This window comes from Thunnus thynnus, chromosome 10 (genome assembly GCF_963924715.1).
Source record: "Thunnus thynnus chromosome 10, fThuThy2.1, whole genome shotgun sequence".
Lineage (NCBI taxonomy): Eukaryota > Metazoa > Chordata > Actinopteri > Scombriformes > Scombridae > Thunnus > Thunnus thynnus.
Window position 1 is genome coordinate 17,324,734 of NC_089526.1, and position 52,015 is coordinate 17,376,748.

The 52,015-nt window shown below is 39.0% G+C and overlaps 4 protein-coding genes across 15 annotated transcripts; 3 read left to right on the forward strand and 1 right to left on the reverse strand.

The window, feature by feature from the left end:
- The first annotated feature begins 449 nt into the window (after window positions 1-449).
- gpr20 (G protein-coupled receptor 20) lies at window positions 450-3,667 on the forward strand. 2 transcript variants are annotated; one of them, XM_067601614.1, is made up of 6 exons: window positions 450-800; window positions 888-1,154; window positions 1,247-1,491; window positions 1,747-1,831; window positions 2,108-2,233; window positions 2,436-3,667. In XM_067601614.1, the coding sequence occupies exons 1-6, from the start codon at window positions 606-608 to the stop codon at window positions 2,619-2,621; spliced, it is 1,104 nt and encodes a 367-aa protein (XP_067457715.1). In that variant the 5' UTR covers window positions 450-605; the 3' UTR covers window positions 2,622-3,667. The 2 variants fall into 2 exon arrangements, with proteins under 2 accessions (XP_067457715.1, XP_067457714.1); XM_067601613.1 differs by having other exon boundaries at window positions 2,108-2,607.
- A 348-nt stretch (window positions 3,668-4,015) lies between these two features.
- Window positions 4,016-17,421, forward strand: slc45a4b (solute carrier family 45 member 4b). 5 transcript variants are annotated; one of them, XM_067601627.1, is made up of 15 exons: window positions 4,016-4,184; window positions 5,231-6,237; window positions 9,454-9,642; window positions 9,736-9,915; window positions 10,204-10,859; window positions 11,121-11,270; window positions 11,377-11,625; window positions 11,796-11,915; window positions 12,093-12,192; window positions 12,327-12,407; window positions 12,565-12,695; window positions 12,866-12,934; window positions 14,048-14,110; window positions 15,673-15,736; window positions 16,157-17,421. In XM_067601627.1, the coding sequence occupies exons 2-14, from the start codon at window positions 5,979-5,981 to the stop codon at window positions 15,718-15,720; spliced, it is 2,295 nt and encodes a 764-aa protein (XP_067457728.1). In that variant the 5' UTR covers window positions 4,016-4,184; window positions 5,231-5,978; the 3' UTR covers window positions 15,721-15,736; window positions 16,157-17,421. The 5 variants fall into 5 exon arrangements, 4 of the variants coding, with proteins under 4 accessions (XP_067457728.1, XP_067457727.1, XP_067457725.1 ...); XR_010930412.1 differs by having other exon boundaries at window positions 14,048-15,736; XM_067601626.1 differs by having other exon boundaries at window positions 15,673-17,421.
- Window positions 17,422-19,165: 1,744 nt separating this feature from the next.
- On the forward strand, window positions 19,166-37,524 carry LOC137191496 (DENN domain-containing protein 3-like). Of its 4 annotated transcripts, none has more exons than XM_067601616.1 (28): window positions 19,166-19,377; window positions 21,826-21,967; window positions 22,292-22,478; window positions 22,565-22,657; window positions 23,178-23,293; window positions 23,541-23,626; window positions 24,067-24,178; window positions 24,482-24,601; window positions 24,714-24,812; window positions 25,317-25,436; window positions 25,821-25,936; window positions 26,093-26,248; window positions 26,334-26,430; window positions 26,735-26,838; window positions 27,562-27,749; window positions 29,988-30,147; window positions 30,487-30,682; window positions 30,848-31,016; window positions 32,080-32,339; window positions 32,445-32,615; window positions 32,820-32,949; window positions 33,190-33,297; window positions 34,637-34,776; window positions 35,222-35,382; window positions 35,507-35,643; window positions 35,948-36,066; window positions 36,297-36,434; window positions 36,841-37,524. In XM_067601616.1, the coding sequence occupies exons 2-28, from the start codon at window positions 21,884-21,886 to the stop codon at window positions 37,057-37,059; spliced, it is 3,786 nt and encodes a 1,261-aa protein (XP_067457717.1). In that variant the 5' UTR covers window positions 19,166-19,377; window positions 21,826-21,883; the 3' UTR covers window positions 37,060-37,524. The 4 variants fall into 4 exon arrangements, with proteins under 4 accessions (XP_067457717.1, XP_067457719.1, XP_067457716.1 ...); XM_067601618.1 differs by having other exon boundaries at window positions 21,848-21,967; XM_067601615.1 differs by having other exon boundaries at window positions 19,167-19,377; window positions 21,831-21,967.
- A 794-nt stretch (window positions 37,525-38,318) lies between these two features.
- On the reverse strand, window positions 38,319-48,874 carry LOC137191497 (potassium-transporting ATPase alpha chain 1). 4 transcript variants are annotated; one of them, XM_067601620.1, is made up of 26 exons: window positions 48,107-48,427; window positions 47,791-47,828; window positions 47,586-47,700; window positions 46,380-46,481; window positions 45,891-45,950; window positions 45,392-45,595; window positions 45,128-45,241; window positions 44,734-44,868; window positions 44,363-44,480; window positions 43,969-44,237; window positions 43,776-43,854; window positions 43,517-43,636; window positions 43,249-43,358; window positions 42,962-43,096; window positions 42,583-42,775; window positions 42,236-42,411; window positions 41,925-42,061; window positions 41,552-41,702; window positions 41,095-41,263; window positions 40,588-40,742; window positions 40,286-40,409; window positions 39,875-40,020; window positions 39,591-39,724; window positions 39,046-39,147; window positions 38,750-38,841; window positions 38,319-38,635 (listed from the first exon to the last, which is right to left on the reverse strand). In XM_067601620.1, exons 3-26 carry the CDS (start codon window positions 47,595-47,597, stop codon window positions 38,607-38,609), a joined length of 3,066 nt encoding a protein of 1,021 aa, XP_067457721.1. In that variant the 5' UTR covers window positions 47,598-47,700; window positions 47,791-47,828; window positions 48,107-48,427; the 3' UTR covers window positions 38,319-38,606. The 4 variants fall into 4 exon arrangements, with proteins under 4 accessions (XP_067457721.1, XP_067457724.1, XP_067457723.1 ...); XM_067601623.1 differs by lacking the exons at window positions 47,791-47,828; window positions 48,107-48,427 and adding an exon at window positions 48,478-48,874; XM_067601622.1 differs by lacking the exon at window positions 47,791-47,828 and having other exon boundaries at window positions 48,310-48,427.
- Window positions 48,875-52,015: the final 3,141 nt, after the last annotated feature.

Below are 52,015 nucleotides of genomic sequence, written 5' to 3' on the forward strand. Positions count from 1 at the left end.
TAAATAAATACAGTTACATATAAATAGATAGTCTAAATAAACCAAATACTTGCTCGAAGTGGCTTTGTCAATGTGGTCATGCCAACAGCAACAACCAACTGAGGTTAGAGACAAGGGATTCAGTGTACGTCAGAGCAGAATTGAGATGGACGTGTGTTTGTGTGTGTGATAGAGAGAAAGATTTAAGTTTATTTGGGTTTGATCAGGCATCAATCTAGCCGGAAAGCAGAAGAACGAGAAAACTGCTTCATTTATCACATAAGTTGCGAAAATGACAATTTCAAAACCCATGATGCTCCCTGTAAGTGTGAATGAGTTTGGCTGTTACTGTTTCAGCTCTATGGCAGATGTGTTTGTGGTGTTTTTCTGTTGCCATGCTGGAATAAATGGGTATAGAGAATCTGGATGGACATCAGCATCCTTAAATAAAATACAGACTGCATATCTTGCAGGTATCAGCCTTTTGTTGAAATTTAAACATTGTGTCATTTTGTCTGACAGTTTCTACTCCAACACTGAATCATCATCTGTATCATCCTCCCAGTCCTCACCAATCCACATCGTCATCATCTTTATCATCAACATCGGCATCAGTCACCATTATAATGAACTCCAACAGTACTGAGTCCTGGCTTTTTATCAATACTTCATTTCCCCTCCTGACTGTAACAGCCAGTTCCAGCAACAGAAGTGGCATGGAAGCATATCTTCAAAAACTAGCTCATTTAGATGAAGGACTCTACAATGACTTCTACGGCCTTTGGATTGCACTGATGGTCATAAACTCTCTCATATTCCTAGTAGGTATATTTCATGAATCCCTTTTGTGAATCGAAGGAATAATAACTCTCTGATCAACAAAATTGACAAAATTCAATCTCTTCCAGGTGGGCATGGTGCTCAACATTGTGGCGCTTTATGTTTTCTGTTTCCGCACCAAGCAAAAGACCACCTCGGTGATCTACACCATCAACCTGGCAGTGTCAGACCTCTTGGTGAATCTCTCTCTGCCGACTCGCATCCTGCTTTACTACAGTGGAGGAGCTTGTCTCACCTGCTCATACCTGCACATCTTAAGCTACTTTGTCAACATGTACTGCAGCATCTTGTTCCTGACCTGCATATGTGTCGACCGTTACCTTGCCATAGTGCAGGTGAGGGCTTGTAAACTATCCCCTCACAACATGCTGGATGCTGGATAAACAAAAGGAAGCTAAAAGTACTTTTTTTTTTTTTGTCCTTGCAGGTTGAAGCATCCCGTCGGTGGCGGAGCTCCAGTGTGGCCAAATGTGTGTGTGTCTCTGTCTGGGTATTTGCCATCGTGGTCACCTACTCCTTCCTCTCCAGTGCTATCCAGCACACGGGCTGCTGCCTCTCAAAGCTCCTGTTCCTCACCATCACTGAGTTCTTTCTGCCCCTCATCGTCATTGTGGCTTTCACTTTGCGGATAATGTGGGCCCTTGCTGATCGCCGCCTGATGCAGCAAAGCAGGTATAACCAATGTTAAACACATAGACTGAAGTAAAGAAGTAAGGAATCCAGAATACTAAGAGCTTTTGAGTTTTGGTCAGTTATTTGCCTGTATCAGATGTTGAAAAAAAATAAAATGACAGTGTTTTACATGATTTTGGTACAAGAATATACCATACATGCACAAGAAACAATGAAAAGTTGTAGCACTGAAAGCACTGCTGGCATACAGTTGATGGGATGTTACAGCAGGATCTCTCCCTGTGTGTTTTTCAGGGAGAGGAGAAGGAGGGCTGTCCAGCTGTTGACCACTGTGCTTATCATCTTCACTGTCTGCTTCACACCTTTCCACATCAGACAGGTGAGTGAGAGACAGTGACACTTTGTTTTACATAAAATATTAACATCATATTTTTGTAACCCTGAAACTCTCACTGAGACTTTAATATGAGATATGTACAGATTTAACAGTGGAAAGGTTGTAGGATAAACTTAATGATGGGTAGATGATGATAACACAAGATATGTTGCTGTTTTTCTGTATTTATGAAATGAACATGTTTTTGTCAAATATTAAAGGATTATGTCTAATTATGTGGCTGCGCTGTTATGTTTTTTGTGTATTTTTGTGTTGTAGGTGGTGGTGTACTTCTACCCCGACATGCCTCATCATGTGATAGTCTACCACTTGACTGTAACACTCAGCAGTTTGAATAGCTGTATGGATCCCGTTGTCTACTGCTTTGTTACAAACAATTTCCAGGTAAAACTGAAGTTACTATATATGTGTGTATATACAGCATATGTGTATATACAAAAGCCCCTCCTTGCCTTTTTCATCCACTATACATCCTTGCTGTGCCACCTATCCATCTCTCCACCCATCCTTTCCTCCAGCCATAATTTGTCCTTCCATTATTCATTCAGTTATTTACTCATAATGTCCTCTCCTTTTCTCTCCCCAGACTACAATGAAAAATATTTTCCGTCGTGCAGATCATGAGCAGACCAGTGGTGACATCATCAGCATGCAGCACAGCTCCAAGGCCTCAGGAGGAACAGTCAACGCCATCTCTAGTAATGTGATCATGATGACCAAGATTACCACCTCACTGCAGAGAGACAATCTGGGGAAGAATCATACACTGTAAATCCCCTCTTGTATGGGGTGAGGACAGCTGAAAGTCGCCTGGGGAGATACTGCGGATATTTTTGGACTCTGACCAGTGATAACAGCATTAGTGTGTGATGGCACAGTGAGAAGAGCTCAGGATTGACAGCTAATGCTGTTATTAATAATTTATTAATGAGAAATTACCCATTTTTTAAAAAGGGAGATACCAGTGCAACAGAGCTAACTACTTGAATGAATTACTTTGACAAGAGACAATCGAATCTACATTTAAACAATATCATCCTGTTACTTTGGACCTGCAACTTTTCATCCACGGGACAATCTCCCTAACTAGTGGGCTAGTTTGCTGCCAAATACAACACAATACAAAGCTGACTTATAAGTATTATTGCATGTAGGAATCATACGTCCATATGTGCTATAATTCTTTATACAATCATATTTCAACTCATATTTTACCTTTAAAGTGTGTGAGCACAGAGACTATGTGCCATATCCAAACTAAAGTTACCTATCATGTTGTGTAATCCCTAAATAAATCCTGTGGCTGAGCATGTCGACAATTGCCATTGCAAAAGGAGTAAATAGCTGTGAATTTTGTTTTGCAGGAAAGCTTTAACAGGATAGGAAATAATAGCAGGTATTAACAAAAGAAGTGTGTGAAAATAAGGTGATTAATACAGATGGAACATAGTGTAAAACAGATCACACCCGTTCCTGTTTCCCACAAAAAGATATGTTTTATGGCCTGGATTACATGTTCACAGTCATATCTTGACCCCTTCTCAAGACCCACTGTTTGGGAATGATAACCACTTTTGTGCAGCAGAGGGCAACATTGCTCACCCTTGAGAAGCATCAGAGACAGAGGAAAAATGTTAACAACTGAAATGAAACTTGCTTGGATGACACACACATTGTGAATGTTTGGACAGCAGTTGTTTGGCTGCAATAATGTTTTTAACGTAACAAAGTTTGATATTATGTGCTGTAGCATCATAAGAACTTCTGTTTGCAGGAAAGAAGACATATTAAATGTATATTAGGGGAATTAGGGGAGAAATAAAGAGGTGTTCAAGCGAGTGAAATGCTTTGCTTTGTATTACGAATTGATTTACTGATGATTTTATATTTGAAGGATGAAATTTGGATAAAAAAAAACTAAATGATTACCGACCAATGATTACAATTGAAAATAATAATAATACCTCTTTTAAATTAATGGTTATTAATTATTGTTGACAAGCCTACACAATCATTATTGTTTTAATTGATTACTACTGGTGTCATTATTAATCGATGAGGAATATACTGTAAGTATCATCATCAGTGTGATTTTCTGACCCACAGTAGGTGAGTGTTTTGCTGACGTCATCCGCGTTATCCCCAGACCACGCCTCGCTTTGTTACTGTGGAAACCCGTTGAGATTGATTAGTGTAGTAAACCAGATGCCCACTCGGTTAGCTGGCAAAGGTTAGCCAGACTGCTAACCCAAATCGAGAGTTTTGCTGCCACGGTATCGAAAATTTACAGAAGGCGGAAATGGCTCGACTCTAACGTACGGGAGTAAAATTCCAGGTACATTACGTCTTTTTCTTTTCACTATGAGTGCGTCTCTTTGCCGTAAATTGCTAACGTTAGCTTTCTGATTCATTGCCCAGCCTAGGTTAGCTCGCCGAGGTAATGTTAGCCAGTTTAAAGTTAGCAGTACATTGAGTCACCCAGTCAGGTGATTTCAGTCAGTCGGACTTACCACATGTGTCTATTGCCATGTGCAACATCCTCAGACACTTAAACCGCTCATAATGCCTCGTCATTATTTATTTAGACTTTACAGCAGGTAACTGTTAGGTAGGTAGCACAGGTAAGTCATTGTTAATGTTAGTACAGTGGCTCCTGACAAAACAAGTCCCGACTGGTTCAACAAGCCACCCCCAGACACACACACACACACACACACACACACACACCTCAGTATCATTCATTCCTCGGTGTGCAAAACACATTTTCAACCCTGTTCAGGGGAGGTTAAAACTTGTATAGAGTGGTTAATACATAACACACAGGTTACACCGTTACCCCATGAAAACCCCATGTGATCTTTTTTGTCTGCTAGTCATGTGGTTCAAAGGTTATGGCTGCAGGTAATGTCACTTAATTGAAACAGACTCAGTTAAGACATCATTGGAAAATTGTGTAGCAATCTCTGATAGGTAAGGTGTGGCAAAAATGCTTTGGTCATTTGTTACCTCATTCTGTCACATGATGTCTACTCCCTCAACTCCCTCATAAAATGGTTAGTTTTGTGTAGCGTAAAATAAATTGAGTTTGCATTTGTTGTTTCATTAGTGCAGGGCAGCATTTTTCCTAAGTCAAAAGAATTTTAGTTTCCTGTCAGGGGACCCAGCTGCACTAAAACATTTTTCAACGTGGAAGCTGTCCAGAATTTTTCCCTTGACCTATTTTGGATAGTTACAAAAAAATGGATAGTAAGATATATACTTTGTCTTCTTTGATGTTTCTTTCTATATCTGTACAGACATGTTGAAAGGCAAGGCAATGCTACCCTCTGTTCTATTTTGTAGCTTTAGCTTACAGACTAACTGGTGTCTTGTTTTCTGCAGGTTGCTTGCTGTGTGACTCTTTGCCAAGGAGTTTCCACATGCTTTGACTCTGACTTTCTCTGCTGACACACACTCAAATCTTACACAATCCAAAAGCTGCGTGCACCAAGCTCCAACGCACACTGACAAGCCACAGCGATCATTGTCACAGACCTACTCTAACCCTAGCAGCAGCTCACCACAAACACACAGTTACTGAAACCCATAACAAACATATCGCCACCCCCATCCTCCCACCTCTTTTGCTCTTTCCCACTCCTCCCATCTACATACCTCTGGAGCAGCCCAGGACTCCTCTGCTTTTGCTGAATTTTGAATCAGCGCAAGCCACAGCGCAAGCCACAGCGAGGAACACCACCGCTCTCGAGCTGACCTACTGAATTGTGTACACTGATCAAATATCAGCATGATGGCCACAGGATAAAATGTATGGAATATATTTTTACCACATCATTTTTTTGGACACATTCATCTCATTATAATGATGATTCCTACCTCCTCCTCCTCTTCAATTATTTGCAAGTCTATGGCATTGTACTGATCACAGTCACAGTTCAGCTTTGAACCAAGAAGGTGCTGACCAGCAGAGATGCTCCCTGAATAATAATCTTGGACTCTTCTTTCACTGGGAGTGATTGGGATGAAAACAATGGACATTACATGCTCTATTAGCACATTATAACATAGTACAGTTGTACTTACACATATAAGAAAATAATATCAACATACCAACCATCCAGCGAAACAAATGGTTCCTCTAAATCAGACCTTAATGGGAGGAGAAGCAGAGGAAGGAGAGGCCTCAGGCCTTCCAGAGAGGAGGAAACCTAAGGAAGAAGCAAAAGACAGTGATAGTGAGAAGGACGAGGCAGAGGACATGGTTGAAGAGGGCAGAGGTATGCAGATCCCTCTGCATCGCTGGGTAATGCACGGGGCAGTGATGTTTGGCCGTGAGTTCTGCTACGCCATGGAAACAGCCCTGGTGACACCAGTGCTGCTACAGATAGGTAAGGAGACACAGTACAGTCGTGGAGACAGACGCACTCTCGCCCTTTTCACACTTAAACTGTTGTTGGTGATGTCATAGGTACCTAAAGATGAAAATTCAGCAATACGGGCAGCACAGGAATTTCCATTCATTTGTATTGCCAGCACATTTTAATGTACTCAAGGTGAATTTGTGATAGAATACTTTTTCAACCTGAGATAAGTATGGGGTACAGATATTAGCAGAACCTGTATTACAACAACTTGCATTCACAGATGAGTGAATACTACGGCCAAGTGCACCTGTCTGTCTAATATGTACACTGTATGCTTTGTTCAAAGCAAGCAGAAACATCAGTAGTAGGGGAATGGTTATAAGTATTGCTATATAAGTGCAAAGCTGGTGTATATCATGCTTTGTTTACTCTGTCAGGTATCATGGTGATATGTGTGGCAGTCTGCCCCTGGTTAGTGTCATGAAATTGGGAGGCCCACTGACAGTTGGGCCAGATTCATCATCTTTTTGCTGGTTTATTTTCTACATCATAGTTGGGTTTGGTGATGCCCACCACAGCCTTACCAAGAACATTGCCCCCCTAGTCTTAACTTCAGCTGCGACAGTAGCAACGTGGTGGAACTTGACTGTCACTGCAATAGCCAGACTGGATCTCTGGCTTTCCCTGGCTGCACCACTGTGTCATGTAACCTGTGTTCCCAGCAGTAACCCTAACCCAGGGGCTATGCAGCTTGATGTCAGGTTTGCCACCATAGCAGAAATGGAACAAAGGCATTTTCTCCTGGCTAGGTATGACAAGAATGTCTAACACAGCGCATTTCAGTCTCACTGTTTTCCTCCCTGTTCACAATATTGTAGGAAAGACTATGCTTAAAAACTCACAACCTCCCAGGTTGTGATAACATCACCTTCAGAAACATTAACATGTTAAACCTGAATGATGTACTACCAGTTTGAACAGGTGACTCATTAGCAGTAGGTTTTAACAGGGTTGACTTCTGAGTCACCCTTGTAAAAACACACATATATATGTATGTGTACAATACAGTTGAACGGTATGTCAGGACTGGGTGATTTCAGTCTTGTATATTATTGTCAAATAAATCTGTCTATCTATAATAGTTAGCTGAATTTCCTGGAGCTCCTCAAGCTTGAACGTGTATTTATTGCTGTACTCTCTTTTGGATTATCTGTGAGTACAGTAGATGCACATTTTTAAGGCTCTGTTACGGGAGCAGCTCTGTTGCACGGACACATCTTCTTAACTCCAAATAAATATGCTGTGGAACCTTATTTGGTAGGTGGACACTTATCCAAAGCACTTCTAGGGCAGTGACTCCTAACGCTGTTATTCATAAACATAACTAATCACCCCTTCAAAGCTACACAGAGATTTCTGTTTGTTTTTTATTTAGTAAAAGATTTTATAACATGCTGTACTTAGTTGGAATGTAAAACATATCTACTCACATACTCTAGCTAATAATGCAGTGATACTATTCTGCACTTTAAAAGGAACACCCAGGAAACCCATAAAATTCTCCTTCTTTGTCTGTTTCCTGTTTTTAAAGAAAGAAAACAATAGTTCAGCAAGAATCTCCTACAGCAAGCTCCCCTAAAGAAGGATCAGATTATTCCATTGAATGCCTGAGGATTCTGAGAAACAGAATTTGTTATATTTTTTCATTGTGGAGAGTGGCACAGCAAAAATGTATTTATCAAATATGACCCACAATTGACTGATAGAAAAGGTGACACTCCAGTATGAACCAAACTGTGACCTCAAGAGTGATTGTGGTCAGCTACTGCAAAGTACTGTAGATGTAGCTGCTGTTTTGTTGACATATGGGAGAGTGAAGGCAGGAGCGGAGCAAGGCAGCGTGGGTAAGATGTTGTTCCCGTGAGAACCAGCCAGCTCGTCCAGCCAGCTGACTGGATTCGAGGCAATGAGACTTTTACATTGAAACTAAAGGTCTGCTTCTATATAAGGGGTAGAAAATCAGGATATTGTCATCACATTTTTTTTGTTGCTAGAAATGAGAGCTGGTGCATTGTCTCACATAAATGTAATAAATATGTGAGCCATGTTGACAATTGCCAAAACACATTGGTATTGAAATTGCTATAATGATGAGTGTTTGCTGATATTAATGCATGCTGAAGCCTTCTTCTTTCTTTAGACAGGCTAAACTGGAGCTGATTTCACCATTTCCCTGGTTGATTGACGCATATTTCTGTCTGTGGTGTTGTAACAGGCCACCTCATGATCTGAAATGTCCCAGTCACTCGAAAACCCAGAGGAAGCTGTTTAAGAGCGATAATGTTTCTACAGCTATGCATGGGAATGCAAGGGCTGATTTATGCTATGCTTTTATAAACAACAGAACACAGGAAAATTTAAACTGTTTGTGTGGAGAAAAAAAACTGGAAAAGGCTTCTCTGCCAAGCAGTTCACCATTTCAGTAACTCTGGCAAGTTCATGCATGACAGAAGTATGAATAGATTAGTTCAATGATTTTTTTCCCAAGATAACAGCGCAAAACAGAGCCCAGTATATAAGTAATTCAGTTGTTGTCAGTTGTTGAGTCAGTGGTTAATTTGAGAATCAAAACAACTATTACTGTTAGGGAAACCTGACTTTTAGACAAGGTTTATGATAAATAAAACAAATTAAATTCAATGAAAATGTTTTTCAAATAAATGATGAGTAAAAAAAATGGTTCTAGCGTTATCAGAAATACAAAGCAAATAGTGTAAAAATGAACACAAAAGGTAACTATATTACATGCAGCAAAGCTTGTTTCAAGCTACATGCTCAGTGCTGAGTTCAAACACACACACTTTTTCTGCCTTTATTATGTCTTAATTGCATCTGTTATTTTTTGCTGAATCATATAACATCAGCAAATAAAACTGTTACTGTTTCAACACTGGAGTGCCCTCTGGTGTTTTTTATTTCGTTGAACTGTAGCTCGGGGAAATGCTTTCTTGCAAGACTTATTGGTTACAATATTGTGAAAGCACAGACAGCAACACAGTATGTTACTGTAATGATGTAGCTTATTATTTAACTATGTTGTCAAATGTAACAAGGGAAGTGGAGACACATGAGGTAAAGCATTGTTTCATATCAAACCTTTTGGGGGAAAAAAAAGCTTTCACCTAATCCCTTTCTGAATAAATATTCTGTTTTCTATGTTTGTGTGTTTGTTTGTTTTAGGTCTTCCTGAGCAATATTACAGTTTAACATGGTTCCTCAGTCCGATCCTGGGTCTCCTCTTCACACCTGTGATTGGCTCAGCCAGTGATCGCTGTACACTGCGGTGGGGCCGGAGAAGACCGTTCATTCTGGCCCTGTGTGTAGGCGTGCTGCTGGGGGTGGCACTGTTTTTAAATGGCTCATTAATAGGTGAGTAGAGAGTTTCAGAGAGAGTCATTGCTTTACAAAATTACATTAATCGCTGTTTAACGCAACTGTATTTATACTGTGATGCTCTTTCAGGCCTTTCCATTGGTGATAGCCCCAACAGCCAGCCAATTGGCATTGTCCTTACTGTAGTCGGTGTAGTGGTGCTGGACTTCTGTGCTGATGCCTCTGAGGGACCAATTAGAGCGTACCTTCTTGATGTTGCTGATACTGAGGAGCAAGATATGGCTCTTAATATTCATGCCTTCTCTGCTGGTAACACATACATGCATACACAAACACACACATACGCACTGTTCACATAGACAATATCAGCTATGGAAGAAAAGATCTATAGGTAATACATACATACATACATACATACATACATACATACATACATCGTCATAATGCACAAATTATTTCCAAGACCCTTCTCAGAATGTTTTAAACATGTTTTACATTTGTAAACAGTACAGTGTCAGAAATTCCTTACATCAGTTCCTGTGTCTTGCACTGCACATTAACTGAAATGTGTGTCTATCTCTATTCCCATCTCTCCAGGTCTCGGTGGAGCAGTGGGCTACATGCTGGGTGGTCTAGACTGGACTGGCACAGCTCTGGGACGTGCATTTAAGTCACAGGAACAGGTCCTCTTCCTGTTTGCAGGCATCATCTTCATTATCTCTGTCACACTGCACATGTTCAGTATCCCTGAACGACCTTTTGCCCCATCCTGCCAGCTTAAAGCCACAGGAAGCGGGGAGTCGAACAGCCAGTTGTCTTTCAGGCCTGCTGGCCACACGCCACCTTTACTTGATGTGATCGCAGAGGAGGATGCCTTCGCTCAAGATCAAGAATCAGATTCCGAGGAAGGGGAAATGGACTTCCTCGCTGTGGAGCGAGTGCGGAGTAAAAGCGATTCAGTCTTAGCTATGCCAGACGCTACAGTTGAGTTGGATCCTGACCTAGACCCAGACGCACAACTCTTCCTGCCAGAGGTGCATCGCTTTCTACCAGAGACAGAGGCGGATCTAGAAGATGCTTTCAAGCCATTGGATAGCAGTAATACTCCAGATGGACCACCTGCCCTTACTGATGGGATGGTGGTCTTGGAGCCTAGAAATCCCACCTTGTCTAAGCTTAAGAATCCAACAAACTGTCTTCCTCCTCACCTTCAGATCAGTTCTGGCTCAGAGGACTCAAGTCTGAAAACCCAGGTGATATACAACTCACCTGCTACAGTTGCAGATATTGTATGAATGCATGTTGAAAGTACTGTGAAACACATTTTATTGCTTGCACACAAGCAAATGAACTGAAGTAGAGTAATTTTCTATGTGATTATTATCTCAATTTTTGCAATAGGGATAATGTGGAACTCTTCAAAGACAGATGATCTTAGTACTGTGCTTCAGATATATATACTCCTATGTACTGATTGTCTTTTTGTGTATTTAATGTGTTTCTCTCCTGTCCAGCAGACCAAGGTTGCCAATGGTTCCAATGCTGGCTTGTCTTCCTCTGAATACTCAAATGCAATGAAAGGCCACGCCTCCTCCAGGGTGGCGAGCCGCCCCTCCAGTACCTCAGTTTCAACACGACCGCACCCACACACCTTCTACAGACAAGTACAACTGCAATCCTTACCTTTTTTACTTTTAACAATAATCACAAGTGTTTTAGGGAAAAGGTTCAAAGGTAAAAAAAGCTGATCTTCATTTTTTCCATCTCCAGCCCTCTTTCACTTTCTCCTACTATGGACGAGTGGGATCACAACGCTTTAGACTGCGGCGGACAGGGCCTTCAAGCCCTCGGCCAATCACCACCTCCCGCAGTCTGAATGATCTGAGCGACCTCCAGCGGCCTGCGAACAGGCGGGAGTTGCAGCTGTCAGCTAGCAGTCTGTCATCTGAGGGCTCCAGCAGTGAGGGGGGACCAGACAGGGGCACAACTGTCCGACTGCTTTGGTTGTCCATGTTGAAGGTGAAGTAAATTGGAAATGTCTCAAATATTGAGGTGTTTTTGCTCCTATTTTAGTGTTGCGCTGCAACACTTTCACAACATTTCAAACCAAACCTCCCATTTTTGTGAAAGTCCTGTTCCATGTTCACCTGCTCGTCTCGATTTCTCATCTCTGTTTCTGTTCTCAATAGATGCCGAGGCAGCTGTGGAGACTGTGCGTGTGTCACCTTGTCACGTGGTTCTCCATTATAGCTGAGGCTGTGTTTTATACTGATTTCATGGGACAAGTGATCTACCATGGAGACCCCACGGTACACACACTCAAACACCCTCATGCTCTTGTGTGTTATGTTGTTTGATCATCATTGTTGACATACAACGCACACATAAACACGACATGTTACGCACATCTACGTCTGTGTAGACAGTAGACACTGTGATCTCAGTCTAGTCTATAATATATATCTATAATAATTATGTTTTCTCAGGCACCATCCAATTCCACTGAACTACAAAATTATAACAGAGGAGTACAGATGGGCTGCTGGGGACTAGTGGTCTACGCTGCTACTGCTGCTGTCTGCTCTGGTAAAACACACACGCACACAAACTCAGTTTCTATTTTCAAATTAGGATTCCAAATCATTTAACTGTCATATTTACATACAAAATAGACCCTCTTCCCATATCTGCCTCCAATAATTGACATTTCTCTCCACCAGCTATCCTTCAGAAGTCCCTGGATAATTTTGACCTGAGCATTAGGGTCATCTACATCGTTGGAACTCTGAGCTTCTCGATAGGTCAGTTGCCACAATAGAATACAGAGCTAACGACAGTAAGATGTCATACAGTAGATTTGGGAGGAGTTTTCATATTGTCTTAATGTGTGCAGGAAAAAAAATGTGTCTGTGTATTCACTAACTTGACCGCGAGCCTCTCCCCACCTCCTCATCTTAGGAACTGCTGTGATGGCGATCTTCCCTAACGTTTATGTTGCCATGGTGATGATCAGTAGCATGGGCATCATCTCAATGAGTATCTCCTACTGTCCCTATGCATTACTTGGGCAGTACCATGAAATCAAAGAGGTATTTTTACACAAACATAAACACGCACACACACATCCCACACTTATTGTTCCTAACTGACGGTACACAATAAAACTTTCATGAACTCTACATCAAAAAAAGTAGTCATCTAAAGGAAACAAAATTTGCAATTGAAGTCAAAGTGTCTCCTCTCATGTTCCTTTCCTCAGTACATTCACCACAGTCCAGCAAACACTCGAAGAGGTTTTGGTATTGACTGCGCTATCTTATCCTGCCAGGTGAGCATTTACACTCATTTTTACTTTATACACCCCTCCTTATTCCCTCTAAACTTACCCAGCAGTATCCATCCAGGCAACATTCACCCACTTCTAATATTATGACTCAATTGAAAGGGTGTTACCAGTGGTCATCAGCCTCATAGATACGGGTTGGAAGGGGCCTGCCACACCTACTAGTAGGTTCAGAAGGGCATTATGGTTATTAAAAAGACAATTACATCTGATTGACAAGAGCCGTGACACTGTTTACATAAAAGTTGGTAAACTCTTCAAGTAAAGGCGTGGACTGCCCGTCCACCTCAAGGTGTAATTATCAGTCTTTACAGCTTGAGCACCTGGTGTGGAAGTTAGTATGCACACAGACTATCTCAGTGGGCTTTTCAGTGCAGTACAGTGCATGTGTCACCTTTGAGTTACAGACGCCATCTAGCGGCTGTTGTAATTATGACCTGGGGAAGTGACACAGTTCCAATGACGTCAATATAAGATGATTTGATAAGATGATTTTTCCCTTGATAGGAGGAAGTGGGTTGGATGGATAGCTAGATAGTTAGCTGGCAACCTGCAAGTTGCATGCAAAGAGACAATAGTCTGAGACCATTGTTCGCCTCTGGGACATTTTCACTGCATTATACTGCCGTTTAACCTGACATTTTTACTGCATTCATAACTGATGGTTGTCAAATTTTAACCACTTTTCAAGTGATCATTTTAAACCAAACCATGATATTTTACTAACCCTAACCAAGTGGTTTTTGTGCCTAAACCTAACCAGACCTTAACCAAAGTGTTAGCACATCATAAAACATAATTATTGTGTAGTGTAACATAGCAACATATTACCTACTGATAGGTGCCACGACCTTATTCCAATAGGTTGATATGCACCTACTAGTAGATGTAGCAGGCCCCTCCTAACCCCCATATCTGTGAGGGTGATAACCATTGATAATGCCCATTCAGTCGAGTGATAACATCCAAAACAAGTGTAACATTTTGCTATTGGACTTGAACTCGTCACAAACAGCATGATTTTGGCTGAGGACTATGATAACATGATGCATTTTTCCAAATATTTGTCTGCATCATAAAATTTTGCTCTATTTCCAGGTCTATATCAGCCAGATTCTGGTTGCATCAGCCCTTGGAGCTGTCATAGATGCAGTTGGCAGTGTACGTGTCATCCCTGTAGTGGCCTCTGTGGGCTCCTTCCTTGGCTTCCTTACTGCCTGTTTCCTTGTTATTTATCCTGATGTGGAGCCCAGCAGCTCAGAGAAGGACCAGGGCTTGTCGAATTTGCCTGTAGATTCAGATGCAAATGGGGAAAGGACCAGTCAGAGTCTGGCTCTGCTGGACCTCACAGACAGAAATAGTTTGATGAAGACAGAGAATCACTCTGTTGTCTAAGCATTAACACGGATATAAGGTTTTATGTTTATCCTCACCAAGCACATTCCACAGCATATGGAGATTACATCAAATGCATCTGGTTTACTCATTTGACAGCCTGTCTTGCTGAAGGAGGAGAGACAAAGAGAGAGGGCAAATGTGGCAGAAAATTGACATCTCATCTACAGAAAAACGGGTGGGATGGATTTGGACAGATTATCTTCTTGGAAGACTGATAAGGAGAATAAATCTAATTTTGGGGGGATTCTCCGCTTATCCTGTAGCTACCTCAACCCAAACCCAAATAAATGTTTGGATGGTTGTGAGCCATTGAAAGGCAAAGAGCCAGCTGGCAATGATTTGGTCTAACTGTTTAAACTAACTTAGTTCAGACTACTGAAACAAAAACTTTTATTGCAAAAACATTCATGGGAAGCACACATAGCACTTTCTGTCTCACTTTTGAACAGCGTTATAACACAGATGCTGCAGAATGACATAATGACTGTCATATGAAATACATCTATGGCAGGTCAGTGGCATATTTCATTTCACAGAAGCTGTTCCATAACTGCTTAGTTGACAATCATAATGCTGTAAAAGTGTCACTTTGTGTACCTCTGCATTACAGGGCTGAACAGAGATGTAAAAATGTGTTCCAGCCTGTTAATTGCATTATATTGTTTTTTTTTTACATACCAGAAAGTTTCCAAACTGTAGGTAAAAGCTTCTACATTTGTTGTAGACAAAACAATTATTTTTTATTATACTTATTTTTAGTACAATTTATTTTCATACACGTTTTTATTCAAATTTTTGGCATTGCAATCTGTTTTTCAGGCTAGTGTGTGGTTAGAAGTGCCATTGTTTGATTTGAGAAAAAAAAAAAATTCCACTGTACGGAAACATACAAAAATTCAGAATGCCATATTCTCCTTTAATGCCATGATACAAAAGCAACATTTTATTATTGTAGCTGAGAAATTGGAATTAATCTGCAGATTAATTAATCTGTTATCTACATTGATCATATTCAAATTACCAACTGTCATCCATTATGAAGAGTTACAGAGAGTTTACACTGTAAATTACAGGTTGGCATTTGTTTTGCTTCCTACTGTGTGAATTTAGAAAGTGTTTTCAAATATAAATTAAAAATGTAGTTCATAGTTGTCATATCCAGCCTCGCAGAAAATAATAGAAATACTTTGTAATTGGCAAAAATTTGCAGTTTCTGATTATACTTTATATAGGAAGCAAAATAACCCAGCTCTGTTTACAAATTAGCGTGGTGTGCCATTCTGATCAATCCTGCCTTAAACTGTGTCCTGCTCCCCTATTTCCAGGTTTCAGTTTACCTCAGAATAACAAATATGAGAAGAATCTGCGGATAATCGTGAACATTGAGAAGTATGCAAGATAATATTTAGGAGTGTCATTAACAGTACAGTTTAGACTGTGTAATACGCTACAGACCTGTGTATAGTCTAAATCTAGTGTCTCTAATCACTGTTGGCTCCAAAGTTAATCTTAAACACTATTAAATATGAGGGTTACTCTAAGTGCCCCTTACAGTAATTGGTCACAGTGGCCACAGCAGTCTTCAGCTCACTAATAGGAGCATTATTAGTTTTGGTTTGATTGGGGAGATTTAATGTCACATGCTCTGAAACTGTTCCAGAAACCTGTAATGCTTCATACAAAATGGTAGAGAGGGCCACTTCTATGCAAGGATCTATGCAAACTTAAAATCGCCTTACTGGGGTGTCATGACCAAATGAACCGATGAAAATGAAACGTGACCACCTCTATGTGGTTTCCTCCTTAAAGGATTGTTCAACACAGAGGGAACAATGTCACAAGTGAAAACATTGTGAAACATTGCACCAAAGTTCCTTGAAGACTTGATTGATGGTGAGGTCTTACTGCACCCTTCTTTACTCTGGGACCATGTATCCTACTGGATACATCATCTGCCTATAATGACAAAGTGTCTTCTTTGGTGTAATCGCTGTCATTGTGGTTTTTGCACCTCAAGATTCACACAGCCTGATATACAAGCACAAAAAAGGGAACATCCTCTTTCTGTTGACTTTTGCATCACATATTAAAGGGAAACTGTTGAGAGCCATGATATTGCATTATATAATTACTCACTAACTGTAAATAATGCAGACACTTGGTTAGTGTGTGACATGGTGTGTGTGCTGTTGTGTTTGAGAATTGTTCAAAAGCACCTTTTAATAAGAGGTTAGGGTACAAAGTTTTGTTAGTGTTAGGAGTTCACTTTTTCAAATATTATGTTTTCAAAACAATACGAGGTTCCAAATTACAGCACCAGTCAAATATTTGGACACACCTTCCCATTCCTTTGAATGACAAAGCGCGTCCTCACTTTTGACTGGCACTGTCCATTATGGCAAGTTCCTGTAAATCCAAAAAGAAATTGAATGTTTCATAGTGGAACCTGCAGATTCACTTAAACTTTTCTTTTCACCTTTTTATTATAGGACTAGAAAAAAGGACTGGTGAATCAAAGGCCATTTTTTTCCTCTACAGCTTCCATCCCTCTCACAATAATAAATAATAACATCAGTTCAGTGAGTAATTTGATTCCAACTGGTTGAAATATTTCAGAGCTGTCACCAAAACTGTTTTTCTGTGGAGAAGACAGTTTCCACTATTAGTGCCAAACTACTGAATAAGAATCCATCTGGCTTTGTATGGTTCACTGAACAACAGCAGGAAATGACAGCTGATGTATCTAAAAAATTACATTATTTTAAAATATCTCAGATTAGTGCCCACTAAAATCTGAAAATATGGAGTGATTTTAAAAACACCTGTTAGGGTTCAGCAAAGTTATCCAGATAAGAACCTTCTTCTTGAAACAGGCTGTGTGTTGGAAGTGTTTTTGATTTTATACAAATGTTTTTAGACTTTCAGGATAATATTCTGTTTTGGTTTGGAGGTCAATCACTGGTGGTTTTTAAAAGTGATTTTTGGATCTTTTTGCTGCTGTACAGACTTTTGTACATTGAGAACAAGGTATTTTTGTACCAAAAATTTAAAAAAAGAAAATGAATGCACCTTCAGTTGTGTCTGTTTTATTGATAATCTCACATTACACATTTCTAGCTGCACTCATCATTAGCTGTTTTCTTTTTTTTCTGTACAAATATTAGGGATAGTTATTGGAAAGATTAAAAGTTAATTTAAGCAATAAACTACAAGAGCTTGATGTAGTGAGATTTAGAAGAGATAGAAAGTGTACGCACAATACAATACATTGTACTTACATTTGTTTTAACCTTTTTATCAGACTGCATTGCCATTTTGTTTCACTTGTCTTGCGAGGAAACAAAGAAATACTTTGACCAGTGAGCATATCTTTCTCTCAAAGTAACAGAAAACAAACTTCTCAAATATTCAGCGGATAGTCAACCAAACATGTTTAGACTCCACCAAGTATGTACAATGCTATGAGTGAGTCCATATTAACACCAAGTACATGACATTGTACTGTTCTTAATTTGTCATGAATTCATGTTACAATTCAACAAACTTTAATTGAACAGAGTGTGCAATTAATTCAATATAACAAATTTTCAGTATCTTGAAAATAATACCCCTCTGCTAATTTATTTGAAAGTTAGTTGACCATGTTACAGAATATAAATACCACAAAAATGAAGTACTATTCATTCATATGTTCGTAAAACTAAGTGAAAAATCAATTTGTAGTATGAAATAATTTATACTTTGACGATGATGAACGAGATGATGCCAACCTGTAAACATCAGTGTATGTTGTATTATTGTATCTGGGCAAAACAGAACAGCAGTTCTGTGTGGGTGAAGGTTATTTAATTTCTATTTTTTCTGTCTGAATAAAGTTTACTGAATCTGCAAGTATTTTTATTTGTTTAGCAGTAATACATATCAAAAACAATAACTAAATTCAGTTGTTTCATGTCAACTAAGATACACAAACCTTACAAGTGGACTGCTTTCTGACTGACTTCATGCTATTAGTAAGTCACTGCCACCTGCAGGCCAGTATATGCTATTACAACAGAATCAAACTTAAAGGGAAAATCCACCATAATAGTGAATTTACACTGCATTTTTTAAAAATATTCTATTTACTCTACAGTCAACATTTAACTGTTATGCACACAACTGTGTCCCTAAGGTGGAAAACCAATCAGAGTTTTAAGATTATTTTTATTTTTATTTTTTATCATATTATTAAAAGGAGGATCTATTGGCAGAAATGAAATATAATATTCATAAGTATGTTTTAATTAGTATATAATCACCTAAAAAAAAAGAATTGTTGTGTTTTCGTTAGCTTAGAATGAGCCCTTCATATCTACATAGAGCGCGGGTCCTCTTCCATAGAGTCCGCCATGTTGCACCTCCATGTTTCTACAGTAGCCTAAACCAAACACTGGCTAAACAGAGGGCCTTTCACTTTTTTCGCGAGTTTGCGGCCTCCGTTAGTTCTCCTACATGCTTAGAGGGTGAGGGGGAGGAGTATTCAATCAATTGCAATCTGCAACCTCACCACTAGATGCCACTAAATCTTACACACTGGTCCTTTAAGTGACACTATAAGTGACAATTAGCAAATGTCACTTAACAGAATTTGTGTTTGAAACATTACATTAGAATAGACTTGAGTGGTATTGAAATATAGGTCTTACAACTGTTCATGGCTACTGTTTTGATTTAGGCTATTCTATCATTTTCTTCATAGATTATGCTGCACTGTAGCGTCTAATTAAGTTATCCTACACGATATATTTAAAGGTTACTTTCATTGTGCTGTGATACAGCATGATGCTTCCTCAAATCACCAGTGCGCATGTTTGCACCTCCACATAGAGAAACAGGAAGCCGGCTGACAGACAGACAGTGAGCATGATGGACAGTGGGATGAGCTCAGTGGAGGAGTTAGCTGCGCAGTTTGTGTGACTTCGGCTCCGGACTGTCATCATGTATGCGGAGGAGGATGAATGAGGAGCTGCACGGGTGCTTGTGAGGAGGTTAGTGACCTGAAACAGAAGCGAAAAGTTGTTTATTAACTTGTGGTCGCGTTTGTTGAGCCCACTTTGCTGAAAGCATCTTCTCACCTGTGCAGCTTGTGACTCGGGGTCACGTGTTACAGCTGCAATGAAACAAAAAGCTTCGACTCATAACTGTGTAGTCTTACCTGAAAGGGTGATTTTCTTGTCACTCTAGTTAGTGACCTATGGACTCAGAAGGCATTTCCTCTTCAGGTGAGATGCAGAACAGATATATTAGTAGCTACATATTGTTGAAAGAAGCAAAGAAAAGATAACCATGAGTTAAACAGCAAGTGTGTCACTCTTAAAAACTTTTTTCTGGATTTGCATGGCAGCAGATCAAAGGAGTGACATGCAAAGTCAGAGGTGTCATTCAGTCTCAGTTTCTCTGCGCTTCTGTCAAGACTTGCTCCAAAAATGACAGTTAAACTTCTCTGCTGCTTGTGTAAATGCAAGTTTCTCACTCCTTCGTGTTGTGCCTTCACAACAGTCTCCTGTGTTTTAATGCTTGACTGCCTCTACAGTGTTTGTTTGTTCATTTGTGCTATAATGTTATTCGAAGATGTAAAATTCCACTGAAACAAGTATAACAAGAGTCTAAATCTCGGATCTAAAAAGAATGTGTCGTTATGCTTTGATGTGGAATTTGCCCTGATTTTCAAGGATCATATGATTGTGCTGTATTTTATGATGATCATGTCATGACATCTGTAGACCAATGATGGAGGGAGAGCAGCGGGTCATGTGGCACACTCTTTTAACGGGATATTAGTAAAGTTATGCTGGACATTCTTGTTGACGGTTCATTTTCATTACATTTTAGATGCCAAGTTGTTGCAATGCTCAAACAAAATTTAGAAATCTTAATAAAATATAGTTAAGAATATAAAAGCATAGTGTATTTCCTAGGGAGAGCACTTGAAGTTGTTTTTAGCTTGAAAAAGTGCTTTTTTTTTTTTTTTTTTAGGAAAGTCATGTGTTGTTTTTTTGCAACTGGCTACACGACTCTTTACTTCTTTAACATTGCATGCATGCTCATTGTGGCCCAGTAACAAGTCATTTTCTGTGTGCGTGCATGTGTGTGTGTCCGTCCGCAAAAACACACATGAACCTAATTTTACAAGAAGAGACTAGACCGTCTGGAGCAACAGCGAAATGTAATTAACAATCATTTGCTCCTCACTGTGGTGACTACTGAGCAGCAGATCACAGAAAAAAAAGAAGATAGAGAAAAAATAGAATAATACGCCTGTGCTTTATCACAGTATCTGGATGCACAGCGAAAGGAAGACTAATTGAATGATGAACTACATCCTGTTTCATGCAAACATTTTCCCCTCACAGCTTAATTGATTCAGTTATTTTTCTAAGTCGTCATATAGATTCTTTTCACACTGAAAGACGGCTGTTGGTAAGTGTGAGAATCTTGTGAGTAAACCGATCAGTTAAAACATGGACTGAAATGTTTGTATTGCTGCATTTGTCCTCTCTCCATACAGGGGAGATTGTATGCTTTGTATCCATGACATAGACAACCATTGCAGGCCTTTGTGGAAGCTCAGGACTTTCTGAGCAGCTGGGCAGCTTTAGCTCCAGTAATTAGTTGTGATGTCACATGCTACCATTCGCTGTTTTCCTGTCCTGATTACTGAGACATTTGCTTCAGAGCACAGAGCTAGAAGGGCTAGAAGAGTTATGGAGAAAAAAAAAAACTGTTTATGCTACTGTAGATACTGTGAGGTGCTTTGAATAAAAGATATTAATCATTGGTCACTCATAAGAATGACGGAGGATTGACCCAGATGTAGGGAAGCCTTTTTCAGTGAGTGATTTTTTTGTTTTGTTTGTTTGGCAGGTATTGAGAAAGAGACAGTCTGTCATGAATGGTGACATTTAGTTTCTCCTTCTTTCTGACAAATTGTTTCTGTAAGAAGACTTTGCTGTTGAGTTTTATTTTGTATGAATTAAACAGTGTTGTGTTATTTCTGTAAGAAGCAATGTGGAAAATATAAGAAAACCATGTCATCTGTGATGTGATTAAAATTAGCCTAAACTCAGATTCAGGTGCTGTGGACATCTTGTGGCCGTGATAATCAGTGAGAACATGTTTCTGCACCCTGCATCTTGTAATCTTGACTTAGACATCAGAAGTTGTTGTTGATAAGAAGAGCAGCAGTGATGATGATGAGCTGGAACAACCAGTCTGTCATGTGTTGTGACTTTATTTAGCTGTTAGATGTTGTTTTTATGTAGACAAATGGGAGAAATGGAGCAGCTCTTTTCCTTCTCAATAAACAAGCCAGAATGTTTCTGTTATTTGCAACTCTCCATGTATACATTTGTCTTCTTTTTCTTATGTTTGTCTCTAACTTTATGTGTCTCTCTCTTTCTTGTTTCTTTCATCCCTTCTTTGTTTCCTCCCCTGAGCTCAGTGTTTGTGATGCAGCAGGTCTGAGTCCAACCGGGTCGTGGACTGGGGTCAGTGATGGCAGACCATTTGCCTCCTGCTCTGCTGGAAGCCTGCGTGGTGGTAGGAGCATCAAGTGAGAAACTCAAGGAGGTCTACCAGGTATTTGCCTCTAAACACATCCTGACACACATGTGTTTTTTTTTACTTTCTGAGCGATGTAAACAGAAAAACGGTAGCAGTATTGTCATCGAAGATTTAATAACTTGTATTTGCAGCTCCATTCTGTCTTTTTGGACTGTTACTCCTCTAAAGATCCTAGATATCAATTATTTGTTAGTTTTTGAATGAATATGTTGAACTCCCATAAACCTCCCATAACCAAGCTAATTCCACTAAGATTAAGGATTTCTCTGTTTGAATGTTTGAATTAAGAAAAGCAAAACTGCTAAAAAGAATAAGAGACTCTTTCACTTCCTTTCTCAGTCCACTCCTAATGGAACTCTGGAGCACCTCCTGTTGGAGCCGGAGGTACTGCATGTCCTGGCGCCTCCCTTCATTAGCAGACCGCAAGCTGAGAACGAAGTTGTGAGGTCACATGGGAAGAGGCGACGCTCCTTCCTCAGGAAGAAGAGGGAGCAACCTCCTCCGGCTGCAGCAACCCCAAACCAAGGTCTGGTACTTAAAGTCTGCTCAGGTTATCGTTGATGATTCCTCTAGTTTTGTGTCATATTGCTTTAGCCCCTCACTTTTTTGCAGGTGGAGGTGCATCAGAAGGAAGAGGAGGAAGTGAAGATGTCAGTGTTCCTAAAGATATCGACCTCATGGCTTTGCCTCAACTCTGCTTCCCTGGTATTTGGTATTCCCTGACACACGCGCACACACACACACACACACACACACACACACACACAGCTGCTGTGATCAAAGTAAAAAATTTATATTATTCAGTTTAGTAATAATAGTGATATTGTGTATATGCAGTATATTAGATGTAATATGAATGTGATTTTAGTTATTGAGATAAAGCTTACATGTTTTCTTTTCATGGTCTTACGTTCTGAATTATAGAAAGGTAATCCATTTTTATTCACCTTGCTAGTCTGATTTAGCACATTCATGAGAGCCTGTGTGTGTTTGGACATCACGACCACATTATTCAGATAATTTCTCAAGAAATTCTTATTTGTAAATATCTTCTGAAAGCACCAATAGTTATCCCTAAATATCATCATATCAATATCACCATTATTACATATTCAATTCATAAATCACAATATTTTTGCCATTAAATAGCATTGAATTGACCTCTTGTAATTGTATTATATCCTATTAATGTGTTAATATGTGTAACAACTTCTCTTTTTACCAGGTGGGCTCCAAGTAGCCAATGAACAGAGAGATGAAGAGTTTCACTTCCTGGTTTTTACTGACGTTTTTGGAAACAAGACCCATGGAGTAGTAATGCAGTGTTACCGGCCGTTATGGGTACACAATACTAAACAGTTAAAACACAACATTTAACATAAATCCCAGCTGTGTTTTTACTGACACAACCAGCTCTTAAACTGTTAATGCTGTTAAGCCAAATAAGACGCAGTGGCCATAATTATTGGTCACTGTGTCCATTATAAAACTATTGTATCAATAAATAGCATATTCATGTTTCAAAAAAACAAACAAATGTGGCCTTAAATGAAAGCAAGTCACTGATTGTCTTTCCCGTGTTTTACAGGAAGGGACGTCTTTCTTCTCTGCGTACAGTTTCTGCGTCATATCTAAGTATCCTTACTTCACAGCACTGAAAGACTGTCTGTCATGGTGAGAGACTGTGTACCAAGCCAGCACTGAATGTTTATCTTTGCCATATAAAACAAATCAAATTGGTTTTCTTTGTTTATTTTCAGTTTAGCTTCCTTTTTCTGTCAATGAGTGCTAAGATCCAGCATAGGTGTAATACCTATTTTACCAGAAACACTGCATGATCTTTATCTTTGTTGAAGATTAGCTGTAAAAAAAAAAAGTGTGATATGTACAATCTGCAAAAGGAGGGTTATCAAAACCTTTCCATCCATTTGTTTCATATATTAATGGATAAGTCTTCTTTCCGTCAATCTCTCTCTCTCTCTCTCTTTCCCTGTCTGTTTCTGTTCTCTCTTTCTCGCTCTCTCTGTCTGTTTCTGTTCTCTCTCTCTCGCTCTCTCTGTCTGTTTCTGTTCTCTCTCTCTGGCTCTCCCTGTCTCTTTCTGTTTCTCTCTTAGTCTGTTAATCCAGCTGAGAACGTGTCGTTTATCAGACATGGAGGAGAGAGTGAAGGAGTTTGCAGCCAAGTTGGCACTGGTGCCGATCCCCCCTCCTGGACAACTACATTTGGTGTGTGTTTGTGTTTGCAGTGTGTAGTTAAGTGATGTTATGACTTGGACAGACTTGAAGACTATTTAATCACACTGTAGAACCAAATGTGATCCTTTGTAGCTCATTGAAAGCCTGAGTTACCAAACTGCAATGACATGGCTATCCCTTCAGTCTGGGATCACTTGTTTTTAAAATATTTACTATCATACAATAATAAGCTACGAATTATCATGTTCAAAATGCTAAAATAAATCACTACTACAGATAGTGGTTGTAAATGGGCATATTCTTATAAACCATAAGATTGTGTATGTTTTCCAGATGTTTACCTTGCGTCCTCTGACCATTGTATTACCATCCAGAGAAGACAAAGACCACCCAACTGTAGATTTAGACCTTCATCTGCCTTTCCTCTGCTTCAGGCCTCAGCCTCTACTTCAGGTATTACACACACACACCTATCGTGTTTGTGTCAGTGAAACAGGCGGATGCTCACATTAACTCTTGTGTCTCTTTCTCTATTTTGTCTGTCTTTCTATCCCCGTCTCTGCAGGTGTTATCTTGTCTCCTCCAGGAACAGCGGGTGGTGTTATTCTCCGCTGATTGGGCCAGACTGACACTGGTGGCAGAGAGCTTGTTGCTTTTTCTGAAGGTCTGTTCGAAAGTAAACATCTTCATATGTGCAAAAAACACAGTGGCATTAAACTTGAACTTGATTTTAATTTAATTTAACCTTAATATCAAATAAGATGCAATCATTGGTCTTAAAGGAGCGTAGTACTACATGGCTTGTAGTTGTTTGAGGGACGTGTTAAATTAAGCCTTGGAGAAGTGAGCTGACTTCCTGCAAAAGTTGCAGCACAATAGAGTAAATGTCACACAAATAATCTAATACAACTTTATGCCATTACATTCATTTTTAAATAGTGCCTAACTATTGAGTTTATTTTCTCAATATATTATTCTTTTCATTTGCTGATTCATTTTGACAGTCACATTTATGCACTTTAAGAACAATCTTGTGTAGAAAACTTTATGTATCTAAAAAGAACATCGAAAGGTTTTGAATGCTTCAAAATCCCTCATCAAGCCATGCATTCTTTATTCTCTTGACACATTCATTTGTCCATCTATGCCTGCCTGATCTTTCCTCCAGCCTCTGTCATGGCAGCATCCTTACGTTCCTGTCCTGGCCAGAGGCATGCTGGACTTCCTCATGGCTCCGACTGCTTTCCTCATGGGCTGCCATCTCAGCCATTATGAAGAGGTTGCTGCTGTGAGTACACCAAACCACCAAATTAGTATTAAATGATCAAATATAGGTTTCAGACTGTTCATGGTTCGATGGGTTATTGTTCATTTCAGTTTGAAAATCAGAGGAATTGGACAACAATTTGTCTCTGAGATTCTGTTATATTTTACATGTCTGGCCACCAACAAGACAACAAAATCTGTTACTCACTGTTGGTTTAAATACAGTTTTCTGCATTATTATGAGTGGTGTTAATGCGAGGTTTAACTGATGACTTTTAATTGTGTTTTAGGTAATTTGTTCTTTGTTTTTCTAGTTGTCTGTAGTTAATGAATATTTTTACAAACGAAAAGAATAAACTGAGAGAGAACTGAGAGATTTATTTTAATCTTGACTTCCTCCATCCAGGAAACAGACGATCTGATCCTAATTAACATAGATAATGGAAGCGTCTCTACTTCTTGTTCTGAGACTGTTGACCTACCAGAGATCCCCCCACCTGCTGCAGACTGCTTCACACAGAGGTACTCACTGTAATGTCAAGAATAATGTAACTATTACTAACTCCGACTAACACTATAAAAACTTCAAAACACTGGCAGATAAACTTTTCTCAACCTAAGAAAGAGATATGGAGATGTAGCCACTATTTATTTCAGTGTTAAGTGTCTTCGTTGCAGGTGTCAGTCTCTGCATATACATTTTGAACTGGATCAGTGCCACCTTGCAAGCTGCACTGACATCAATGAGCAGCGGGCGCAGAAAAGAGCGTGGCAACAAAACCGCAACCACGACATCCAGAGGATTACACTGGAACTGATTGTCAACATATTCAGGTGCTGTGTGTGTTGTATTCAGCACTGGAAAGGTTTCCTTAAAAATATATTTTGTTAATATATACATTTATGTATGTATTTACAGGGGCGTTAACAGCCATCTGAACTATGAGCACAGAGTGTTTAACAGTGAGGAGTTCCTGAAAACCAGAGAACCAGCTGAGCAACTTTTTTACAAGAAGGTAAATACCATATTTTTCCCTTTTTTTTTTCATTTTGTCATCCATTTACACATTTGAGTTTAATCACTCATCTAACTGACTCAAACTATCCTCTTCTAAATTCATCATTCAAACATTCCCACCATACAGCAAACCAAGAATTCAACAGTTCCAGTAAACTAAACAAATTACATTCATATGAAATTGCTCCATATCAGCAATTCATTAAGAATATTCCATGCTGGCTGCTGGGTGTAGCGTTTTGAGATGTAGACATGAAGTGCTGGTCTGGGTATTCATTAATATCAACATAATTGTGTTGTAGGTGTTGGAGACGCACATCTTCCATTTCTTCCTCAAGGATCGTCTGAACAGGAAAATGGACAATTTCACTCGCATGGAACTCAGCACTCGTTCTGTGATGCATAAGTAAGCCGTTAAGCCTGAAACTAATTATAATAAGTTCAACACTTGATCTGTGAACTGAAGTCAGCGAGTAACCCTGCATCAAATCTACAACCAGAACATTTCCAGCAGGTTCATCTTTATTATTATGAGTTTATGGATACTGTGATGGAAAACGCAACATCATGCCCTTAAATAATAAGTTGCTGTAAATGTAATCCATCCATTTCATCAAATCTCAACACTTCAGTCAGATCCTGAAATGCTATCCAGTAACTGAGTGCTTTCTAAGTGGATATTTTTCTCTAAAGAACATTTGAGTGTCTTGTATTGATTTTTAAAGACATAGACAAAGTTCATGTGGATTTGCACATGCACACATGATACTAAAATGTGTGTAGACAGCCTAAAATACAGATGTAAATCCACTCAAAAAATACTGAAGTTGCATGGAGACCCAGTCAGAGCTCTTTTTTTCTGTTTAGCTACAGACACACAGATGTTTATCACAGATATAATAAAATTAAATGTGAGCGGGGAAGTGAAACGTGATCACAAATGCTCACTCCAGACATATTGAAGACATTCTTGTGTGATGTGTACATTAAAATCTGTCCTGATTTGATCCATCTAACCACTGAGCTACTGTATCAAATGTTTTTTGCTTTTTCTGATGACATATTTTTTGTCTTTTGTTATTTACACATTATAAGTACCCCTGCAATTTCCATCTTCTGTCCTCTATAGGATGAAAGCTATGGTTGAAGTCCCACGCAGACCCACCATGCAGGAGATTCAAGCCCGGAGAAACAGCTCCATTATAGAGAACAAACTGAACAAGAGACTGGGGATGAGCCTCCCAAACCTTGGAGACGACCAAACTATCAGCTTCCAAAGAAACACACTGCTGACCAGGATCATCATGTCTGACCCTGGTAAGGAACATATTCACTTTAATAGAGCCTCAAATGTTGATTAATTTATTGATTGATATATATAATCAGATGCACACCACTAAGATGTAGACAAAGTGGTCGGGAAATGTTAAAAACATCATGTCTAGGCATCAGTCGATGCCTGCCTGACCGATTGGTTGATATCACCCTCCTTTAAGCTGTCACAGGGTGCAAAGCAAGGTAACCCGCTCTCTCCATTATTGTTTACGTTATTTCTTGAACCACTTGCAGTGGCTATTAGAGCAGGCCCAAAGATTGGTGGGGTTAGAGCTGGAGGAATAGAGTACAAGCTGTCTCTTTAGCCCCTATATTGTTAGGTTTATTTGAATCATATAAGATATCAGGTTACAAAATATTTGGTGCAGGTCTGAGGTACTGCCTGCATTGAGAACTTGTCACAGGGGAGTAATTAGTTCACTGCAATTCAGATGGATAGAAGCAGGAATAGTAAACCTTGGAATAAAACTTTGTGCAGATCTTACCAGTATAATGCAAATTAATATGTCTCCACTACTTCAAAGGATTAAAACAAGTAGGATTAGCACAATTAGGATAGGCAATTAAGGATTAAAATAAATCTGAGTTTATGAGGATAGATAAGCATAATAATAATGGTTGTTGCACCTCAGTTCAGTTATATCTCAATGATGGTGCCAGTTAGCATTCCTCCAGGGATTTTTAAACATTTAATTAGTTAATTATAGACTTTCTGTGGAGAGAAACCCAACATTAACATTATTAAATTATACACTACAAGGAATTTAGGAGAGCTGGGATTACCATGTGTAGAGTTGTATGAAATATCATTTGAAATGACAAAATTGGCTAAACTTTGGAATGATGGAAATACTCATCAACTTGCATGGATGCAGATAGAAAATGAACTTTCTGAAATTTTGGAGCATCTAAGAGAGACATGGATAAAAGCTCATAAGTTGTTACATACTGTATCTCTCAATATAAGCAAGGATATTCATCAATTTGGAACAACCCATTAATCAGAGTAGGAAAAAAAAAACATATTCTGTGGGAATCATGGGTGGATAAGAATATTAGAAAAGTTAGTGATTTGTAAAGCACAAACATTTTTCAATCCTTTCAAGAGCTTAAAGATGATTTTGGCTTAGTGGACAAGAGGGAGTTTGAGAGGTATCTACAAATAAGAAGCTGCATGAAGAGTTTGGGAAGTATATGAAGTGAAAAGAAGATCAAACTATAATCCTATTTTAATTTGCCCAGGAGTGCACAATCAGCTTCAGTCTTTAGTAAAACGATGGCAAACACTCTGTATGGTAACTGTGAAAATTTAAGGAAAATATGGGTAAGAGATCTGAACTCAAACATAGAAGCTGTTAAATGGAGAAATATGGTGGCAGGTATCAGGTGATCAGTTAGAGATGCAGTGGGCAAATTTACACACTACAGAATCATCGACAGGTATTATTATACACCAGTTAAACTTCAGGAAATGGGACTCATGGATGACAGTTAAAGTTGGAAGTATAAAAATGAAACAATTACTTCTTCATTTGATGTGAGAGTGTTCTTTTGTTTCCCCTTTTTGGAAAAGGGGACGTAATTAAAAATATTGGAGAGTGGTTAAATAGGCCATTGCTGGAATCCCCCCAGCTGTGCTTATTAGGAAACCGGTCTCTTCTACCACTGGGACTTGCACTGGCTGGCTTCATTGCTGCTTCAAAGATTGATCTCTGCCATTGGAAGAGCCAGACAAAACCAGACTTTGCTGAATGGTTAAAATTGATGACAGACATGGCCTCTTTTGAGTCTCTAATCAAAAGGACTAACAATTACCAATGAAAGTTTTATGAAGTTTGGTCTAATTTTCTGATGTATATAAAGGAAGGAACCTAACAGGAAGTAAATATTCCTACAATTTTTTTCGTTGTTGTAAGGAAAATGTGCTACTTATTCATTTATTTTTATTTTTCATTTGTCTCCACAGTTTATCATTTGTTTGTTTCTTATTGTACTTGTAGCTAATTCTGGTTGCCCAGATTTATTTTGTTTTTTTTCTTCGTTTGTCCTGTTACTTATTTTTCATTGATTTACTGTAGCAGCTAGTCTTGCGTGTCATATATTTGTTATATTGAAAAAGTTGAAAACTTTGATTACAAAAACAACATCTTGTCTAACTCTCACTCTTCCTTTTGTTCTTCTCCTCCTCCTGTCATTTTTGCCTCTCTGTTTGTCTCCCAGCACTGAGGATGCCTCCTAAGCCTGTAAAGGTGTTTAAGCTTCCAGACTTCCCAGCCTCTCTGTCCCTCCACTCTGTCCAAAGTTATTACAGTGAGCTGATCCAGCAGCTCAGCAGGGCTATCTTCTCTGTCCAGAATGAGAACTCAACTCAGCTGGCCAGGTATTCTGCTTTTATCACATCATTTATGCATCACATTTATGCAGTCAACACTGCACCACCGGTAGTTAGACAGTCATTGGATAAATTAGAGGAAAAAGTCACAACAACCATCTTTGTTCTGGGTTCTTTTTTGGAGATATTGCAAAACGAGCACGCAGCCGACAAACACACAAAAACTCCTGTTGGCCTGTTACTCACACTGTTATCTGTTCATTCTTTTCACCTTTGCATGTTTTCAAGCTCCTCTCTTCCTCTGCCTGTTGTCCAAATTCCACTAGAAAACTCAGTGATTTTGCTGACTCCAAAGAATTGAATAATTTTTTTTTTTTTTCTCTGTAGATTCTACTACCTGCGTGGTTTCATCAACACACTGTGCTCACGGCGCCTGGATGCTCTGAGTGACTTCCAGAACCTCCAAAAGACAGACACCGCCATCTTCCCCACGCAGCTGGTCACATGGCTCGTGGACTCACTGCACCGAGACGAGAGACGGCAAGCCGACAGACGACCTGAACTCAAGAGACTGATCCTCAAGGTCAGTCAGCTCACTTATTCATTAACCCTCATGGAGTTCTTTTTTTTTTTTCAACAAGTGGTGGTTAGAGGAGCCTAAGTTTTTATGTATTTTTGGTGGTGTGGTAACTCTACCTCCATTGAGCATGGACGTGATGTTGTCTTTTTTTTTTTTCTCATCTGTTAGGTGAAGACAGAAAATGAGAAGCCACTGGTGCAGCCTGATGACCATGTTAAGAAGTTTACACTTCCACAAAAATGTCTGCATCAGCAAGAGTTTGTGCGTTGCGTCCAAGAGTGCGGGATTGTTAAGGATATAGCGACCATACACCGCTTATTCGATGCTCTCACTGACGGTAAGTGAGGAAGGGAAGACCGATGAGATGTAGATTAGAGATCACTAGTGAGTCAGATTTTCCTCAGGCTTAAATGAAACGATATACTGTAACCAGCAGTGTCACCACTGAAAATTCTACGGTGCTCATTCAAAATCTAAATCCATGATGAAAGATTGGTATATCTTCAAGGCATTTTTTGACCCTGTCTAATCAAAAATCTTTTGATTAGACGGGCTGGTGGCTGACAGAAGTGACTAACATCACAGTAATTATTTTCGCCACCAGCATTGCAGTAAAAAATTTTGAATCGATTAATAACTGCCGACACGGTGGAATCAAGCAGCTGTCTAATCATCTGTTACAGTCCTTTGATAGTCTGTACAGTACAGTTTGTACGGCCTGCTCTTTTTCTTCTTTCTTGCTTACACACACTCACAAATTTTAAGATGTTGCATTATAATTTAAATCATAATAATTTGAAAGACAGATTAAAAAAAAATCAAATATTGCAAATTTCTAGCTGGTGAGTGTAATAAGAAACTCAAAGGAAAACGTACTTGTTGTGAAGTCTCAGTTTAGAGCAACAGAGAGCATGAGAGGAAGAAAGAGGCGATGTCATGTGACAAGCGTCATGCCACGGATTTAGACTTAAAGTTGTGATCTCACGGTGTGGTATTCCGTCAACTGCTGCGCCACTTTTAGAGTAATTGTTTTTCTCAGCATGGTTTTCCCCATCTTTGTTTCAATTTTTATCTGATGTGAAAGGCAATCGTGCACAGTTAGATGGAAGATGAAACAGACAGGACTGTTACAGGACTGGATGAATAGCTTGTAATTATTGTCTGTTTTGATCACAACACATACTGGATCCTTGTGAATTCACACACTCATTTAGTAACACATGAAGAACAATAACAACTATTCTGCGATATCCGACATTGTGGAACTAACTTAATCTGTTTGGGTTCATTTTTTCAGCTTGTACTTGCACGTGTTTTTTTCCCTCCATGTGTGTTTCTTTTTTTTTTTGTATGTGTTTATCTGTCTGCTTGCATACATACTTTTACTCTTTTTATTGCAGGTCAGCAAAAGGAGGTGGACCCCGAACTCTTCAGAGTCTTCTACACCTTCTGGAAGGAAACTGAGGTTGAAGCACAAGACGTCAACCTTCCCTCTGAGGTCATTGACCATCTTGACAATAGCGAGTGTGTCTACAAGTTGTCGTCCTGTGTGAAGACCTCTCATGGTGTTGGTAAAATCGCCATGACGCAGAAACGTCTGTTTTTGCTTACAGAGGGAAGGCCGGGCTTCCTGGAAATCACAAAGTTCAGAGATATACAGGTCTTCTCTCCCTTTATCTCTAGTCTTTTGTTGGTTGAAAATCATCATCAAATCTCCTCTTCTGTCTCTAATATTTTATGAAATAACTCCCCCATCTCTGTGCAGGAGGTGAAGATTGCCTCAGCTCCCTTTCTACTGGTTCGGATTCCCTCCCTTCGTATCCAGACCTCTGGCAGGACTGAGATGTTTGAGGCCAACCTGAAGACGGAGACTGAACTCTGGAATCTTGTGGTCAAAGAGATGTGGGCTGGACGCAAGATGGCCGACCAACACAAGGTAAGATGAAGTCTGTCAAAGGGATCCTGGAACATTTTGGCTGGTCTGGTCTGTAACACCATGTCCCTAACTGATTGGTTACTTTTTTTTTTTTTTTTTTAACTAAAAATGTAATGAAATGTTTGTCACTTTGCTCACTCCCTAGTTTTAATGATGCTCTGTACCACATCAAGATATCATATAACTCATTTGTTGTCTCTTTAGGACCCTCAGTACATGACCCAGGCTCTGACCAACGTCTTGTTAATGGATGCAGTCATGGGCTGCCTGCAGACCCAGAGGTCCATCAGTGCTGCTTCAAAGCTGGCCTACTTTGACAAGATCAAACATGAAGGTCAGGGCTCACTCTTCAGATGTTTCTTCTACTACTTTTCTTATATCAGACATAAAATATCATATATTGTTTTAAGAATAAAGCTGGTGTAATTCTGTATTTTTCTTACTGTCCTATTTACTTTCCAACTTCCCTGATGATCTTAAAGAGACATAATTATTGTTTCTGTTTCTCTCCATTTGCTCTTACATTTACCCTCATTCTCATAATTATTCATTCAATGTGTTTGTCTTTGACCAGTGCCGATGATGGTGCCTAAAACTACATCAGAAACCCTGAAACACAAGATCAATCCTTCACTGGACCTGGCTGAACCTCAGACTGTACATGTGCTGCTATACACACCAGGTACCAGTTAAGAGCAATTGCAGTGTGATTATTTTCTCAGGCATATTAATTTTTGTTTGTTGGTTTCATAGTTTGTTCGGCCATTATACAGTAGTTTAGCATAAAAATATTCTAATATAATGATATTTAGCAATGATTACTTGCATAGGCACATCAAATTGACATATAGCATACTGTATAATGTAGCTTCACCTGCTGGAGCTTATTTTGTAAATGCTACAAATCACTGGAAAGATGCTTAATTCTTGTAAATTTTGTCAACATCAGACCAGCTTAATGACAAAGGAACAGACATAAATCATGGTAACAGGTTTACCATTTTTATAACTCCCTAGTTTCACACAGTGTTCCTCTTTGATGTCTTCTCGCTGCTATTAATTGTGAAGTTATTTACAGTTCAGTGCATCAAAGAAGTCTCTGTGCAGTGATAATCGGTTTATGTGTTTAATGGTAATCAGTGTTCGTATACTGAATCACTGTCTGAGCAGAGAGATTATCATGTGCCTCACATTTTCTATAAGCTTTATTCTCTCTGTGTAAATTACAGAAGCTAAAAACTGTGTAAAAGAATCCGGTGTTGCTCAGCATGTAAGACTGTCAGTGTAAGGAGCTAACATTAAAATGCATCTGGGAGTGTGTATGCACGTGTACTTGTAAATGTTTGTATGGCAACAGATGCTCCGCCTTGTCATGGTATGTGATAGTTTACACTGCGACAGAGAACAAATCTTGCATCTTGAGGATACTGATCTGGTTTGAACTGAGTTTAAAGAACCTAATACAGCAGATAAAAAAATATTTTAAGAAATGATAAAGTAGAGAGTAACACAGCGAAAAGGGGGCACCACCATGAGGTTGACATATGATGATTTTTGAGTGAAATGCCTCTACAACTGGATTACCGTGACATCTGGTACAGACATTCATGTCCCCAGCAGGATAAAATCACTTTGATGATCCCATAAGTTTTCATCTAGTGCCATCATCAGATCAAATACAGTATTCTGGTTTATGACAATGTACTCTGTTTTTAGTACTACTGTAGCAAAGAACATGGTAAATATTAAACCTGCTTAACATCAGCATATTAACATTGTCATTTTGAGCCTGTTAGCATGTTGGCATTTAGCTCTATCATCTGGTTTCAGTGAAAGAAAATGTTATCCTGTCGACTTTTATTCTCACTGAATACTGCACTACTGTAATAAACAGGGAAGGGGAAGGGATCTGTGTTTTTTGGGGGGGTATCCCTTCACACTAAACCACCATGCATGCTGCTGTCCTATTTATTTCATACATGCATACAGTTGACTCCCTCATTCATCCACTTCTCTCTTAGGTCAGTTGACCTGCGATGACTCAGATGGTGAGATGAACCCGAAGCTGTGGGTGGCTCTCAGTGGGGGCAGAGTGGTTGTATTTGATGCAGCTAGCTGGTCCATGCTGCAGGACTCCATCCAGGTCGGAGAGTCACAGCTGGTGAGCGCAATCATGCAGTACTCTATTTCCAAGAATAACACTTGTTTAAAGTTAATGTGTTTGAACTTGATATAATCAACTTTAAGATAATAACCTACCATGTGTGTAGATTTTGGGGATTGAACAAATAAGATATAAAGTGTTAATTAGGTTTAAGAGGTACTGGTAGGTGGATTTTGGTAGGACAGAGCTCAGCAAGCTGCTTCCATTCTTTGTTCTAAGCTTTGCTTTAATGTTGTTTTGATGAGACTAAGTAGAATGTTTTAACTTCCAAAATGCTTCACATTAATTAACTTCTCGTAATCTCTTATATTATCAGAAAAAACAATGTATTTACAGACAGACTACTATATAATACTATTAATTATACTGTTTTCAAGTTTGTTGGTCTACCTCTCAAAGGAAAGTGAAACTGAGATCACATGTCACATCGTCCTCTCTGTAGAACTGTATGCTGGGATTGGTCCAGGAGCAGGTGTGGATTGGCTCCCAGGACTCAGTGATCTACATCATCGACACTCACGGCATGACCTGTAACAAACAGCTGACAGAGCACAGACATGAAGTGACTGGACTCACAGTGGACACAAGAGATCAATATAACAGGTAGAGACATGATTATCTCTAATTCAGTTAACAGTTATAACACATTTAAAGCAATCTAAATGTGTAAGTTGACATGTGGCAGCACTGTTGCAGTGTTTTAATCAGGCTTTTGTCTCTTTCTCAGTCAGCAGACGTACTCCTGCAGCTGTGACGGGACAATTCTGCAGTGGGACTCATCCAGTCTCAAAGTGAAGCGACAGTTCCACCTCAACTGTGACCATCTCTCCTCCATACAGATCCACGATGGCAAACTGTGGTGCTGTAAGTGAACACTATCCCCTTTGCTTTTCTTAATCTTAAACAGAGTCTTACTTAATACACGTGTACATTTATTTGTATAATTAGTGCTCCCTAACTCTGGTAAACCAGCCTGCTCCACTTGTTCACACAGCAAGCTCCTGTAGGATTGTTTTGCGCTCCACTGAATTTTTTGCTGCTCACTGCCTGAATATAACCATCTATAATTTTATATCCATCAATTTCTAGTCCTTTACAGTTATCATCATAGTTTAATGTGTACTGTTGAGGACCTATATCCCTGTCAAAAGTGCCTGTGTTTTTGCAGGTTGCCGTGATAGCATTGTGGAACTGAAAAAGAGTGGGACACCACACAGGAGGATGGCACTTCCTGATGACCTACGGAGCATGCTCAGTAGCTTCAGCAGCTTCATTGTCATCCCAGAGGTAACTTGGCAGTCCTCATCCAATATGTCAATCTTAAGCAAGTTAGCAGCTGTATCAGTTCAGTTCAGTTCAGTCTACTACTCAATCAGCAAGTCAAGTCTGGCAGTCAATTGCCAAAGATTGTTTGCTACAGTTAAAATGCATTTTGTTATTGTTTGACGTTAACAAAATGTCTGTGCATGCTAAATGTATATATGTGACGTCCCAGTTTTTGTGTGTGTTTGTTCCAGCGAGGTCAGCTGTGGACAGGCTGTGCAGACTCGGGCGAGCTGTGTCTCTGGCAGACTAACAACCACAGACGTCCCTTGAAGAGAATCTCCCTGACAGGCAGTTCAGGAGTCACATGTATGATTCGAGTCAAGGACCAGGTGAGCCATGATATATGCCAAGTGGCAAAATTATATAACATCTCAGTGCTAATTTGTTTGTACATGTGATGTGTGTTTTGGTAACGATTAGACTTGAACACATTTTGAGATATTTTGAGGAAGTGGAATCACGTTAGCAATGAAGCCTTTGTGTGGTGCAAATGTGTTCATTTGAAATAGTATAATTCTTTTAAGGATTACAAACATGAACATCATAGCAAATGTGCTCCTATTGGGCAGTTTTTGAACTGTGTGTTTAATTTTTTAAGTTATGAATTTTAGAATAAAATCTCAGTGTTTTTTTTTGTCTAAATCTGTGTTCTGGACTCCCTACATTTCTTTTTTTCCTTCTTCAACCCTCACTTATCCACCACCACCTTTCCTCAATGTCTTCTCCTCTCCTCAGATCTGGGTGGGCTGTTGTGGCGGTAGCGGTGTCGGAGGTCAGTGTGACGGTCAGCTGAGAAGTCAGGTGTTGGTTGTGGACCCAGAGAGCCACACTGTGGCAAAAGAGCTACAGGCCCATTCAGACAGTGTCCAGACACTCTGCTCTGCTGAGGATCGCTATGTCTTAAGCGGCTCTGCACAACGTGATGGCAAGATCGCCATCTGGAAAGTAGAGTAGAGAACAGAGACTGAGAGGGAAGCAGAATGGAAAGAGTTGGGTGCAAGTGAAGCAAGAGAGGACAAAGAGGGAGCACGGGAGAGTAAAGAAGGAAAAAAAGCGCTTACTTGAGAGGAGATACACAAGACATGACACACTTTCGCCTTTTGGGTATTTATGTTACAGCAAGATCATCCCATGGAAGCGTGAGTAGGACAAAACCGGTAATAGGACATTTAGATAACCAAAAGAGCCTTTGAAACAAAACATATTGAAAACAGATATTTTTTCTAACACTGGTCTTGGACCATGAAGATCTTTTTTCTTCTTAGAGACAAGCACATGAAATGTGAAAAAGGAAATCATTGCCTTTTGTATGTTGTTTTTACTCTGGATGACAATAACATTGAAGTACTAAAATGCAACATTATAGCTGCCATTTGTTTCATTACCAAGCACTCAGAATAAATTTCTTGTTCAAGTATTGTCATGTGTGAGCCTGGTGTTATCAAAATAGCCCGATCAGTTAATTGTCCAAAATATCAGGGGGTCTGCAATTGCAGGGCATCTGTGGTGCAGTCCTGCACCAGCTTGCTCTCTGAGTGCTTCAGTCTGTTTTTTACCTGTTCAAAAGCGATGAACCCAGGGCACTGCTGAAACCTTGATTAAACTTACATGAAAAGTTGGGTTCTTCAAAGAAAATATTGAATTAAGATGTCAGACACTACTGTCTGCTCATGCTATGGCATTTCTGTTCCTTTTCAGCCTTCCATTCTCGCATATTGTGTTGTCTTCACTTGAAACAAGTTTTTGCAAGAGTTTTGCATTTAGGTGTAATTCTTTGAAGCAGTGACTTGACTAGGTGTAATTATTTTTGACTGAATCCATTTAGATCAACATTTACATATTTTGTATCATATCAATATCAGTTAATCAAATTGTAGACAAATATAATGCACTGATTAACTGTTTAAAGAATACAATCAAAATCCTCTTTGAAATTTGCTCTTTTTGCACACACTGCAGATTATGTGAGGAACCAGGCTCTTCTTTAACAGGGAAGAAATTCTGCACTTAAACTGGACAACAGAGATAAACTCTTGTCCAGAGCAAATCACATGAAGTGCAACATTTAAATACAATGGCATATGTGAATTCAAGGATTACAAGTGTGTTTTTTGGTAAAGAAAGTGAACTGTAAACTCATGTTGAGTTGAGATAAAACCTTCAGTAATAGAGAATACAGAAAACTAGCTACTTGTTATTGATTTGTGGTCATCAACAGTCTTAAAGTCTTTATTAGTACAAATACAGTGCAGCCACAACCAAAGAGCTGGAACACAACAAGTCTGCATGAATTATTCACTGATGACTTTCAGAAATGATTGTTTCTTCGTTAAAAAGGATTTTACCAGACTCTTGAATATTATTTTGTTCATATTAAAAGACAGGTTAAGATATAAATACATAGATCACAAAGTAAAATAGATGAATGTTGAATCAAGTAAGATCCTCCAGGTCTGCAGCATTCTGTGCATGCATGTGGATGGATAGAAGAGTTTCTCCGCTCAGTAGTACAACTCCTGATCCCACCAACCTGAGAGAGAACGGGCCATTGATTAATGAATACTGGATAGATTAAGAGATGATGATGATTATTGATGAATGGATGTTAAATGGTTAGAAGGAAGCATAAGGAATCTTTTCTTACTTCCTGGATGTCTTCTGACTCCTAACTTCCTGATCTCATCATAGACAAAGATTAGAATACCATAAGGAAGAGGAACAAACCACCACTGGACCCTGGAGAGAAAACAACATGTGACATGAGACCACAGGCCACAGCTTGTTTGGCATTTAAAAAAAATAGAATATGGACCATAAATATGATTGTAGTAGAGAAGTAATTTCTACATTTATGATGTTTTAATTAAAATTTCACATTTTCCATCCTGAGCTTTGTTTTCAGATGATGACCATCTGAATGAAATTGTGTGGGGTTTTTACCTGATAGGCATGAAATTGAACATATTGGGCATCCCAGGGCAGTAACAAAGCAGATTACCCAAGCAAAGCTGGAAGACTATGGCCGTAACTAGGACACGGTTCCTGCACAGATAAACACTCTTAGAGTTAGAAGCAGGTAAGTTCAGATTTAAATGTTTCAATATAAAATAGATTTACAAAAACAAAATACTGTACTCCTCTATTTGCAAATTAATGCATGAAATAACAAAATTGCAATTTTTTGAGACTCAATTTATTCAACATTCATAGATCAAAAAATATGTCTAAGGTGTTTAAAGCAGTTAATGGTTTGGTTCCCTGATACCTTTGTGACCTGCTCATTAAAAAGGAGCTGTACGCAGTTTGTATCTCGTTTCACTTGCTAAAGAACCACTTAAAATATTTAACACTGCAAAAGTAGCTAACTTGGGCTATTTAAAATGTTGAAAGTAGGTGTTAGTGAAACCCTGATACAGGAACAGTATTAGGCCTGTAAATGTTAATGCTATAAGCCTAGTGATCATCAGGGATGGGTCTTTACCAACCTGAAGAAGCCTTGCTGGAACACAGAGAGACGTCGAGTCTTCCTGATCAGCACATCTGAGATCTGACAGATCTCTATACTGACAAAAAACACAGTGTAGCAGGTGTACTCCTGGTACAACCTCTGAGTGAAGGTCTGTTGTAGAGGAGACAACATAAGGGAGGAGTTATTTGGTTTCTATACTCGCAAAAATACAAATATGCCCTTGACCCAACCACTTTCTGTAGGAGGAGACCCAAAAGAGACAAAAGGGTCCAAAGGAAGGGATCTAAAGTCCATACTAACCCATTCTTGTCCGTAGCTGTCCTGCAAGTCTTGAAGTTTAACATCCTCCCACTGAGAACGCAGGCCAACACACAAGAGTGGAAACCAGCCTTCCTGTGCCATGGCTGTGAAATAATCTGTAAAACCTGCAAAGGACTGGATGGCTCCTAAAACACAGAAAGGAGAAATGAAACACAGATCAAAAGGGTCTTTTATAATGAAGTGGTATATCACTCTAGCTCTTTTTCGGAAGAGGCATTGAAGGAAGAAATCTGTCTGGTTAAGTACTGAACTAGAGATATGTTCAGGTAACTTTTAGATTCGTCTATTTTGTGTCCACATGAAGTAAATAATATATTACTTCAGATAGATATATAGATATTATAAGTATACATGCTTTGTTGACCAACACACACACACACAAAGTCTCACCTATCTGGAAGTACGAGTAGACAGCCAGTGCTTCATTTACCAGACGATCACGACGAGGGTTTCTTGGCTTCAGGTGCATGATGTCACTCTCTGCTTTCTCATAAGCCAGAGACACAGAGGGGAACTACAGGGGAGAGACAGAAGTAAACAATATATACTGCCTACAATATTAATAATGGTACGTGTCACTGTGAAATGCAGACAAATATTAGACATAATCACCACCTATAATTATAATAAATAGAGAATGTAGTGACCATTGATTTTCTTGCTGAACTGGTACTAATGACTTAATTACTCACAATGTCTGTGGCCAGCTCGATGAAGAGGATGGTGATGCAGCCCAGAGGAAGAGGCACGCTGACAGTGATGTAGATCAGATATGGAGTCAGCTCAGGAATGTTCTTGGTCAGAGTGTAGGCAATAGACTTCTTCAGATTGTCAAAGATAAGACGACCTACAGACACACAGGGATACATGTACAAACAAATGACTTCATACTGATTGATTGATTTTATGGATTGCAGACACGGGGGGAAAAAAAACAAAAAATCCTAAAGGATAACATGTTAAAGTGAAAACTCTTATTTCCAACATGGTCCCAAACTGGAAATAACAGACTCTTTTCACTTTCATGTGTATATAGTATAATAACCACCAAGATAAAAAAAAACAAAAAAAAAACAAATAAACATTCTATTTATTGTTTTACTTCAAATTCATTAATGATAACTGTAATAATCCAGCTAATTTACTTTGACATCATCATACTATCCATGTGGCATATTGTTCCCTTCTTTAAATCTCACCCTGCTCCACTCCAGTGACAATAGACGCAAAGTTGTCATCCAGCAGAATCATGTCTGCGGCGTTCTTGGCAGCATCTGACCCAGCAATCCCCATGGCGACGCCGATGTCAGCCTTTTTAAGAGCCGGAGAGTCATTCACGCCGTCACCTGTTACAGCTACAATGGAGCCCTGGGGGGATGAAAGATGAGAACATCTCTCAGAAGCCTGAAAATGTAGTTTGATCACATGCATATATCTCCTCCCCTGCTGCCTCTTCATACTCCATCCTCTCAGGGGACCACGTTGAAATAAGATATTAGATTTACAGTGTTTATATTGATACTTTTAAATTATATGTGTAGGAAACTTGCTTCAGATGCACATGACTTTTAAAATTATCAACTGAATTCAATCATTAGTTGAAGGGTTAAGAGGGCACAGGTAGTAAAGGTGTGTTTGTGTGTGTATTAACTGTACCAGACGTTGACAACTCTCCACAATGATCAGTTTCTGCTGAGGGGACGTTCTTGCAAACACCATCTCGGGATGGTTCTTCAGTGCATCATCTAACTCCTCACTGCTCATGTCTTTCAGCTGACCACCACTGATCACACAGGCACGGGCTTCCCTGCACACAGACAAGACAGTGATAGACAGAGTTACAGTACATGCAATGAATAGACAGAAATATGCATGCATACAGAAAAAAAACAGGCAAGTCAGTCTCTCAGAATGTTGTAACTAAGCTGTAGTTATACAGTAAGAAATAAACATTAGATTGAACTGGAATGGATGGACGGCCAGTTTCTGAAACAGAGATGAGCATTAGTCAAAGCGTGGACAGCAGTACCTCTTGTTGACTTGTTCGACAGGTATGCGTTTCCTCTGGGCAATATCTTCCACCGTTTCACTGCCTTCTGAGATGATACCAACATTAGCTGCTATCGCCCGTGCTGTAATTGGATGGTCTCCGGTCACCATGACAACCTGAAGTTTCAAGATACAAAAAACAAATTATTAGACAGAATACAAAAAGACACTAAGCCACCAAATGCAAATGCAGCCTCTTTTAAAATTCTGCATGACTAAAGTAACTGCTTATATTTTTCAGAGTTCAAAACCAGTCCAAACTAGCCGCATGTGTGAAAAATGTGGACACACCCTGATACCAGCAGTACGACATTTCATCACTGCGTCAGGTACAGTGGCTCTTGGAGGATCAATCATTGAAATGAGGCCAGCAAAGCACAGTCCTGACGTGGGGAAATTCATGTCATCGCTCTCAAACCGGTAGCCACGAGGAAACTCTTTCTCATTCAGATAGAGATGGCAGAAACCTGAAAGGGGGGAGAGGATGGTTAAAAAACACACAAGAGGCAATATATTGTGTGTCACAATGGATATCACTATGCACCAATAATTAAAGAAGGCTGTCACACAATACTCAGATCGCTTTTTCTTACAGTATGTTTAAAAAAAAACCAAAAAAAACATAAGTGTTCTCTAACCCAGAACTCTTTCTCCCAGTCCTCCCAGGTCCATGTAGGCTGTCTGGAAAGCTTCTTTCCCCTGCTCATCAAGAGGCAGCTCCTGGCCTTTTAACAAAATGGTAGAGCAGCGCTCCAAAATACGTTCTGGTGCTCCCTTCATCACCAACAGGTAGCGAAGGTCCAGGGGATCCTCCAGTTCATGGATAGACAGCTGGAGGGAAGAAGGATAGTTGATAAGAGGCTGAATAAAGTTGGACATTAAAGTCAAAGTAGAACACTCCACATGGTCACATCCCGCTAATGATAGAATATAAAAAAGTAATAATGTGCCCACTCTTCTGCTTGTATACAATGAAACAACTGATCATAAGGGTATAACAAGGCTTCCTGCTCTGACCTGGAACTTGTTAGTGGAGTTGAAGGGCACTTCCACTACTTTTTTGAAGCGATTACGGTAGTCCATAATGTTCCCCACGGTGAGCTCTGTGAACTTCAGCAGTGCAGTCTCTGATGCGTCTCCAACCACAAGCCTCTGTGTGTGTGACACAATAAGACACACAAGAGTAACAGAATGTAGCAGGAGTTAGTTTATGTTTGAGCATTTGAAGACATCAAAGAGTTACAGTGCAGGATAATTAAGACAGACGCAGAATGTTGTAATACATTGCAACAGTGAATTTGTACCTTAGGGATAGGCACTCCTTCCTGATCAGGTCTGAATGTAGCTCTGTTACACAGGGTAGCAATTCTCGCCAGGGAACGCCATGTCTCTGATGACTGGTCAAAACTCTGACCTGGACACCACACAGTCACAGGATTAACAGAGAATTACCCAGATGTAAAACATTATCCGACCTTTTAAAATCACTTAGTTTTAATACCAAACCACAAGCTAGCTTATTATAGCTAACATCTACAGTATATACTTAATGATTAACTTTAATCTGTTTACCTGACTGATCTTCAGTGGTATCAGCAGCATGGATGTGGTTGTCAAACCAGAGATGAGCTACAGTCATCCTGTTCTGGGTCAGGGTGCCCGTCTTATCAGAGCAGATCACTGAAGTGGAGCCTTAACACACACGGATTAAAGGTTACATATACATTATATTCATATGCATGCTATAATAGAAAAAAAAACAGAAAAAAAACCCAGAAATAAAACAAAAAAAGACTGTGCCAACAAAGCTACTCATATCTGGTATACTAACCTAGTGTCTCCACAGCTTCCAAGTTCTTCACAACACAGTTCTTTCTGGCCAGTCGTTTAGCAGTTAGAGACAGACATACCTGTTCAGAGAAACACATGTTGTTACAGAATGACAGTACAGTGCAGACTTATGCAAACCAGATACCATAAACATGTTATACAGATAGAAATTCAAAGTTGTTGCAGTAACTCACAGTAACTGTAGCAAGCAGTCCCTCTGGCACATACGCCACCACAATGGCCATGAAGAAGATCATCGCCTCCAGGAAGGCATAGCCGATGAACATGGCGACCACAAAGAAGGTAAACCCAAAAAAGATGGCAAGACCAGCGATGATATCCACAAAATGTTCAATTTCGATGGCAATGGGTGTCTTCTCGTTGCCAACACCGCTGGCCAAGCTGGCAATCCGACCGATGATGGTACGATCACCTGTGCTAATGATCACACCTGTAGCTACACCTGAAGAGGATAGGAAGGGAGTATTTAGTTAAAACTTGAGCTCTACTTGACCTTATCCCAAAATAAAAAATAAATACAAGTAAAAACTGACAAGAGTAGAGTAAGTACTGCATGATCTACTGTACCTTCCAGACAGGTGGTAGAGAAGAAAGCAATGTTTCTGGTCTCCAGTGGATTCTCATGGGTAAACTCTGGACTCCTGGTCTGCGGTTCAGATTCCCCTGTTAAAGATGAGTTGTCCACCTGGCACAAAATACATTGAAACATTGATTATATGTCCACATGATAAAATGTGATTGAAAGGGAATGTGTGTGATAATGGATTGGGTTCCGTTTGTCCCTTAAACATGATAAAATTATTAATTATTTTGTTGTCTGCTTGAATTAGTTTTACATATTTGGACACAATAATAGAGGGTGAGAAGGTTTTAGCAGGTGCCCTAACTTTCTTCCTTATGTACAGTATGGATGTACAGTATATATGTGTGTGTTCTACCTTGCAGCCCTGAGCAGTAATGATGCGAATGTCAGCAGGGACTCTGTCTCCTCCTTTGATTTCCACCAAATCCCCCACAACCAACTCGTAGGCATTGATCTGGTTCTTCTGGCCATCACGGATCACTAGGGCTTGCTATTTTTGAAGGTTAGAAAAGTTAGATTAGCAAAAGTGAAGGGATTAACTCATGAGGAAAGATGCCAAATGAAAGAGGGAAACGAGAGGGTCGGTAAGGGAGCAAATAAAGGAAAGAGACTAAAAGAAATGTCATGACTGCAGGTGGGCATGTATAAATGGATACTGAGAAGATGAAAAATAGAGAGAAAGCCATTATTCTTAAATTCTAACTGTGTGTTGACATTGAGTTGCACTCTTTTCATCTTGTGTAGCTTACCTGTGGCACCAAATTCTTAAAGCTGGCAATGATGTTGGTACTCTTGAACTCTTGGTAGTAACCAAAGCACCCAGTTACCACGACGACAGCAATTAGGGTGATGGCCAAGTACAGCTGGAGTGAGAGAGAAGATATTACCATCAGAACAGATAGCTAGTAATGACTGGTTTTCATTGCTCTCCTCCCGTTTCTCTGTTCAACATTTTCTAATCATTTTCCATGGTGCACTAGAGCAGTAATACTGTCAATGGAAATATAACTCACATCATCAAAGCTGGTGAGGTTCCCTCTTGAGAGTTCAATTCCAAAGGCGATGAAGCAGATGCAAGCTGCGACCCACATCAGACACTGCAGTCCTCCAGCCAACTGCCGGGCAAACTTCACATACTCTGGAGTTCCTTTAGGAGGCTTCAGTTCATTAGGACCGTCTCTCTCAAAGACCTGACGGGCAAAGGTGGTGGTCAAACCCTGTGGATGGAGAACAGAAAACCAGATGAAAAACGTACTGTTTGAATATTATTATTATTATTATTATTATTATTATTATTATTATTATTATTATTATTAATAATAATAATAATAATAATAATAATATTAAAACTAACTATGGAACACCATTGATTTGAAATCCAATGGACCCAGGCAGAGGAGAAAAATGGGGGTGATACATACAGTATGGGTAGAAAAAAGATGTGAATTAAAACAAACATTTAAGAAGAATAATGGGACACTGTCATTAGTAATTACAGAAGAAAAGTCATACCTTGGTAACATTGGTGGTGTATCTCAATTCCAGTTCTTCAATTGTAATTTCATGGTCGTCCTGCAGGAGGAGACATCACTGATTCAGCACATTTTTAAAAGGGCAAATCTGGGTGAATCAAGGTGATTTATTCATAGTTGTTTTATCAAACAACCCCCTCATTCATGGCCATTTGCTCAGGAGTATATGAAAAAAATATATATTCGAGGATGGAATACAAGCCTTCCTTCTTACTTTTCCTCACCGTACATAACATATTCACACCACTTGGCAACTCTATTCTATCAGCTGTAAATAATAGGTTGTCATGTTACAGCAATAAAAAAAAAAAAAAAAAAGTTAGTTGATGAAATCTAAACATAGATAGCCAGCACATACAACTAAATACTGTGCAATGAATTAACATGACATAATACTCGTCTCACCACTCAATACAATTTTCTCTTCCTACTCTACTAATTTTCATCAGTTAATTCTGTCTTTACTTACTATGTCCATTTCTTTCTTCATGCCCTCCAGTTTTTCGGTCTTCTTCGCCTTTTTCTTCTTCTTCTTGTCCTGTCCATCCATCTCGAACATGTTATAAGTGTCCTAAACTCAGGAAAATAATAGGAAAAATATTTATATGAATGCATATATGCATGCAGGGAAATCTCTGTCCTGTAGCTTTTATTTGTCATAATTATAAATATTTGCGACAATATAGATATTAAAGTAAAATAAAATGTACTTTTTAAAAATGCTTGTAGATTTGTAGTTTTAAATCTTGACATATGTACTGTTTGCATTATGTATTATGTATGAATGATCACGCCAACAGCTCATGAAATTAAAATATTTGAGAACTCATCTACATAAACACTTCTGGTTTGTGGAGATAACAACCTTATTTTGTGTGACATTATACATGTATTGTCAATACATTATAGAGTGAAACTCTGGTATCTTAAAAATAAAGTAAGTGGCTGAAATTGTATACAACTACATTTATTAACAGCAGCTCATCAAATATTGTTCAATTAAATGATTGGCTGGATTGATTAAGTGATTCACTGACATTAATGGAATTACCTTTAGTGGCTGACTGAAATTATAACAACTTTTATGAGAAAAACAAACTTTACACAAATAAATCTAACAGACAGTAGTCTCTGTAAAGGTAAGATGAGCTAGAGAAAATAAATTAATTAGGTAAATTAAAGTGACAGTAAAGTAAGGCCCAGTCTTAGGTTGTAAAATTAAACTGAGCTACCTAAAGCAATTCGAAGGTCTCATGCTGTGCTAATTATAGAAGGTTTAAAGTTCATAGATATTTCTTGAGTCCCAGTAGAGCTTAAACATTTCATACTCATCATCCAGACAGTGCTTTCATGCTAAAATAAGAATAAAAAGGTTTTGATACAGGATTGGATCAGAAAACAATATTAAAACCTTCTACTCTGTTTCTTTACTCTGACTGGGAAAAATAAATATTGCTGAACCTTTTTCATTTAGTGTGTCTGGAGACTGCAACTTGCAGCAATTACTACTGTTTAATATAACTTAACTTAAGATAACTCTTATCTGTTCAAACCTCTAACATGCTGCAGCAAAAAGAAACACTTTTTTTTACTTCACAAAAGATTTGTCTACCTTCTCCCACAACCAGTGATAATTAAACTGCATGGCCACCAGCTAATCTGCTGGGTGTCCTACCTTGTTACTCATGGTTGCTGGTGTGACAGGGGACTGCTCTCCTAAATCGATGGAGGTCCAGACCACTCGATCCTTCTTCACCCCCGGAATTTTGGCCTTCAGTTACTTTCCAGTCCTAAACACACACCCTGTTATTCTCCCTCTCTCTCACACACAGACACAATGGTTAGAAACAGAATAAATTTTCTGGAAAAGCCTTTTATACCTGAAACTCCCCTTTTCATTTGCACATGCGCATTAACACTTTTGGATGGACACACACACACACACACACACAGTATGTTTAAATACGCACTTTAATACGCTGCCCTGCGTAAAATTGTACCTGAAGTAGCAACAATGTCACCCCTAGCCAGGTCACACACATTCATACAAACACACTCCTATCATAAGCTATGCGTAGGCAAGTGTGTCTTTGGTATCTCTTATCTACCATCAGCACGTTTCTTTTTCTGATTAAACTGATTGGCGTAAAGAGCACAGGAACAATGAAGGTTAAAACAGACCAATGTCACTCCTACCAGTCTGTCTGACATTGCTCTGCATCGGTTTACACCAAATGCACTACTGCTTGAGTTTTCCATCGACAATCGAGTCATTCTGGAGGTTAAACTGAGAATGGTTGCCTTGCTAAAGTATGCATCAACTGAGAAACGGTGGTTTTACTAATCCAGGGAAAACCAGCCATCTCTATAACTATGTCCAGTTGGTCAAATGCACCCACAGGAAAATAAACAGGAAGCACTTAATCAGCATGACCAATCCACAGCTTGACAGCTGTGCCACCAGGCCAGACAGCCAGTGATGCCCTGCAGCACCACAAAGCCAAATACACAAGGAGAAGACATCAGGGAGAAAATTGCCTGCAGCTGGAGTTAATCAGTTATCACACCTGATGCCAATCCCAGCTCATCAGCAGCGCTGTAGCCTCCACAGATGCAGGTTAATGGTGTCAGCATGTCCACTGAGGTTGTTTACCCCCTCCACCTGCAGGTTAAGTGACGCAGTGACTTGCTGTGTGTTTATTCTAATACTGCAGCCCCTTCTACAGCTTGTACCCCACACTGCTACCACATTTGATTATAAACTCCTCTCTGCAGGTGTCTGCACCTCATTTGTCATGCTGTCTCCACATGTTTCTACCACCATAACCCCCTAAAAACAGAATTCATCTGTTACTGCTATAATAATTTCTGTCAGCACAAAAGAAGTCCATCCAAAATCTACAAACAAGATAATCTGACCCATGATCTAACTCCATGCATTCAGTTCTGTAGAAACTTATGTAGAAATATCTAGAATAAACTCATGAGGAGTTTATGAGCCCCGGTTCTCAACTCTGTTGCTTATATGCAAGGTTGATCTAATTAACACCTGTACATCATAAGACAGAAAGCTATTAAGACTGTAGAATGTGATTGAGAACTACTGACTAGAGTAAAAAAGCGCAGTCTTCAGCTCTGCAGAGGGAGTTGATTAGAGTCGGAAGACTGAGGAGAAAAACAGGTGAAGGAAATTAAAGTCTCGCAGAACAGTATGATTGTTTGTTTTACTATTTTATTATTTTAACTCACTAATTAACACAACATAATGACTAATTAGGTAAGTGTGAAAGAATTTGTTTAATTTGTCCGACTTCATTCTGCTCCCATCCAATCAATTACCAGCAGTAAAACTGAGTCACAGCACTTATTGATATACTTTTTATGACAAAATTGCAAAATATCATCAGAAAGCTTATAATTATGAATTTTGGTGGATGTTATGCTTTTAATAACTCAAAAATCAATCAAATGTTCAGCTCATCATCCAAAATAATGAGCTGAACAATTGACTAAGAATGTGAAAAAGACAGGCTTTTTTCACAGCAGACATTTAAGCTACTTTGGTTTTAGGGTCCGTATTGTGCTTTTCCTTCTATGACAAGTCAAAATGTCTGGTGTGAAAAAGGCCTATTGGCATGGTTTACTGATACAGTTGAATGGAGAGAAGCCATGATTAGTGTTATTAGTTACACCTGTGTGTTTCCTGCAAAGGCAGGTCCAAATTTCTGTTGTGAAATAGGTCTATTGTTTCAGTGACATTCAGGATAAGCACTAACCTGTGCTGTGATAGGCTATTAAGGGTGCCATTATATCAGACATACGTCAGCAGCGCTTTCAACATGACATCAAAAACCTGAAAAAAACCTCTGAAAAAAGCAAGAATTACACTTATAGAGGTTAAAAAAGAAGGTACACTGTTGTAGATACAGTGAGCCAAATTATAGTGACTCCATCAAAACACTATATGTAATAATTAATAATGCCTGTTGGCTAAGAAATATACCACCAAAACACACACATAAACATAGCTAAATTTTATACCAGACAGTATACTCAAAGTCACTCTACAACATGGCAGCAAACTTCTATTAAATGCTGTAGTTGAATCATATTATATTATGTTGTACAGAGGAGAAGTAAGTAAAAATGGAGCTAAGGTCACATTGTCCCTCAACTGTTCCTGCCCTGAACATGTTGCATGTTGGGTAAATAAGAGCCAGGTGAGATAAGTTGTGTTTAAGAGGGTCAATATTGTACTCCGCAGAGTGACAGTAGCTCTGTAATCACAGAAATGTTATCACACTATTTTATCAGTTCTAGTTGCACGTTTCTGGGGTGGGAGGGTGGTGAGAACGGAGAGAAGAGAGGAGAAGATGGGGAGAGAAAGACATTTACACAGATAGATGAACCAAAACACAAAGCTCTGCCCTCTTTAGCTAAGTTGAGGGTCAGTTCACTAATTGGAAAAAGCTAGATGTGCAGCTTTTCACACTGTTTTAGGAAATACATGCTTCTGAAATTCATAATTAAGTGTACCCGGTACCACAAAATTAAGGCCCATTCACCTATATTGCAAGGCTGCTGATTGCTAACAAGGAACATCTTTAAAAAATATATTTTTTCTTCACTGAAACAAGTATACAACAAATTTAAAGCTTGTGTCTACAAATATGCCAGGGGGAATAAAAGTTGTGATAAAAAAAGAAATGGTTAAATAAATATCTTGTAAAGGTTACAGTAGTTCTAAGTTTTAACAGCTTTGTTTGTATATTCAGATATAGAAGAAATGTATCTGATATACACAGTCAGCTCTTTTTGCTTAAGAATTCTGATTTGTGAATATAAAGTTTGGTCTAAATAGTAAGAAAATTAATTAAATAGAAGTGTGAGCAGAGATTCCTGTCTTGTTCAGTGAATAATACATTTTTCCAAAGTAATGTAAAGTGAGGGTAGTTATGATCAGCACTTACTTTGTTGTTCCTCTGACCTCCCACAAAATGTATAATTTACATCAATGTCTTTCTTGAGTTTCTCCAAATAATGATTAGTTGGATAAAACCTGTGTGGCATTTTAAAAGATATCTCTTGGACTAAGTTAGTCTAAATGAATAAATAAATAAATAAATAAATAAATAAATAAATATACGCAGTGATAGCCAAACTCTTTTTCAAAATACCTCCAACAAATGTGGACCAATATGATAAGGCAAAGGGTGCACTTATGATGTCTTGTTGAGAAAGTTGATTGTCAAATTTCATTCTTAGTTTGCCATGAAAAACAAGTTGTTTCCCAACAGATGTTTCAGTTACATCTAACAGTAAAGGGTGATTGCCATTTCCCTTAAGTCCTTCAAAAAGTGAAATAATACCTGAAGGCCCAGCATCAAAGACAACGGAGAAACAGGAATTCCATAGTGTTGACTAAATTCAACATGATTATAGAACTGACCATGTTGATTGAATAACTGACTGAGCAGTAAAATATTATTACTAAACCACTGCTGAAAAAAGATTTATTTTTATACAAAATATCTGTTGTTCCAAATAAAAAACCTGTGAGGAGTAAAGTTATGCTTGTAAATTAAACACAATGACAGTGGCATTTCTTTATGGAACAAGTAAAGTTTGAGAATCAGATTTATTTATTCATCAAGTAGCAAGTACAAGGAATTCAATCAGGTCCAAATATCAACAGAGCAAAAAACAAGCAATAAACATGAATATTAAACAATGAATATAAACAAAAACATAACAGTGTAAAAAAGGGGAGAGTAATTTACATTTCTGTGTAGTGGGAGTGTACCATGCACTTGCATATTGACATGATAAAAAAAACTATGTGTGTGCAAAAAAGCAGAATATAAATAGAAGTATGAATAGACAGTCCATTGAACTTTCTGCTTTTTTGTTTCCATAGTATAATATTACATCATTGGCTTCAAGCTTAATTGAATAGTTGATTTGAGTGTCAAAATAATCCTCAATTTTTTTTCTCCCAGAATCCTGATCGTTATCTCGAGAAAACAAGCTTTGTTATGTCAAGATAACGAGATAATGAAAATCAAGAGAAAACAAAAGGTCTGATCTTTCTACTGTTTACCAGGC

What these genes read in the sequence shown, in the direction of transcription:
- gpr20 (XM_067601613.1), top strand. Translation starts at nt 606, where the DNA reads ATGAACTCCAACAGTACTGAGTCCTGGCTTTTTATCAATACTTCATTT. An exon ending in TAAACTCTCTCATATTCCTA is followed by an intron (nt 801 to 887) that starts GTAGGTATATTT and finishes AATCTCTTCCAG; the next exon opens with GTGGGCATGGTGCTCAACAT. An exon ending in GTTACCTTGCCATAGTGCAG is followed by an intron (nt 1,155 to 1,246) that starts GTGAGGGCTTGT and finishes TTGTCCTTGCAG; the next exon opens with GTTGAAGCATCCCGTCGGTG.
- slc45a4b (XM_067601624.1), top strand. Translation starts at nt 5,979, where the DNA reads ATGGTTCCTCTAAATCAGACCTTAATGGGAGGAGAAGCAGAGGAAGGA. An exon ending in ACTCAAGTCTGAAAACCCAG is followed by an intron (nt 10,860 to 11,120) that starts GTGATATACAAC and finishes TCTCCTGTCCAG; the next exon opens with CAGACCAAGGTTGCCAATGG. An exon ending in AACTCTGAGCTTCTCGATAG is followed by an intron (nt 12,408 to 12,564) that starts GTCAGTTGCCAC and finishes TCCTCATCTTAG; the next exon opens with GAACTGCTGTGATGGCGATC.
- LOC137191496 (XM_067601616.1), top strand. Translation starts at nt 21,884, where the DNA reads ATGGCAGACCATTTGCCTCCTGCTCTGCTGGAAGCCTGCGTGGTGGTA. An exon ending in AGCAACTTTTTTACAAGAAG is followed by an intron (nt 26,431 to 26,734) that starts GTAAATACCATA and finishes ATTGTGTTGTAG; the next exon opens with GTGTTGGAGACGCACATCTT. An exon ending in GCTTCATTGTCATCCCAGAG is followed by an intron (nt 36,067 to 36,296) that starts GTAACTTGGCAG and finishes TGTTTGTTCCAG; the next exon opens with CGAGGTCAGCTGTGGACAGG.
- LOC137191497 (XM_067601623.1), bottom strand. An exon ending in ACCTCACCAGCTTTGATGAT is followed by an intron (nt 45,242 to 45,391) that starts GTGAGTTATATT and finishes CTCTCACTCCAG; the next exon opens with CTGTACTTGGCCATCACCCT. An exon ending in TGTCACTGGAGTGGAGCAGG is followed by an intron (nt 40,743 to 41,094) that starts GTGAGATTTAAA and finishes GTGTGTCTGTAG; the next exon opens with GTCGTCTTATCTTTGACAAT.